The sequence below is a fragment of the Cajanus cajan genome, chromosome 6 (genome assembly GCF_000230855.2).
Source record: "Cajanus cajan strain Asha chromosome 6, NIPB_CcT2T_4, whole genome shotgun sequence".
Lineage (NCBI taxonomy): Eukaryota > Viridiplantae > Streptophyta > Magnoliopsida > Fabales > Fabaceae > Cajanus > Cajanus cajan.
The window spans coordinates 13,993,185-14,053,841 of NC_138522.1; the positions used below are offsets into that span (position 1 = coordinate 13,993,185).

The 60,657-nt window shown below is 34.1% G+C and overlaps 3 protein-coding genes across 5 annotated transcripts; all 3 read left to right on the forward strand.

Annotated features, from left to right (window-relative positions):
* The first annotated feature begins 4,341 nt into the window (after positions 1-4,341).
* LOC114916917 (protein BREAKING OF ASYMMETRY IN THE STOMATAL LINEAGE-like) lies at positions 4,342-23,241 on the forward strand. 3 transcript variants are annotated; one of them, XM_083076378.1, is made up of 6 exons: positions 4,342-4,605; positions 20,866-20,981; positions 21,098-21,474; positions 22,258-22,380; positions 22,470-22,624; positions 23,033-23,241. In XM_083076378.1, the coding sequence occupies exons 2-6, from the start codon at positions 20,894-20,896 to the stop codon at positions 23,139-23,141; spliced, it is 852 nt and encodes a 283-aa protein (XP_082932504.1). In that variant the 5' UTR covers positions 4,342-4,605; positions 20,866-20,893; the 3' UTR covers positions 23,142-23,241. The 3 variants fall into 3 exon arrangements, with proteins under 3 accessions (XP_082932504.1, XP_082932506.1, XP_082932505.1); XM_083076380.1 differs by having other exon boundaries at positions 4,358-4,605; positions 22,261-22,380; XM_083076379.1 differs by lacking the exon at positions 4,342-4,605 and having other exon boundaries at positions 19,683-20,981.
* Positions 15,948-17,265, forward strand: LOC145958571 (uncharacterized). The gene is made up of 4 exons (XM_083076077.1): positions 15,948-16,202; positions 16,314-16,369; positions 16,502-16,684; positions 17,238-17,265. Exons 1-4 carry the CDS (start codon positions 15,948-15,950, stop codon positions 17,263-17,265), a joined length of 522 nt encoding a protein of 173 aa, XP_082932203.1.
* A 4,337-nt stretch (positions 23,242-27,578) lies between the features above and the next one.
* On the forward strand, positions 27,579-32,300 carry LOC109814469 (uncharacterized). The gene is made up of 5 exons (XM_020378906.3): positions 27,579-27,806; positions 27,913-28,042; positions 30,085-30,688; positions 31,513-31,844; positions 31,938-32,300. The coding sequence occupies exons 3-5, from the start codon at positions 30,110-30,112 to the stop codon at positions 32,050-32,052; spliced, it is 1,026 nt and encodes a 341-aa protein (XP_020234495.2). The 5' UTR covers positions 27,579-27,806; positions 27,913-28,042; positions 30,085-30,109; the 3' UTR covers positions 32,053-32,300.
* Positions 32,301-60,657: the final 28,357 nt, after the last annotated feature.

The window sequence follows — 60,657 nt, forward strand, 5'->3', positions numbered from 1 at the left end:
ATTTTGTCGTCTAGGCTAGGTGAGTGCAGGGTTTCCTGGATGATGGTTCGGTGTTGACCTGGCCGTTTAGTACTGGCGAGTTTTGATAGGAGGTCTGTTCTGGCATTTTGCTCTCGTGGTACATGTTTTATGGAGAATTCGTCGAAAGACGAGATCTGGCGGGATGCAATGTGGAAGTACCGTTGTAGGAGGGTGTCTTTTGCCTGGTATGTCCCACTGAGCTGTTCTACCATGAGCTTCGAGTCGTTGTTGCAGTTCAGTCTTCGAGCTCCGAGATCGTGGGCTAGCCTCAGACCGGCAAGGAGCGCCTCGTACTCTGCCTGGTTATTGGTTACTTTGAAGCCGAACTTGAGGGATTGCTCCAGGGTGACTTGGTTTGCCCCTTCTAGAATGATGCCTGCACCCCCACCTTTGGAGTTGGAGGACCCGTCAACATGTAGGGTCCATGCCTGGGATTCCTCAGTAGTAGCTGGCGTGAGCTCGGCTACGAAATCGACTAAGCACTGGGCTTTCAGGGGTCCACGGTTTTTGTACTGGATGCCGAACTCGTACAGTTCTATCGACCAGGCAATCATACGTCCGGCGAGCTCAAGCTTTCGTAGAATTTGTTTGATGGGGTAGTCAGTTTTGACTACCACCTGGTGGCTCTAGAAGTAAGGTCGGAGTCGCCGGGCTGCGGTGACCAGTGCCAACGCCAGCTTCTTGATCATCTGGTATCTTCTTTCCGCGTCTTGGAGGACTCGGCTGATGAAGTAGATAGGCATCTATGTCTTTTGGTGTTCTTGTACGCTGACAGCACTGATGGTGTTTTCTGCCACCGCCAGGTAGAGAAGGAGGTCGGTATTGTGATCCGGCCTCTGTAAGACTGGCGGAGTTGTGAGGAAGTTTTTGAAGCTTCGAAAAGCTTCTTCGCATTGATCTGTCCAAAGGAAGTTTTTTGGCTTCTTTAGCAGGGTAAAGATTGGCCCTGCTTTCTCCGCAAGTTTGGGGATGAAGCGGGATAGCGAGACAAGCCGTCCGGACAGGCGTTGAACTTCTTTTACCGTTTGTGGGCTTTGCATTTGTATGATGGCTTTGCACTTCTCGGGGTTGGCCTCGATTCCGTTGCTGAGATGGTTTTAACCACCATGTCGTCCAAATAAACTTCCAAGTTTCGCCCAATTTGGTGGTGGAATACTTTGTCCATCAGCCGCTGGTATGTTGCTCCCGCATTTTTGAGGCCGAAGGGCATCACCCGGTAACAGTAGTTGGCATGGTCAGTGATGAAGGACGTGTGCATTTCATCAGGCGGGTACATCATTATCTGGTTGTACCCAAAGTAAGCGTCAAGGAAGCTGAGGAGGGCATGTCCGGAGGCTCCGTCGACTAACCTGTCGATGCTCGGCAAGGGGTATGAGTCCTTGGGGCATGCTTTGTTGAGGTCGGTATAGTCGACGCACATACGCCACTTTCCCGAGAGCTTCTTTACTAGGACCACGTTTGCCAGCCATGTGGTGTACCTGACTTCACGGATGAAGCCAGCGTTGAGCAACTTCTGCGTTTCGACAATGACGGCTTCCCATCTTTCACCGCCGACCTTCCTCTTTCTCTGGACGACTGGTTTTGCTTCCTTATGTATTGCTAATCCGTGGCAGATGAAGTCTGCGTCTATACCGGGCATGTCAGGGCTAGACCAGGCGAAGAGGTCAGCGTTCTTAAGGATCTCCGCTTGGAGTTACTGTCGTAGTTTGGGGGTTAATTGCCGGCTGATCTTTGTGGTTTGTCCGGGGAGTTTGCCGATTTGAAGGTCGTCAAGCTCATCGACGGGGCTGGGTCATTCGTCATGAGTGTTGGATCTCGGGTCGAGATCGGTGATTTCTTCGTGGTCGGCGTGAGCCAGAGCGGTAAGGTCGTTCTTGCGCTGTTCGCTTGGTGAGACGGTTTCCAGGCTTTCTATTGATTTGCTCTGATAAAGATGATCTTCCCATCGTGCCCTGGGAATTTCATGGTGAGGTGCGGGGTGGACACCACCGCCCCGAGCTGATTTAGGGTTGGTCTGCCGATGATGACGTTATAGGGGGTGTCGGCTTCCACGAGTAGTTATCGTATCAGGACCTGTCTGGAAACCGGGGGTGCTCCGAAAGTCGTCAGTAGGTCCACATATCCCCGAGTGTGAATGCTTTTCCCTGCAAAACCGACTAGAGGTTCGGTATGAGGTTGTATGAGAGAGTGGGGGATGTCTAACCTGAGGAATGTTGGCCAGTATAGGATGTCGGCCGAGCTTCCTTGGTCGACCAAGGTCTTGCGAACTTCCCAATTGGCCAATGCCACAGCTATGACCATGGGATCGTGTTGATTTCGGCTGACCCCGACATAGTCGTCGTCGGTGAAAGTTATCACTGGCGGGTTCCGGCGTAAAGCACAGGTGGCGGAGTGTACGCGATTAACCTTGCGCAGGTGTTTCTTACGGGTCGAGCTGCTGGCTCCCCCTCTTGCGATCGCACCGATTACCTCCCGTGAGAGGGTTGATCCGGGTTCCCGATTTGCCCCACTCCGCGCTGCTCCGCTGAGGTTGAGCTGAGAGTCGGAGACGTTACCAAGGTGTCGATTAGCCCTCTCAAGGTCGCAGCGTCGCTGTCCATGGTGACTGAGTGTGCAGCGTCTTCTGTTGCTCGTCTAATGTGGCTTCTAGTAGAAACCATACAGGTGGCCGATGAGGGTTGTCTCGATCGGCCCCACGGTGGGCGCCAAATGTTCTTACCAGAAATCTGCCGTAGAGCTGATCCGTCCAGTAAGATCGGTGAGTCTCCTTTGCCCGGTGTATTGGTGCTCCAAGATGGGGGAGGTACCTGCAAAAGAGACTCCGTTGCCAAAGTTAGCGTTTGCATGAGTAATAGTCTCATATATATAATGCACGTACCTTGGGGTGATCTAGGTTTGCCTTGGGCTTTTGGGCTTGAGATAAGATATATCATGATATGATATGATATAATTGAAGGGCGGATCTGGTCTGGGACGAGATCCTCGGAATCAGATATGATTTGCTCAAATACCGGGCTGACGTCGCGCAGCGCGTGCCCGAGGTTGTTTTGTATTGCTAATCCGGGCTCGGAGCCCGGGTGCGAAGTACGGTTAGTACATAACCTTTATTTTTTTTTTGAGAGTTCAAAGATGTAACCTAAATGAACTAATTCCGCTAAAATAAATAGATACAATGAGAATTTATAAATATATTACGTGTAATGAATTGACTAAATATTTATTATATATAATTAAAATTTATAATAAATTATATATATATACACACATAAATATTATATTAAAATATATAAATTATATTTAAATTTTATACAAATAGATATTTTTAAGAATATAAAATATATTTTAAAATTATGATAAATATTTTATATTATGACAATATATTTTTTAAATATGAATATTTTAAAAATATTAAAACTTATTTATAAATTAATATAATGAATAGAACTTGAATTATATAAGAAATTAAAAAAATTCATAAAAATCTTCTCGTTTAAGAAAATTTAAAAAAAGACTTAAATATGTTTTTAATCCTTCAAATTTAGGATAAATTTATTTTTGATTCCTCAAATTTAAAACTGTTATTTTTAGTATATATAACTTTCAAAAATTGTGTTATAGTTTCTCAAGTCACCAATGACATATATGTAAGTGATAAATTAAAATTGATATGCAGTATCAACAGAATTTTATGTGATGTTTTTGTTAGACCTCTATGATGAATATAATAAAATATTCATTACTTTGTCATTAGTTCTTGATACAAATTACGAAATAAAAATAAAGAATATAGAATATAATGTGAAAATATACCTCTACTTGAAGTCATTATTATCACAAAGAAATCAAAAAAAATATTAGAGATTTTTTTTAGAGAGAATAAAAAAGTCTTCTAGCATTTACCTTTTCTGAATGTGTGAATCAATGGAGTGATAGTGCATTTTGGAAAGCAACTTTGTATGCATTTATTTAGCTTTTTTGACCTTTGTGTGTGTCTTATATTTATGTTTTGGCTTAGATTTATACTAGTGGTATTATTTGATGATTGTTGTAATTTTTACTCAATTTTTTTATTTTTACCCACTTTTGCACTTTATTCTTATGTAGGTTATATCTAGAGCTCCCGATACCGGATTTGGATGTTCTGAGTGTCCATGGAAAGATAAAAGAGAATTCTACAACTTCTCTTTTGGAAGAAAACGCCTATTTAGATAAGGGACACAAAAATACACTGTAAGATTGCAGCCCTGTGTAATATTTTCTATTTGTTTTTAGATTGTATTATTAGCTTGTGTTTAGTGTTGTAATTACCTAATTAGTGGCCTGAGCCTTTAATTAGTCAGATTAGGCCCATTAGTATAGTCTATAAGTAAGTGTAACTAATGTACACTAAAAAAAAACCATTTTTTCAAATTTGAAATTACTTCTCTTAGAAGTTTCTCTAAATTTTCTCTCTAGCTTTTCTAACTTTTCAGATTCTCTCTCGATCTCTCACGAATTTTTCTATCTCTAAAGATGAATTGTTGGAGTATTTTGATTGAAATGTGTGGCTGATTCATTCATCGGTTTGAGGTTTCAAGAATTACGGTAAAATTCAAGTTTCTGATTAATTTCTAGCGTATGAATTTCTCTTCTTCTGCTTCTTTGTTTAATTCTAAATTTGATTTTATATTTCATGATTATGAATTTCATTTTAGGTTTAGAATTGAACAGATATTGGATTTAGATTTAAATCCGAAATCAACCGATAATCCTAAATCAATCGTTTACCAATCTGAATTTTACAAAAATTGTTTGATTATGATTGCATCTTATGTTTCTATGAAATTTAGAAAATCTAGATTTAAATTTATTTTTGAATTGCATTTTTGTTAATTTAGAATTTAGAGAATTTGAATTATACTTTGAAACTATGAAATTTTTACCATAAGGATAAAAATCTTGAACTGATGAATTTTTTGATTAAAATTTTCGTCTACTTTCTATTTACAATTTAATTATCTTTAAACTGTTTGTCAAAAATCCCGTAACTAACTTGCATGTGAAGATTCATGTTCTAAGGTTTGTGATTCTAAATTATGACCTAGGTTCCTTATATTACAAAATTTATAGGAGAAACTAGTTTAATCGGATAATGAGAAGACTCTAGCTATCATGGAGCATCATAGACTTTATATAGGCAAGGTCGATCCCTTAATAAACTCATAAATGTAATTGCTCCTTTAATTTGACTCCTTCATTAAAATCCAATAATGCAGAAATTTGAAACTTATAACAATTATATTAATTCTAATTATGAGTCACTTAATGTTTATATTCTAACATTCTCCCACCTGACTCATATATTATTAATGATGATCTTTATTTTTCACAATCAAGTATGACCATGATATATCAACTTAAAGTTGATATTGTCACCAAAAAAATAATCATACATGAATTTTGGTGGTTATATTTTAGATTAAATATTTCCTTGCATTTATTACAATGTGTAACATTTTACAAAATATCCTTTATTAAAATAAACACATTATACATATATGGGTATATATATATATATATATATATATATATATATATATATATATATATATATATATACTTAAATCTTATTATAAAAATAATATTAAACTATTTTAAAAAGTTGAAAACTTATTAAAATTATTTAAATACAGAATTCAAAAACAAAATAAAAATAAATAAAAACGCTATATTATTATTAAGAAGAATTAAAATATATTGTTTTATTTTATTCAAATAAAAAAATAAAAAGTGTATACAAATACCATTAAAATATAGAAACAAAATAAATTTTAATAAGTGTTTCGATATGTCTAAATAGTCCTACATTGCTTAGGAGTCGAGGTTAAGGGTAATTTATAAACACCTTCTCTTCTTAACCCATTAAGACGCCTTTTTAAGGACAAAATCATGACGGCCCAACGAACACGAAAGTGGACAATATCTCGGATGCGGTGATCCTAATGATAACAGCCGATTTACGATTGGAACATTGGTGCTAGAAGGAGGGTCTAGGCCAGTCTTGCCTTTTAGCGTTGACTAGGAAACTTGTTCCAATATGCCTAAAAAGTCTCACATCACTTAGGAATCGAGACTAAGAATAGTTTATACATACTCTCCCTCCTTAATCTATTGAGATGCCTTTTTAAGAATAAAATTGTGATAGTCCAACGAGTACCAAAGCAAACAATACCTTGGATGTGGTGCTTTAATGACTATGATGCACGAATACAATATGCGTATCGGATATGATACGTATCTGATACGACGATATGTCAAATTTTGAAAATATAGGATACGATACGTTTAGGATATGTATTAAAAAAATTAAATTAATATATATAAAATAGCAATTGCAAATAAATATCATTCAAAAATCAAAATTAAGAATACATTTCTTGCTTTTTAATTTTTAAACATTACTAAAAAAAATTATAAATCATTTTTTATTGTCAAGAAATAGGAATAGTATCAATTTCATCCCCTCCTTGACCATCATCTATAAATAAGACAGTCTCCATTTCTGGTTCATCAAGAGATAATGACGTCACTTCAAGATTTTCAACACCATCAAAGCTACCCCATGCATCTCCACCAATGTCCCACGTTCTAGTACTCCCTTGCATATATTCTTCACTTTTCCTAGACAAGAGTCGCAAATTAGTATGTACATAAACCAAGTTTTCTGCTCTTTTAGGATTCAACTTATTTCTTTTCAGGGAGTGAATGAAGGAATAAGTACTCCAATTCCTTTCGCAACAAGATGAAGAACTAGGTTGTACAAGAAGCTTTAAAGAAAGCTTTTGAATGAGAGGAGCAGAAGAACCATGCATTATCCACCAGGATTTAGCATCTAATGTCCATCTATCTTCAATTGAGTCAAAAGAAACAAAATTATGAGCTTTTGATGAAAAATCAGCATATTCAAGAGAAACCTTTCTTCTTTCTTCGGTTGTTGTGAAAAGCTTTTTTAAACATTTATTTCTTTCCATAGAAATTTTTTCATCCTCATGTGAAGAAATTCTATTTGGAGCCTCTTGAAGCCATTCATCACTGTAGTACCTGTGAATAAATAAAAAGTTAAGAAATAAAAAATTTAGTAACTATCAAATTATTTATAAATAAATAATGAAAACAAATAAATATTTAATAGGCTAATTTTACCTAGGATTCAAAGAGTGAGCCATGTAGTGGAGAGGGGTGCAACTCTTAGTCCACCTATCAATTAATATAGAATAATCAACTTCATAAAATGTTGATGTATCATTTAACTTTTTTCCTTCATATCTATATATAGACGTCTTTACTTTTTCTATGATACTATCCCACATCTCATAGATCAAATGAAGTGTGGGACTATCTGTGTCACAAGCCCTAAGCATACTATAAATAGGCTCGGTGAAATTAAGAATATATGTAATTTTGTCCCACCACACATCATTCAAAATAAATTCTTTTGCAACTTGGGCCTTACCCACATCATCTTCTCTATAAGAGTTCCATTCTTCACTAATAACCATCGTTTGCAAAGCACCTTTCAAAAGTTTAAATCTCTTTAACATCACTAGAATAGATGCAAAGTGTGTTTCAGCTATAGCAAGCAATTTTAGTGGTGAAAAGTGATTAAAAATTGCCAACCTCATTGAGTGATTCATCACAAAGTTCTTAACAAAAGAAACATCATCAACAACTTGAGTAATCCAATTTCATTCAACATAAGCTACCTCATTCTTTTTAGTATTTTTGGCAACACATATATTCTTCAATGCAAGGTTCAATGTGTGAACAACACAAGGATTCCAAAAAAATTTAGGAAAAGAAATTTTAACAATCATTCTAGCCCTTTGCATACAGGAGCATTATCTGTTATAATTTGAACAACATTTTGTTCTCCTACTTCTTTTATAACTTCTATCATCTTATCAGCCATATAATGTTTGTTTTTAATCTCATCAGAAGCATTAATAGCTTTTAAACATATTGGACCCCCTTCACTTGTAGCCATAAAATTAATTAAAGGTCTTCTTTGGACATTTGTCCATCCATCAGATACTATGCTAACACCTTTTGCATTCCAAGTTGATTTAATAAGTTTAAGTAACCTCTCAACTTGTGCCTTCTCTTGTTGTAAGAGAGTTGTCCTCAAGGCATTGTATCTAGGAGGGAGAAAACCATTAAGCATGTGATTTGCAGCAAATGAATAAGAATTCACATAATAGGGATTTCTGGCAAGGTTGAAGGGCAATCTAGAAGAATAAAACATTCTAGCAATGGGAGCTTTGAGATTATCTCTATTTTCTAAATTAAATGCTTTCTCCAAAGGACCAACTTTTCTTTTTTTTTAATAAAGAACTCTGATGCATTTTCTCTGTAGGTAATGGGACATGCTTAGGTTTCACATTATTTTTAGCCAATTCAACAATTGATTTCAATTCAACCAAATATTGATCATTTACACACTTGCACACACAGAAATTCCAGTTCCATAAATCCTCAACAAATGAGCTTTAACTCTCGAATAAGAACTTTTATAAACCTTTTGACAAAAATTATAAGACCAACTCTTATTTCCTCCCCCTTCTGAACTTTTATCTAATATGCTAACATAACACCAAAGAGGAGCATGATCATCTTATACAACATCGGCAGAAACAAACTTACTTGAAATTTTAGAATTGTTATTAGAATCAGAACCAGAAGCATTTGTTGTTGACATCATAAATAAATAATTTTTATGCTTATGCAAAAAAAAAAAAGTATATTTATGTTAAATTGTTAATTGTTAAATAAATTACACAACTTAAAAATTTCAATCACTATGAAATATGAATCATAAAAATATAAATTATAAAATATTAAGTAACTTCACAAAAGACACTATAACTTCAAAATATTAAAATAATAAATTAAATATTATCAAATATTTTTTTATTTATAATTTTATATTAATATAAAGAAATTATAAAATATTGAGTATTTAAGTATTTAACTTATTTTAATATTATAATTTCATCTAAATTAGTATTTATTAAAAACTTAAAATTATGAAAGATAACTAAAAGTTTTTAAAAAAACATGTATGTGAGATTGAAATTTTGTTAGTTTAAAAACTAGAAATTAAAAATTTGTTACAATTTTTTATACATTTTAGAGATGCTAAAAAGAATTAAAAAATTCTAATTATTATTAATTTACAGTTTTAAATAAAATTAAAAACTTTTTAAATAAATTATAAAATTAAATATAAAAATGGTGAGTAATTGTCTTAAACGTATATAATTTCTAAAATAATTATGCATTTTTTAATATTCATAAAATTAATAATTTTATGCTAACACCTTTTATATTCTTAAATAAATTATAACATTAAATAAAGGTACAAATAGCACAGTGCAATATAAAAAGGAAAAAAAAGTGAATCTAAAAAGTGACTGCACATTAGCACAGTGACCGCACACAACACGACAAAAAGGAAAAAAAGAAATACATTTTGCTTACATTTGCATGCAACATTAGAAAGCATAAAGCCAAATTAGTGAAAAACTGAAAATACTTTCCAGTTTCCCCCAAAAGTCAAGACCGGAGACTCGAGAGAGATATGGGTGCAAGGTGCCGCACTCACTGCGCATCCTCTTTAACAGATTTCCATCTCACTGCACATGAAGGTACTAGAAACCTTACCGGAAGAATAATGGAGAAAAGGAGATTACCTGGGTCACTGGTGTGTGGCTGTTTGCTAAGTCTGATCCGGTGCCCAAACGTTACAACGAATCTTGATCTGGCTTTGGAATGCAAAGTATCTTTGTGAGACCCGCATCTCTCATCTCTCCCTTTTAACTCTCACTCACTTTCATTCCCACCCTTTCATTCACTCTTTCTTCTTCAAATTCTTCCTACTCACTTGCTGATCTCTTTTGGTGAGCTTAGTTGCTGATCAAGTTTAGAAGGAGCTACTGAGACGTGTAGAGCTCTCTTTTTCTCAAGCTTTCTCTTCTCTCGTTGTTCTTCTTCCCGAAGCTCGGATTCTTTATACCGAGGTAAGGGAAGTTAGTTTTGTTTTATACTGGTTGTTTGAGAGTGAACTTGGGACTCACTTATTGGCTGATTCCTTGCGGATTGAGAGCTGAGTTTGATGAAAACGGATTTTTGGGGTTTTCGGGGTTTTTGAAGAAATTTGGGGATTTTTCCTTGTTTATGATTGCATGTTGAAAAAGGTAGTAATTTTGAGCTGTTTGATGAAAATGTGGCATTTTGGCTGGTTTGCATGTGCTGGAAATGTTGATTTTTACAGGTTTTGGGCAAGATTTTCAAACTTGGTGAGTTGCTGCTAAGTACCACGCCGGGCGCAGTTCTTCGCCCCGGGCGCGTGACCACCAGAGGGCCCAATGGTGTATGCGTCGGGCGAGCTTGAGAGTGTGAGCCTCTGGATGGCCCACACCGGGCATGGTTGGGATCGCGCTGGGCACGATACCAGTATGTAACATGTTTTTGGGGTTTCTGGTGCTGCGCCGGGCGTAATCTTGTCTCGCTGGGCGTGGAGACTCCTTGGAAGTCTCTACCTGTGGTGGCGCCGGGCACAATTGGTATTGTGTTGGGCGTGAGACCTTGGGGAGGTCTCTGTCTACCCTGCGCCGAGCGCGGGTTTGGCACGCCGGCGCGTGTGAGACCTTTTGAGGTCTTTGCCTCCTAGCACGCCGGGCACAATTGGTATTGTGTCGGGTGCGTTTAAGCCATAATGCTCTCTGGTTGGGCCACGTCGAGCGCGACCATGAGTGCGCCGGGCGCGGGTGTGATGTTATATTATATGCTATTATATGCTAATAAATGTTGTATTATGCTGAGTTGAGCTGTAGTTGTTGAATATGGTTGTGCTGTTAGATAATAATGTTGAATTATAATATAGCTGTGTTGTGGGTTGTTTATGCCGTGCTGTGTATTGTTGAGCTGTGGTGTATGCCGATATATGCTGAATTATTGTATTATGCTGAATGCTGATATAAACTGTTGTAGGCCGTAAGGTTGAGCTGTTGTAGGCCGTAAAGCTGAGCTATTGTAGGCCATAAGGCTGAGCTGTTGTAGGAGATCTCTGAGTTGATATGCGTGGCGACGCATTGTGTGTTTACTGCTGTTATTGCTGAATGATGTGAGATGTATGCTGTGATATATTATACATTGATGTTGCTAAACTGGTTGATATGCTAGTAGTTGTAGCTGATTATAATTCTTGAAATTATATGTGTATATGTTGATTCTTTTCACTAGCTTACCCTTTTGTTGTTTCCATGTGGTTTGGACTGCGATGATCATACTTTGTATGGGAGCAGAGCAGGGTTAGGTTGGTGTCGAGAGGCAGGTCTGCAGTTGGCAGATGGAGTTGTTCTTTTGATGTTTTGTTGTTTTTGGCCACTAGTTTGGCTACTTTGGGCTGTATTTTTACTCTGATTTATTTAGGCCCTAGATTAGACATATTGTATATACTTTATTTGGATATATGTATGTTCTTTTTGTGTGGTGTTGTGGTGTTAAGCCGTGTGTGGCGGCTAGGCGAGTCGTTACTCTTTTAGTGGTATCAGAGCCTGGTTCGAGTCTAGTGGACACTTAGTGGGGGTGGTTCCTTTAGGCTTTTGTTGTGCTGAGCTCTGTGTTGTGTTGCTTTGCTGTGCTGATTTCTTTGTTGATTTCTATGCTGATGATTGTTGTTTGGTTTAGTTATTGTATACTAAAGGTGCTGTTACTTTTATAGACAATGACTAGAACCAATGAGCAGATAGCCCGTGCCATGGAGATGATGGCTATGGCTATGCAGCAGCAAAATGCTTATTTTGCTAGGATGGATGCTGATCGAGGTGCGGCTGGTGCAGCAAGACCAGTGGAGTCACAGGAGAGCTGGGATCTAGCTGAGTTCTAGAAATGTCATCCTCCACAGTTAAAGGGAGATGTAGACCCAGAGGTGGCTGACCACTGGATCTGTGAGCTAGAGAAGATCTTCACTATGTTAGGATATTCTCAAGAGAGGAGGCTGGCATATGCTGTTTATATGCTGGTTGGAGAGGCTGAGCATTGGTGGAGGGGTACTCACTATATGTTGACTGCTAGAGGTGTTGTTGTTGATTGGGAGTGCTTCAGGAGGGTGTTCCTGGAGAAGTACTTCCCGGAGAGCGTGAAGCACACTAAGGAGGCTGAGTTCATGCGGTTGCACCAGGGTGGGATGACAGTATCTGAGTATGCGATGAGATTCGAGCACCTGGCTCGTTTCTACTCGCAAGTTATTTCTGAGGCCTGGAAATGCAGGAAATTTGCTGAGGGTTTGAGATAGGAACTGAAGAGGGTGGTGGTGCCTATGGCCATCACTAAGTTTCTAGCTTTAGTGGAGAAGGCTAAGGTGGTTGAGCGGTTAGAAGGTGGCAACCGTGTGATGAAGACTGCTGAGGGACCAGCTGGGTCCAAAAGGGGAGGAAGTCAGAGGAAGCCATATGATAGGCCCCAACTACAACAAGGGGGTCCTGTCATAAGGCAACCTATTGATGTTGCCAGAGGAGGAAGACAGGGTGGAGGTGCCACTCTTAGATGTTACAGGTGTGTTGGACCCCATTTTGTCAAAGATTGTCCACACACGGAGAGCCGGTGTTTCAGGTGCCATCAGATGGGTCATGAGTCGACCAACTGTCCCGCCAGAAACAGACCAGAGAGGGGTGCTCAGAGGAGTGATGCTTAGAGAGGCGATGCTTAAAGGGGTGATAGACCTACTACTGCTGGTAGAGTATTCGCTTTGACTAGGGCTGAAGCTTCTACTTCCTCAGATCTTGTGAAGGGGAAGGGTAAAGCTGTTGGTAGGGATGGCAAACATACCCGTGCCCGCGGGTAATATCCGAACCCATCTCGACTTTGACAGGGAATACCCGGTTTGACCGGTACGGGTACGGATACGGGTACGGGTACGGGGTAAAACCTGATATATTAAATCGGGTACGAGTATGTACTTACCCGCCCCGTACTCGTCCCCGTTTTCATTTTTAATTTAATACTCATTTTCGATTTAATTATATTAAAAAAATTTAATATTTTTTTATGTGTGATTATTTATTATAATATAAGATAAAGAAATAACTTAATTATAATTATAATTAATAAAAAAATTATTTAAAAATATAAAAAAATAAAAAAAAAATTGACGGGTATAGGTACAGGTATACCCGATACCCGATGGGGACGGGGATGGGGATGAAAATCTATACCCGGTGGGTATGGGGACGGGGACGGGGATGGGTTTAACTCGCGGGGACGGGGACGGGTATCATAAAACCCGTACCCGACCCGCCCCGTTGCCATCCCTAGCTGCTGGTAAGGATGTGATGATCTTGTTTGACTCTGGAGCTTCTCATTCATTTATATCTTATGCTTGTGCTACTATGCTGGGTGTGCCAGTGTGTGACTTGGGGTTGAGACTACTAGTGTCGACGCCCGCTTCTGCTTCGGTAGTTGCTTCTGAACTGTGTGTTGGTTGTCCTATTGTGGTGAATGAGAAGAGCTACAAGGTGAACTTGATCTGTTTACCTTTGGTGGACATTGACATAATCTTAGGGATGGATTAGTTGTTTGCCGATCACATCCTTATAGATTGTGCCAATAAGAGGTTGATTTTTCCTCAGGTGGAGGAGGAGCTGTTGATTTCAGCTGGCCAAGCTGAATCATTATTGAGAGATGGAGCAGAGTGTTGTCTTCTGCTTGTTGCTATGAGTGTGGAGACCGAGAAGGTCATAGTTGAGATTGATATGGTGAGGGATTTTGCTGAGGTGTTCCCGGATGAGGTGCCTGGGTTGCCTCCTACTAGGGAGATGAAGTTTAGCATTGACTTGGTTCCAGGTGAGGGGCCAGTGTCAGTGGCTCCCTATAGGATGGCCCCAATTGAGCTGGTTGAGCTGGTTGAGCTGAAAGGTTAGTTGTAAGACCTATTAGAGAAGTAGTTGGTACGACCGAGTGTATCGTCGTGGGGTGCTCCCGTATTGTTGGTGAAGAAGAAAGATGGAGGTAGTCGACTTTGTGTGGATTACCGGCGGTTGAACAAGTTGACCATTAAGAACAAATATTCACTTCCCCGGATAGATGACTTAATGGATCAATTGAAGGGAGCATCAATTTTCTCGAAGATTGACTTGAGGTCAGGCTATCACCAAATTAGGGTGAAGGAGGGTGACATACCGAAGACTGCTTTCAGGACTAGGTATGGTCACTATGAGTATGTTGTGATGCCGTTTGGTGTGACCAACACCCCAGCAGTGTTCATGGATTACATGAACAGGATCTTTCGGCCCTTCTTGGATAAATTTGTGGTGGTGTTCATTGACGACATCCCGATTTAGTCAACGACCTCAGAGGAGCACGGTGAGCACTTACGGTTGGTGCTGGAGATTTTGAAGGCGAAGCAGCTGTACGCTAAGCTTTCAAAATGTGAGTTCTGGTTGGACGAAGTGAAGTTCTTGGGACATGTTATTTCAGCTGAGGGGATTGTTGTTGATCTGGCTAAGGTGGAGTCGATGTTGCAGTGGGAGCGTCCAAGAACTGTCACTGCTATTCGGAGTTTTATGGGTTTAGCGGGTTACTATCGAAGGTTCATTGAGGGATTCTCCAAGATAGTAGCGCCTCTAACCCAGTTGACAAGGAAGGAACAACCGTTCATTTGGACTAATGTCTGTGAGGGGAGTTTTGATGAGCTGAAGAGAAGGTTGACTACTTCTCCTGTGTTGGTGTTGCTCGATTTTGGTGAGCCCTTTGATGTGTACTGTGATGCTTCTCACCAAGGTCTAGGGTGTGTGCTGATGCAAAACAGGAAAGTGGTGGCATATGCTTCAAGGCAACTGAAGAATCATGAGAGGAATTATCCTACTCATGACTTGGAGTTAGCAGCAGTGGTGTTCGCCTTGAAGATATGGAGGCATTATCTGTATGGTGCTCGGTTCAGCGTCTTTAGTGATCACAAGAGTCTGAAGTACCTGTTTGATCAGAAGGAGATAAACATGAGGTAGAGGCGGTGGATGGAGTTTCTGAAGGACTATGACTTCTAGTTGATGTATCATCCTAGGAAAGCCAATGTTATGGCGGATGCGCTGAGTAGGAAATCCATCCACATGTCTAGTATGATGGTGAAAGAGTTGGAGCTGGTGGAGAAATTCAGAGATCTGAACCTCTGTGTGGAGTTAGCTCAGGATCACATTAGTTGTGGGATGATTACCATAACTAGTGAGTTCTTGAGGCAGGTTAGACAGAAATAGTTGCAAGATGTTGAGCTGGTGAATCTTCTAGGTTTGCTGGGTACCGAGAAGGCTGTTGATTTTGAGCTAGGCGGAGATGGTATCTTGAGGTTCAAGGGCAGAATTTGCCTACCTCATGATGTTGAGCTGAAGAGAGCTATGATGGAGGAAGGCCACAAGAGCAGACTTAGCATACATCCTGGTATGACTAAGATGTACCAAGACCTCAAGAAGACTTTATGGTGGTCTGGTATGAAGAGGGAGATAGCTGAATATGTGGCAGCCTGTCTGACTTGTCAGAAGGAGAAGGTGGAGCATCAGAAGCTGAGTGGCTTGATGTAACTGATGGAGATTCCGGAATGGAAGTGGGATAGTATCACTATGGACTTCATTATGGGATTGCCTAGGTCAGCTAGGAATAGTGATGCTATTTGGGTGATTGTTGATCGGTTGACCAAGTGTGCGCATTTCTTGCCTGTCAACATCAAGTGGTCCTTGGAGAAGTTGACGCAATTATATGTGAGGGAAATAGTACGGTTGCACGGGGTGCCTTCCAGTATTATTTCAGACAGAGATCCGAGGTTCACTTCCAGATTTTGGCAGAGTCTACATCAAGCCTTAGGCACGAAGCTGAAGTTGAGTTCTGCTTATCATCCGCAGATGGATGGTCAGTTAGAGAGGACAATCCAGTCCTTGGAGGATATGCTGAGGGATTGTGTGTTAGATCACTTAGGAAGCTGGGGGGAAGTCCTACCGCTAGTTGAGTTCACGTACAATAATAGCTTTCATGCTAGTATTGGGATGGTGCCATTCGAAGCCTTGTATGGAAAGAGATGTAGGACTCCTCTGTGCTGGTATCAAGATGATGAGTCAGTAGTGGTGGGACCAGAGCTAATCCTACAGACTACTGAGAAGGTGAAGCTGATTCAGGAGAGGATGAAGACTGCTCAGAGTAGGCAGAAATCCTATGCTGACAAGAGGCGAAAGCTTTTAGAGTTTGCCGAAGGGGAACATGTGTTTCTGAAGGTGACCCCGACCTCTGGAGTGGGTAGAGCACTGAAGGCTAGGAAGTTGACACCGAGGTCTGTTGGTCCCTATCAGATCATACAGTGTGTGGGTCCGGTTGCTTATCGGTTGGCTTTGCCACCGTCACTTTCAAACCTACACGATATATTTCATGTATCCCAGCTGAGGAAGTATGTTCATGACCCTAGTCATGTGGTGGAGCTGGATGATGTGCGGGTGAAGGAGAATTTGACGTTTGAGAAGTCGCTGGTAGTTGTGGTTGATCATAAGCTGAGGGAGCTAAGGGGCAAGTCCATCGCTCTGGTGAAGGTGTTGTGGGATGCAGCTACTGGTGAGACTACTTGGGAAGTTGAGCAGCAGTGCAGGGAGCGGTATCCTTTTCTTTTCCCAAGTAAGTCTATTTTCGGGGACAAAAATTCCTGTTGTTGCGGAGGTTGTGAGACCCGCATCTCTCATCTCTCCCTTTCAACTCTCACTCACTTTCATTCCCACCCTCTCATTCACTCTTTATTCTTCAAATTCTTCCTACTCACTTGCTGATCTCTTTTGGTGAGCTTAGGTGCTGATCAAGTTTAGAAGGAGCTAGCTGAGCCGTGTAGAGCTCTCTTTTTCTCAAGCTTTCTCTTCTCTCGTTGTTCTTCTTCCCGGAGCACGGATTCTTTATACCGAGGTAAGGGAAGTTAGTTTTGTTTTATGCTGGTTGTTTAAGAGTGAGCTTGGGACTCACTTATTGGCTGATTCCTTGTGGATTGAGGGCTGAGTTTGATGAAAATGGATTTTTGGGGTTTTCGGGGTTTTTGAAGAAATTTGGGGATTTTTCCTTGTTTATGATTGCATGTTGAAAAAGGTAGTAATTTTGAGCTGTTTGATGAAAATGTGACATTTTGGCTAGTTTGCATGTGCTGGAAATGTTGATTTTTACAGGTTTTGGCAAGATTTTCGAACTTGGTGAGTTGCTGCTAAGTACCACATCGGGCGCAGTTCTTCGCGTCGGGCGCGTGACCACTAGAGGGCTCCATTGGGCAAGCCCGCTGGGCACAATGGTGTATGCGCCAGGCGAGCTTAAGAGTGTGAGCCTCTGGATGGCCCACGCCGGGCGGGTTGGGACCGCGCTGGGCGCGATACTAGTATGTAACATGTTTTTGGGGTTTCTGGTGCTGCGTCGGGCGTGACTTTGTCTCGCCGGACGTGGGGACTCCTTGGAAGTCTCTGCTAGTGGTGGCGTTGGGCGCAATTGGTATTGCGCCAGGTGTGAGACCTTGGGGAGATCTCTGTCTACCCTGTGCCGAGCGCGGGTTTGGCACGCCGGGCGTGTGAGACCTTTTGAGGTCTCTACCTCCTAGCATGCCGGGTGCAATTGGTATTGCGCCGGACGCGTTTAAGCCCTGATGCTCTCTGGTTGGGCCATGCCGGGCGCGACCATGAATGCGCCGGGCGCGGGTGTGATGTTATATTATATGTTATTATATGCTGATAAATGTTGTATTATGCTAAGCTGAGCTGTAGTTGTTGAATATGGTTCTGCTGTTAGATAATAATGCTGAATTATAATATAGCTGTGTTGTGGGTTGTTTATGTCGTGCTGTGTATTGTTGAGTTGTGTTGTATGTCGATATATGTTGAATTGTTGTGCTGTGTTGCATGCTGATATAAACTATTGTAGGCCGTAAGGCTGAGCTGTTGTAGGAGATCTCCGAGCTGATATGCGTGACAACGCATTGTGTGTTTACTGCTGTTATTGCTGAATGATGTGAGATGTATGCTGTGATATATTATACGTTGATGTTGCTAAACTGGTTGATATGCTAGTAGCTGTAGCTGATTATAATTCTTGAAATTATATGTGTATATGTTGATTCTTTTCACTAGCTTACCCTTTTGTTGTTTCCATGTGGTTTGGAATGCGATGATAATACTTTGTATGAGAGCAGAGCAGGTTTAGGTTGGTGTCGAGAGGCAGGTCTGCAGTTGGCAGATGGAGTTGTCTTTTGATGTTTTGTTGTTTTTAGCTACTAGTTTGGCTATTTTGGGCTGTATTTTTACTCTGATTTATTTAGGCCCCAGATTAGACATATTGCATATACTTTATTTGGATATATGTATGTTCTTTCTATGTGGTGTTGTGGTGTTGAGCCATGTGTGGCGGCCAGGCGGGTCGTTACAATCTTCGTCTCAAATTTCTGTGTTTTCTTGCTTATTTATGCTTGATTTCTGAATAATGCATTCGTATAGGAACAGATCTATAAAATATATATATTTTTTTTTATAACAAAATCACTGTGAATACGGTTGAGATACGTATCCTTCACGTATCAAAGTGTATCCGTATCGGATACGTATCCGATATAGATACGAGATAAATTTATGCGTATCCGTGCTTCTGAGCTTAATGATGACAGTGGACTTATAGTCGAAACATTGACGCTAAAAGGAGGGCCTAAGCCACTCTTACCCTTTAGTCTTGACATGGAGGGTTTGTTCCGATATGCCTATAAAAAGTCTCACTTCGCTTTGGAGTCAAGCGTCAAAGTGGACAATACCTCGAATGCAGTAACTTTAATGATGACAGTAGACTAGAAATAGATAGGGGTGGCAAAATGGGCCGTGGCCCGCGGGCCGGCCCGCTGGCCTGCCAAAAATTGGCGGGCCGGGCCCATCATTTCAGCCCGCCAACCTGTCAAGCCCGCCCCGCCAAGCCTGCCAACCCGACGGGCCAAATAGCGGGCTGGCCCGTCCCAACCCACCAAGCCCGCATAAGTAATAGGCTTAATATAAATAAAAAAAAAAAGCAGGCCCAACAAAGCCCATTTCCAGCCACCAAAGAGCAAAACCTAAATCAATTTACTAAAATGAGACTTTACCCATTTGGCAACACAATCTACAATGGGAAACAATCATAAAATTTACTTTAATCAAAACGTGCGAAATAAATAATTGGTTTTTGAGATTGTTTTTGACATATCCAGTATAATTCTCTATATTATTAATTCATTTAATATCATTTTAAGAATAGCTATTAATTAAATTAATTTTTATTATACAAATTAATTATTTTTATCATATGATACTAGCGTTAAAAAAGAAGAAGAAGACATTTTGTATTTTTATAAATTTTTTTTTCATTTTTTTTATTTAAACATAAAATATATATATATATATATTTTTTCAAAATATTTTTGGGTAAACGGGCCGGCCCGCCAGCCCGCCAACCCATCCTTAAGCGGGGCGGGCCAGCTTTTCAGCCCGTTTTTCATTGGCAGGCCAGCCCGGCCCGGCCCGTTTTTGGCGGGCCATTGGCGGGGCGGGCCAAAACGGGGCGGGCTGGCCCGTTTTGCCACCCCTAGAAATAGAGATATGGGAGGGAAAGAGAGAGAGAGGGGGGGATATTGGAAGGGAGGAAGAGTGAGAGTGAGAGAGACAAAGAGGCAGAAATAGAAAAAGGGAGAGAGAAAAATAGAAGGGGAATAAGAGAGAGAGAAAGAGATGAATTAGAAATAAAAGGAGAGAAATACATTTTTTATTTTAAAAAAGATACTATGATCTTTTTGTATAAATAAAACTTTTTCAGGAAAGTTGGATTCTTACCTCCTTTATAAAAATATTTTTGTGGAAAAAGTAAGATAAAAATAATTCTCGAGAAATTATATTACTGAGAATCCAAAATAACTATCAAATATAGAAAATTAAGATTTTTTCTTTAAGATTCATAAGAATGTAAAAATAATTTTCGTACCAAACACTCCTAAGAACATTCCTATGCAAGAAAAATATTCTTGTTTAATATATAAGAGTTGCTTTTGTTAACATGTGAAATATGTTTTACCATTTAGCTTCTTTTTTTTAATTTTTTTTTATCTATAGACATGATCCACACTATGTCTCAAACCGATGTTTATAGAATGTAACTTTCGTTGACTAAACATTATTTTAATGTACAAAAATCTAATTTGGAACTATCAAGTGGACTTTCATATCCTAGCATTTAATTATAATACACTATAAAATATAAATTATTATTCAATCATAAATTATATATAATTATTTAAAAATTATGTTTAATATATTTTTTGATTAATTAATAACATAACAATTACATTAATAATATATAAATTACTTTATTTTATATAAATTAACAATGTATATCTTATTTATAATTTTAACTTTGTAAATATATTTTAAAATAATACTTTATTATAATTTATCAAATTTTTCTTAAAAATATAATTAATTTAAATCACCGCGAACACACAAGTTGGAGCCGATTCATGTTAATCTCTCTTCCCAATTGAGAAAATAAGCTATCGTGTACCTATTAAAAAAAATAGGGAACTTAAGTTTTAAACGAAATTCAGAGAATAATTAGGGACAATTGTCCAATTAAATCTTCAAAATTTTGTTACTTTTTTAATAAAATCAATTTGTACTCAGTAATCATTTAACACTGTAATTCCATTGACCTTAAATACTCATTTCAATATTCAAATGCTAAATTTTCTCTTACGATCTGGTTCTCATACATAACCTTTCTCTATCACGTTATCCTCTTCTGAAGAACCAAAACCATAAACAAAGTTATAACCATGTGCACACCATGGACAATGACATGGCATGTAAGAGGGAGAGTTAGGAGCTGCACTTCATGTTTCTCCGCATGCAAGTTACCTTTAGGTAAATCACTTAGGTTGATTTCAATTTCTAGCTAGTTTATTTTTTGAATAATTTTTAGGGTTTATTAATTAGTTTTCATTTCAAAGTTAGACAATGTTTCACTTTTTAATCATTAGGTGCACACCATCATGAAGATGATCATGAATTGGGTTCTTCCCCTCAAGTGGCTGCAGATAGAAAAAGTGTGGCATTTGACAAGAAAAAAGACAATATCATCAATCCTATGCATAACAAAAAGTTGTCACGGGCAAACAAAAAATGCAACAAAAGGATTCAGAAAAAAGATCAAATGGAAAAGGATGAAGATGGAGTTCTAATTGAAAACTTGGTTGATGAACCAACATGGTCACTCTCAGGTTATGATGATTATATAGTGTTCTGCTTTAGAGAGGATGGAGCATTTGATGTTGTCAAAGATTACAAGGGTGTTAAGTCTGAGACCCACAGAGGTGTTGATGAAAATCATAAAATTTCAAAGACTCTGAATAGAAAGGTATGCAATCGTTGTCACACTCATAAAATTTAGTGCATGTCTTGTTATTCAAGTAAGATCAAATTACTTTGAGTGATTCGGGTTTTAAAAAAAAGTGATGTGAATCCAAACTTTTTTTTTTTTAAATTAACACGCTTGATTAGTTACCATATTATTTTTTAAAAAATTTAGGTTAAGATAAGATAGTTTTTAATGTAAAATTAAAATCAATCATTAATTTTCTTAAAAATTTTCAGTGAAATTATAAATTATCTATTTTATCTCTAATACAAGTTGGTATAGAAAAATATAAAATACGTGAGTAGTTGAAAGATACCATACTAAATATGAATAATATTGATAATTAAAACATGTTTGAGAATGATTAATTTTTCTACTTTTAGCTCTTTTTTAGAAAAGAAAGATATTTTTAAATTAAATTGTATAATTGGGACAACAACTTTCATTTGTACAAGACAGTTTTTTTGTTTTATAACAAGATATAAGTTGTTTTTATGAAGTTGAAAATTTGAAATTTATATTTATTTTTCAATATTTTTTCTTATTCAAACTGATCTATTATATGAAAATTAATTTTATTATATTTAAATGAAACAAAATATTTTAAAATTGCTTTTCAGTAAATTAACCAATCAAGATTTCATTTCAATCATAAGAGATTATTGTTTTGATCAATTATTCATTTAATTAATTATTAAAATAATCTATTTTTCACGATTTTTTTACCAAATACACCTTTAATGATCTAAATTTAATTGGGGGTGTTTCTTTTCTATTTAAAAGCAGCTTGAATATGGTGGGGATGCAGATCAAGTTAGGGATGAAAACATACATGAGAAAAGATCAAATGAAAAACGGTGGGATACTTATCATCACAATCAAGATTATGTTACCCTTTTGAAAGAGGTTCAATTTCATCACCCTATAACTTGTTTTCTTTTGGGTGGTTGGTGTGTGTGTTTGTGACTGTGTTAGTGATTTCCATTTTCATGTAGGATGAGAAAAGGAAGAACAAATGCTTGAGTAGAAATCAAGACAGCATAAGAAGGGCATGCTGGGTTGAAGAGATTAAAGACTGTGGAATGTTATCTACTGAATCAGTGGACTCTATTCATTCTGAAAGCACCACATGTTCTTTTTCCTTCCCTGTGTAAGTTAATTCTATGTTAATGTCTTCATTTATAAACTATGCCTTGTTTGTTCTAAATTATAATGTTACAAGGACTAAATTATTATTAGAATCGAAACACTTTATACTTCTATATTTATTTAAAGGTGTTTAAGAATTATCAATGATTAAAACGTCTTATCTTCAAATTTCAAGATTTTGGATTTGAGTATTGAATTTGTAAAAATAATAAATTTTAAATATTATTTTTTATTATTTAAAAAATTAAAAATAAAATAATCAAAAAATTATGTTCACAGAATCGTATTTATATATTGATATAGATTATTATTATTATTATTATTATTATTATTATTATTATTATTATTATTATTATTATTATTATTATTATTATTATTATTATTATTATTATTTTTGTGAATAACACAGGTTAGGTTTGGAATGGATTGAAAGCCCTGTGCAAATGCCAAAGTCAGAAAGTGTGCATCTAAGGAAGCAAAAGTTTCGGTCTGTGGGATTTCAGAGTTGTGAATTCTGATTGCTGTATTCTCTTCTTTCAATCTTTTTCTTCCCAATACTGAATTCTTATGTGTAAGTAGTCCATTAGGAAATGCCAATCATCATTTGTTGTTAAATAATCTAATTAGGCTGCTCAAAACCTATACAACCAAGCAAAATGACCAAATTGATGAGTTACAACATTGTATTTTAGGTTATTACTATTTTTTAAAAAAAATTATATGGAAGTTTTGTTTAAATTTTAGCTTTGTTATATAATAATTGAAGTTGATATATCATATCTACCAATTAAAGATGTTGACAGTCTAAATTGGTTGGAACAAATCAAGAGCAAAACCATTACTATTATTGGTTTGGTGATGGCACTAGAGTTGAAATTATGTTTGTTGTGTGTTCTAATACAATGTTTTTATTCTAAATGGTTTTTATCTTCTTTTATATGTTATATTTAAGAGTTTAATAAGTGTGACGTATTGCATATATGTATAATTTTTTTTTATTTGTAAAAATTACAATAATTATAATAAAATTTGAATATAAAATCTTATGCATAGTACTTTCCCTTTCTTCATTAGACCAATCTTGTTACATATTTATTAATTTAAAAGTTTTTAGACCAATCAATCAATTAAAATTAATTTTTGTAAAATTTTATTTTTAATGAAAAAATAATTATATTTTTTTTATCAAGACTTAAATATATTTGTAATACTTATAGAATGAGGAAGTTATTTTATTATTTTTATATAATTTTTTTCTTCATTTTTCATCTCTTTAAAATTTGAAATTGTTATTTTTGTTTCTCAAAATATTTTTTATTTTCATTCCTCCAATATTTAAAGTTATTATTTTTATTTTTAATATTTATTTTAAAATAGATAAATAGTATTTAATTTAGAGATCAATTTTTTTAACAGTATCACATATTTAAAAAATAATATGACAATATCACACAACAAAATGAACCAAGAATAATTAATTTATCTTTTTGAGAGATAAAAATTAAAAAAATATAAGAACTAAAATTAAGACTCTTATTTTAATGATTAAAAATATATTTAAATTTTACAAAATTTAACGAAATTATCTTATACGAGACTTTATAATTAGATAACAATATATTGTTTTGTAAAAATACTATAATCGCATAGAATATTATTATATTATCACATCAATTTAAACTACTAATTCTTTACTTATACATACATACACCAACAAATTTTTTCAGCATAAGAATTAATGACAATAGATCATTTAATGACAAAGATCATTTAAGTGGTAAGGGGTATGTAAAATTGGTCTATTTTTTTTTTTTCCATTTGCATTTAATTTTTGTTGAAAAAAAAACCTCGAGGGCCTATCCGTAGAAACAACTTCTTTTAGAGGAGTTATTTTAGCTCTAATTTCATGAGCTAGTTTGTTTTGAATTTTTTTTAATTATTATTTTATTATTATTTATAAAAAAAATCTGAAACTAAACTATTTGATGTTAGCAAGAACATTGAAAGTTATCAATATCCAAACTAGATAAAATTATAATTACTTGTTTTATATTTTATGATTTAGAGCTCTCATCATACACATTTTTGTAATCTGACATGCAATAGAAAGTGTGAGAATACTTCTTTAATGAAAACTCATATCCTAGTAAAGTTACATAAAATCCTTTCACAATTCTTAAGTTTTTTAAAATATGTAAACACATTTGATTACCCATTCCCAGATTGCTGTGCAGAGGGAGAGAAAAGGGTAAAAAAGTTGCAAGCAATTGGTTGTGGTTCAACTCATATTTGTGGGTTGTGAGGGTGGTTTACTTAATAGGTGTTGAGGGTTACTTAGCAATTGACTAAGGGTGACTATACAAATAGTAGGTGGCTAGTTTGTGTAGAGGAAATCCAATAAGTGTTGATGGTTGTATTTAGAGTAGTTGCTCTTGATTATAGTAAAGAAACCCCATAGTGTGTATGAGGACCGAATATAACCCAAGATTGGATGAACCAAGATAAATCACAATGTGAAATCTCTCTTATCTTTACTCTCATATTTGTTCAAATTACTTTAAGCTACTCATATTTATTAATACATGATTGTGAAATATCATATTGAGTTTCTAAACAAGTAGAAAGTATTTTCAAGAACATCAGAAACACAAACTTCTAAGAAGCTATTTTATAAAGAAACTGCTTAGAAGTAGAATCAATTCTTTTAAACCAATAGAAACATCAATTTGATAAAAGAAAATCAAATTTTAAGACAATCACAATTCAACCCCTTTCTTGTTAGTTAACATTTATTTAAAAAATATCAATTAAATTATACTTTTATCCTTTAAAGGTACAAATACTATAATATCACACTCCTATTATATTAACCTAACATCACTAACAACCAATCATTATAATATTTTAAAAAATTCTTTTAATTTAATTATTCATGAAAAATACTCTTTTAAGTAAAAAATATTTTTAACTATTTTTGGTACATTGTCATTCATTCACTTGATTAAAGAAATTGTAAACTATATAATTAAATTTAAATTAATTTATTAAAATATTAATAAAATAGAAATTATTAAATAAATTATATATATATATATATACACACGTCAATATATAATATAATTTAACATATATATATAAGTATTAAAAAGTTTGTAATAATTATATTCTATTTAATAATAGATTTTTAATATAAATATATTATTTAAAACATTATATATTTAAAATACATATTTTAGCATAACATTAATTAAATATAATAAATAATAATTTGTCATAAAATATTAGTTTATTTAGATATTATTAAATTATTATACTAGTAATATCAATTAAATAATACCTTAATATTTATATATTATCTTTAATATATAATTAATACTATATAATAAAAATACTATTTTATTTTGATGTTTATAAAAATATTACATTAACTATTAAATAATATTTTAATATTTGTATTCAATTTTATTATATTATATATTATTTTTATTTTGGTATATAAATTTAAAAATATTTTGTAAAGATAATAATGAAATTTCTTTTGAAGATATATATAGTTAATTTTAATAAAATTTATAATAATTTTAAAATAATAATTAAGCATGTAAATCAAGAGATAAATAATTAAAATGTAACGTGTTTAAATTTTTTAAGGATAAAAAATATTTATTTTAACACATGAAGGGAAGATACTATAACATTTACATATGGAGATGTTATTGTAAATGATTTTTTTTGGTAATAACTTTTTTTAAATAAAGGAAGTTAACAAATTTTTTTAAAAAAATAGATAAAATGTCATATATTACTCTATGTGTGTAGAGAGAAGAGACTTTAATTTTTAACATTTAAGAAAAGAGGAGTGTTATATTTGTATTATTTTTTTTTAATAAAAGAGAGTGTAATTAACTTTAATATTTTTAAAATGGTCTTGAAAGGTCACTCAACTTGGTTAACATTCGAATCTCTTAAAGTGTTTGACTATTTCACACATTTCTTGTAGTGTCATTAGTGAAACAACAAAGAAATAGGTCACTGAAGCATGAAATTATATTCTTTTAGATATTGAGTGCATCAAAAAGAGACAAAAAATATTTTTTTTTACCAATAAAGAAAATTAAAACGACGATAAAGACAACATTAAAAGATGAATTAATATTAACTAAGAAGAATTAAAATGTATTAATATGTTTGATATGTTCATAAAACTTACAGGTACTGATCATAATTCTTGCTAATGAGAGAAACTAATATCCTAAAAGATAATCTTAAATAGTTTAAATTATGATTAGACATTTTTGCGTATTCTAACGTCAATACTTACTTTTTAATTTTTTTAAAATATACTTAATGAGACGTAATAAATTTCCTTTAATTAATATTATTATGATATTTGTTTTAAATATCACTAATAAACCGAAATCCTTTATAGAAAGAAAAAAACATGAAATCAGTGTTCATATTTTGAAATATATTTTTCTGAGGACAAATTAAAGAAATAACTATTATGGTTTTTTTTTCATTATAATTATTTTAACAGAAAACTATATATTTAAAAATATTAAAATTTTATATTATAATAAAATCAATATTTTTTATTTGTAATTAATAGTGTATTTTAATTCTTTAATCAATAATTTGAAATATTTGTTAACATATTTTTAAAAAATAAAATTATTTAACTATATTTATGAAATTGCAGGGGAAAAAAATATAACATTGAGGAATCTTCTCTAATTAAATATGAGATTAAAAGTTAGAAAAATGTTGTATTGGGTCCCAAGTCAAAATGAAAGACTCTTATGTTTCTTCCAAAATAAGAAAACATGATAATCATAAGCTTGTGTGATGATGACATAGACCATAATAGAACGATGAACCCTCTGAATGAAACATTCTCTTTAGGTCTTGGGCAAAAATCTCTTATAGAAGGACAATTAATGCCTCAAACAAAAGTCTATGTTACAAAATTTCTAATACGCATACCTACACATTTAAAGCATGAGGTTCAAGAAAAATATACATCCATTATAAAATCATAAATTCAAATCTCACAAAAATTTTATTTACTTTTTGGTTTTTCATGTGAATTTCACATTTCTTAGTCACCAAACAGCTAGAACGTGTTTCAATGGAATGAAAGTGGATAGACAAAGCAACATTTGTGTTAGCAATCTGGCTGTTTGGTATTTGTTTTAAGGATATTAATTATGCTGAACTGTCCATTTATTATTTTTTTACTTTTATTTATTTATTTTTATTTTTTTGACTAACCGTTTTCATTGAAACTAGAGTGGCCATAACTCTGCGTTTCTTTCTAGCGGTGCTGGTAACTGATGTGCTGCAAATGATCCTTAAACCAAACATGTGATGCTGCTGAGAAAGTTTTGATTTCTGTGTTGTGCAGAGACATCACTTATTGGTAATTGGAATTGGATTCATATTCTTTTCAATTTGCATAAGTACTTTCTTGTTCTTTGTTCATGAATTGTCTTTTTTTTTTTTTTTTTTTTAAATGACATGAAACACAATTTCATTATTGATTCTAATTTGTAAATCTATTAAGATTTATTTCACTCTCGAGGGAAAGACAACACCCAAAAAGTGTAAATTGGATATCTGCATTTCTGCCATGGTTGAAGTCTCCTTTAATCAGTGACATGATTTGTGATTTTTTTTTTTTCATCTCAGTAAATTTAAGCTATCTGTGTTTTTCTGGTTTTATGTTACTGGTTCTCATTTTCTTAGAAGATTCTCTTTATCATTCTTAATCATCATCCTGAGTTATCTGTATTCAAATATCGTAGTTTGCACAGATTGAATTCTCATTCATCTGCAACTTTTATTTTTGTTTGCTCAAATCTTCCTTTCCTTCTTTTATTCATTTCATCACTTTCAAATGAGAATAACATAGGAAATCAAAGCAATTTACCAGTTTGCAGTCAGAAAGAAAAAAGGTAGCCCTGAAAAGTTCTGAAAGTAATTGTCAATCTTTTGGTCCCTTGACTTGGACAATTATTGATAAAAAATATTAGAAATAGGTTTTTAAAAACATTTTCATATAAATTCCTGAAATTTCCACCTGCCCTCTTAAAAGAATACTAAACTAACGCAGGGTCTGTGTGTAACTTAGGGGAGGGGATGGTGTCCTAATCTATTGAAATTTTTTTGATAAATAAAGTTTAGTAGGAGGGGATGGTGGGATGGTGCCCTAGTCTAAGCTAAGGAAAAAAACCTTTGGGTTCAAAAAGTGTTTTTAGAGTAATAGAGGTACTTACATTTACCTTATCTCAAGTTTTATGGACTAGTTACATAAGGATGATATGAATCCAGTATTGAAAGGTTGATTTTTTGGTCAGGAAATAAATATTTCCTGGTTTAGTTTGTAAACATTTGGTGAAGTGGACTAGTTACATAAGGATGATATGAATCCAGTATTGAAAGGTTGATTTTTTGGTCAGGAAATAAATATTTCCTGGTTTAGTTTGTAAACATTTGGTGAAGGGATATTTAGTGCAGGTTAGATGATTGGTACATGAACGTGTACGGACAACCTGCGCATGCAGTTTATATTTCATTAGTATTATCGGAATCTCAAAGGTGTGACTATGCTTTTATAAGTGTTATAGCTAATAGTACATCTTGAACTATGAACCCATTATGAATGATATATGTTTAGCCTTTTAGAAAATGCAACATAAGTGAAGTGGAGGTTCAAGTTTGAAACATGTTAAATGTGAGATCTTGTCTTTGTTTTTTAGCTAATAGATCATCTTGTACTATTATTATCAACATGATTGCTCTCACATTTAGATATTTTAAAATGAACTTTCACACCTTTCAATGTTACAAACGACAAAGTAACTATATTTATAAAAAAAAAAAAATATAAGTTACATTAAATCAAACGTTTTTTCAAACACACACTAAGTCGTTATCAACAATATATGTTTAGTCTTTTCAAAAATATGAGATAAGTAGAGATTTGAACATGCAACATGTTAAATGTGAGATTTTGTCTGTATTATTAAGTCGTTATCAATAATATATATATATTTTAAATGCGAGATTTTGTCTATACTATTAAGTCGTTATCAATAATATATATTTAACTTTTTCAAAAAAAACAAAAATTTACCTTACAACATGTTAAATGCAAGATCTTGTCGTGTTCTACTCCTCATAGTTAATTCTTTGCATGTAGCTTGGCATCAACAATAATATTATTCTAGGCTTCATTTCACCCAAATATTTATATTATTTTTATGTTAATCTAATAACTTATATTCAAGTGTATGTTTTTGGTTTATAAAAATGTTCCTCATCAGTAGATGGACTGGCCAACATGTTTGGCTATTTCTAAGTGTTTTAGTTGCATATTTCAACTTGCTGTGTGAATTGTGAATCATTATTTTCCTATCAAATTCTATCCTGAAAACCTCACCACCAGTCTTTCTTATGCAGTGGCAAGGAAATAACATTTTACAAGATGAAAAATTCAATAGGACACAGCATGAAGCATGCACAACTATTTCATTATGAAGATCAAAGAAGTCAAGAGCATAAGAAAATTATACGGGAAAGACTGGAGGGTAATAATAACTTTAGGACAAGGGAGATACCAATACAGCGATTGTTCAATGTAGGCCATTTTACTAATGCTTCAGGGGACTTTTCAAGGTTTAGCAAGGGAAAGAACTTTTCTGCAGGAATTAATGTCATGGACTATGATGTACCTGAGTTGGTTGTTTTTATTCAAGAGGATCATCAGCAGTTTGTCAAGAACAAGCGTCTCTCTGAAGGTTGTGCATTAGATAATGATATAGTGCCATGTCACTTTGATCCTGAAATGAGTAGCAGAAGGGATTCAAATCTAAGAACTATGGAAGCAATTTCAGTCTATTCAAATGAGACAGAATATGCCTCTAAGCCTCTTTCCCTTAAGGATGCAATGGAATTTTATGATTGCAGAAGTTTAGAGATGGATGGTGAAGTGGAGCCTCATTCAGGATACAAGATTTCAACTGATCACCCCACAAAGAAGACAACACCAGAGACCCTTAGACAGGTTAGACTTAGACACGTTAATCTCATGCTTGTACATTTTATCTCTTTAGACAGATTCAATTGGTTTTTAGAACATTGCCACTAAGACCACAATTCTTATAGTTTTAGTTATATTCTAAGCAATCTAATATATATTATATAATGTGGAGTCTTGGATTCTCTTTTAGCATGGTTGGTTAAACCACCTACATCAATGAATATCTTCTCTTTTGTTTCATATGCTTGGTTGTATGATTTATAATAGATTGAAACTATACTTGAAACTCTTTTATACCTGGCAAGGTAGTTAGTTCCTTCCATCTACTACACTGTTAGTGAAGGAGATACACAACTAGGTGCTGCACCTGCACTTACACTAATGGATAGGTTAGATTTATTTGTGCCCTTGTCGGTTACAAGAAAATGCAAAACCAAGAAAACAGAAACTATGTTTTGCTTTATGAAAGAGAAAAAGTAGCAGAGTCTGAACAAATTTATACACGCTAATAATGCAACCACGCCATAATGAAAGTAATCTGAAATGTTAAAGAGTGTGAACTTATAACTGTTATAATCTATTTGTATTTTAGAATGACATCCATTTTAGAAACTCGTTCCAAAATTATATTGATGTTACATTTTACTATTTGGTTTTTGTGAGCCTTGAATTTCTTCTTAGTAACAAGTGTTGGATGTTAAGCAGGTGTGTGGTAATTTGGTATGTAATTTCATGGATAAATTACTTCACTCAACTCAAACCTCTAATCCTTGACTTCAACTGCATGTTCAGTAAATGTGTTGACCATTGAGGACATTCTGAATCATTTTTTACTTTTATAATTCTAGGCATTGAAAAAGGAAGCAGAATTTTCAGGATCTTTCAAGAATTGGCAAATAAATTCACTTTCGGGAACAGTTGGCAGCAGAGCAGAGTTTCCAAGTTGTGCAGATAGTGTACAAGTTGCTGACACAATCATGTGTGGACCTGAGATGGTTAACTCACAAAGTCCAAATGGTTCAGGCAAAAGACAAGAAAATGATCCTGAAGGGACTTGTTCCTATCCTATAGGCCCTCTATCTGGTCCAACATCAGTTGCTGCTCCAGCAACAACTTCAAGCAGTGCCTCTCATCACTCCAATGATAGCATAAGTAGTACTCATTCATTTGCTTTTCCCATGTAAGTTTCTTATACTTCAAGTTATGTCTCTCTTTGACATTACACAAGCTATGGTTATAAATAGTTAGGCCTAATTGTGCATATGATCCACAGATTACCTGCAGAATGGAGTGGAAGCCCTGTGAGAATGATGGATGCTGATAAAAGTCAGTTTAGAAAGGACCGATGGCAGAAGATTAGGGTATTGTTTTCCTGCTGCAGAAGTTGATTGCTAAATTTTTGTAATTTGGCAGACACTCACAGTGAATCTTTAGCAGAAAAGTTACTATACTGTGTTTATTTACATGGTGTTATAGGATACATGTGGTCATATCAAATTATTTTGGCATTTGCATATTAAAAACTTGCTAGTTTAAGACTCTATATGCGTTTACTTATATTTGTTCTATTTTCTCGTCTCATAGTTCCTAACATATTACAATATTGAACTAATATTGATTGATATAAGTGATAGCAGTTGATGTCTCTTTAACAAATTATTAAGAATTTGAATCTTAGTCTTACATATGAAATAAATTATGTTGAGAAAATATTCACCTTATATGTACTCACAGTCTTCAATAGAAATTAGTCACTATTTTTGACAGTAGATACTTTGAATTAATATCATGATTTCCCAAAATCTATTACAATCAAGTGAGAAAATTTCTCTCCCAGATGTGATTGTAGTTGGTAAGATATATTGCTCTGAAACAAGAAACAAGGCAAATTTTATCCCTACTTTACTGAATTTTAAGTGGTAGTTTGCCAATTCTGTCTGAACTGTTAATGTTCCATCTGATACCAATGGGTTGATTAGGGATGCACCTAATCAGTTAGTGAAATTTAAATTCAAGTGCGAGGTTATTATAGAATATTTCGACCATTTATGTATTTCTATCATCCCATTTCTTCACTTGGATCATTTTTAATTAAAGTTATTTTTACATTTTTCTATTTCTGTTTTTATATGATTTCTTTTACATGAAATAGAATAAGAGAAACATCTTGTTTATACTTTTTCTGTCCTTTTTCTTGAATAAGTGTAAGTATAACAAACGGTACAATGGAGTGAGTATATTTTTGAGGGATTTTGAAAAATATCTACTCAAATTCTCTTCAACCACACATTTATATCATTTCTTTTTTATCTATCTTTTCTCTTCTTATAATATTACTTTTCCATTTGTAACTTTTTCTTTCTATTTTTATTCTTTTTTCTTTCTTTTCTTTCAACATCGATACACCCCAAATTTACATTTACATTTACATTTATTTTTCTTTTCTCGATTTTTTTGTCATAGAATTTAAATAAATTTGAGTTTAACTCAACATTGCAAAACTCACATGTAAGATAAAGATTAGTTTTCATTTATATACTCTATGTTAATCTTATTCCTAGTCAAAGTGAAACTTGAGCTTTTGTCCAATACATTCTCTTGCATTTAGTATTGTTGGACTTGATGTATGTATAAAATAATGGATGATCCTTTTTAATTGATTTAAGATAGGTAGGACTAAAGACTTCTCTAATAGGCCTATATATCATGCCTAACAATATTTGGCTTGGTGCATAGAAAAATGGTGGATGACCCTTTTAATGGATATAGGATACACTATCACTTTAGAATGTGGCTTTGACCCTATCTAAACTTTAAAAAATTGATTTTTAAGGTTGTGATTGTTCTCGATTTATATATTTTATGTTGGCGGTGTTTAGTTGATGTGAGGTTTGTGTATTATTTATGTAGAGAAAAGATAGACACTAAAAGGAGGGGTTGAATAGTGTATATCAAAATCTTGCACGTTTGAAGTAAGTGAAGTAGTATCTACGACAGATGAGTTGTTAGCAACAATAATCAATAAACACAAGCAATTTTTATATTGGTTCACTTCAATCACTGAGACTACGTCCAATTCTAATCCAACCAGATTGAGTTTCACTAACTTTCAACAAAGTTACAAATATTCTTTCACCAAGTCACTTATAGCTCAATACAAGTGTTCTTTGACTGGTCTCTTCAAGTCACTACCGAAGTATTCTTTTTACAAATAACCCTCTTTAGGCTCAATCCCAATTTTTTTTTTTTTTTGCAAATAAGCCTCTCTAGGCTCTACCCTATAACAATGGTTATGAAGGTATTACAAGGTTGTTGTTGTTGTCTCTTTTAGACATGATTACAATAAAAGTTTAAGCACAAGAGATCTTTTGAAGAAGATTTTCTATGTACGTAGTTCTCTCTTGGATTGTATATGTTCTTTGTATCTCATCTTACTTTCTTGAGTTTTTGAGCTTCTTATATAATAGCTTCAAAAGAGATGATCGTTACAATTTCTTAAGTCCAATTCATAGAACTACTTCGTCTGATCTAAAGAGAAAAGAAGTATCCATCGATGCATTTAATACTTCAATTAATATCTTTCACCTAAACGTACTCCTTATCTTTGATAGATCAAACTACTTATCATAGTAGAGTAGCAAAGTGGGAACAATAGAAATAAAAGTTAGTGTATAGCGAGTATACAATATTTTTCCTGTGCATTTTTTATGAGATCTAAGATCTTTATCCTTTGTTCTAATGTCTTACATGCCTTTATATACCTTTAACAAAATGTGAGTTCCAAAACAATAACTTTCAATCTTTTAAGGTATAAAGTATTCATTTGAAAATTCAAACACGCCTAATAATAAATAATAGATGTTAAGAACATGATAGACATTTTTGTATGTTTCGTCTTACAGACGCTATTTCATCTTACCAAGTCTGAAATAATGACTTTTCAAAAAATGTTTTCTTGTTGAAAGATGTAGTGTTTGTTATCATTAAAACTTACGAAAAATGAAGGATCTAAAATTATCTTTTGACTTAATAGTTTCAATACACTCTTTCACTCCCAACACTACTAGACTTGGTTCATGTATAAATAGTAAATGACCCTTTAAATAGATCTAGGATAGACAAGACTTGGATTCTTTCCGATACACTTTGTCACACCGAATACTATTGGACTTTATGCGTGTATAAATGGTAGAAAACCTTTTTAATAGATCTAAGATAATTCATATATAATATTAGAATGAGAGTTTTGTAGGGTTAATAAGTTACACCCAAACTCACATTCTAAGATATAAAGAGAGAAAACACAAAATAAAAAATAAATATTAAATGTGATTTGAAAATGTGCATAAAGAAGTAAAATATATATATATATATATATATATATATATATATATATATATATATATATATATATATATATATATATATATGAGAAGGATCCACTTACTTCAATAGTAAGTTTTGGTACACTTAATTCACTCAATTTATATGGATCCCTCCTCTTTCTATATATAATAGAATTAAAAATATAATAAGAGAAATTAAAAAGGTGGGATGAAAAGAAAAAATTAAAATAAAAAAATAATTAATAAAAAAGTGTTTTTCCAAAAGAAGATGAAGGAAAAATATATAAATGCATCTTTAGGTCGACAATAGAAAAGATAGTAAATATTATATTATTGTGTTAGTAAGAATATGTATGAGGAAAGAAACCGAGACTTAAAAATATTCTTCATTTTTTCATTTCTAGACCATTCTAGAATTTTGTATATGCATGATTTTGCAATCAATGAGTTTCGGGATTTTTAAACTGTGGTTTAAAGCATTATGAGTTAAAACAATGTTATATTATATTTTTTAATTCATGCTTGTTTGCTAGCACAATGTATTGTTAGGCTTAAATAGTTAACATATTATTGATTTAGACGAGTTAAAATTTTAATTTTATCCGAACGATAGACATTTCTTATTAACTTATTATTGTTTTATCTTGATGATTCTAATTATATTTATAAATATTATATATATATATATATATATATATATATATATATATATATATATATAATCAAGGATGGATCTATTTATAGAGAGTGGGGTAGTTGCTACTACTAAAATTTTACTTTTTCCCATTTATATATATATATATAATTTTCTTTTTATAATATATATATAAATAAATTATATTTTAATTTATTAAAAAATTGTTAAGTAGTGACACACATTTTATAGAAACAAGATATTTATTACTAAAAATTATTTTTATAAATATTATAGATACGATATATGTTGATAAATCATTAAAATAAGTGTAAATCTAGACTAGAATAACACTTTTTGTATGTAATTATATATAACATTTTTTTATAATGATTATTTTTATATCTTATATGTTAAAATATATTAATATTTATTTATATTTAATTCAATTGTGTAATTTCTTTCACTTTATGATAAAGTTGTCTTAATCTTATTATTATTATAATATACTTTATTTTTTAACTAAAAGATTTATTACATATTTATTCATTAAAACTGTCATAATTTAGATTATAAATATAGGTTGTTTTTCAATTTTTATTTTAGTTTTTAACCTTTTTAATCTTGTTTATTTACATTGTGTGTTAGTAAGAGATGATCCAAATTAAGAGAAACGAGAGTCATTGTCACACAAGGTTTTATTTACTTTTTACTTAAATATTTAATAAAAAATAAATTTATTATTATAAAAAATATAAGCATTGTTCTCATAAAATATTTTTGTTTTAAATGAACATAGAAATTTAGAAGAAATACAAAAGAAAACAAATAATAATTATATTATTTTTATCTTAATAATTTATACCATTTTGTTCCTCTAATATTAAATAAGTCACTAAAACTTACAAAGTCACACTTAAATATAATATCAGACAGAAAAAGAAAACAAATCGTTACTCAATTTATGAGAAAATTTTAATTTATAAAAAAATAAGTATATCAATTTTTTATCACAAAAATATATATATTTTTTAAAATTATTATATTTTTAATAAAAATATTATAAAATATTATCAATATTGTATTATCCGTCATTATATATGATATGCATATATCGACATGTAATGTACAAGTACATATACACACTAATTTATCAACAATTTCAACTATTTTCTTTTAGAATTATCTTTAACGTTTTTTCTAACGTTTTTTTTAGTTATTCATTTTTTCACTTTTCACCCAATTATTTCTTATCTAATTAATTAATATTTCAAAATAATATTTTTTTCGTAGTTTCTCCGATCCTAATGAAACAGAAAAAGAGTTTAACTCTTAACTTATAAGATTATTATTTTTTTCTCTAAAATATTGTTTATTAATTAAAATTATTTTTTTAAAATAAATAATGCAAGAGACAATTAAAAAAAATCTTATGAGAAGGGAGAAACAAAAACATTATTTTCATCCCTATATATAGGACTTTCAACAAATTTATTCATTTTAAGAAAATTTGTTAATATAGTTAATAAACTTAAATTTGTCAATAATTTAAAATATTTTTTAAAATTATTCTTAACATTATTTATATTAAGCATATTTTTCTCACTTAATAACTTTTCACCTACTTAATTAAGTTTAAAAATAATATAATATTAATCATCTGAAAAGTATGTTGATACTCATCTTCTTCAATTTTAATAAGGGGAAAATTGTCATTAATTTCTAGTGGAAATTATTTTTTTAATTTTTCTAAAAAAATTGTTAACTAGTTAAGGATATTATAGTAAAAATAATTAATGCAAGAGAAAATTAAAAAATAATCTTATAAAAATAGCTGTACAAACAATAAAGTGAAACTATATTATATATAGAGTCAAAGATAATAAAAAAAGATTTTATATATATAAAAATGGAGATAGTAATATATTAAAAAGAGTATTATCAATAACGTTGATCCCAAATTCTTGTTACATGGGCACCGCCAATGTGAAGAATAAATAGTACTTCATCCATTCTGAAATGATTGTAATTTTATCATTTGAAAAAGTTTCAACATAACGAATGTCTTATTCAGTTTTCAGTGCAATATTATTTTTTTAATTTATTTTTTTATGAATTATTCGACTATGTACCCTTACAAGTGATGTATTTATTAAGATAATAAAGTTATATAAATAAAAAATTTATCATTGTTTTTAATCTGTGTAAAAATTTTAAATTGTAATTAAAGAATAGGGTCAAACATAACCATTAATGATTGTTTGACTTGGATTGTATTGATGCCAAATTTGAAATTGTAGCAAAATCCTGGTGACCAGGCTTACACTACATGATGACCATTTGCATAGAGAATAAACAGTACATTCAATTACAAGGATATAATTCAAAATTAATTAATATTATTTTAATTTTTTTAGAATATAAGTAAATAAAAATCAAACTCTTTTGCAAAAACTCTATAATTAAAAGAAAATATTTAATACTCAATACTCTCTTATATCGGTATCTATTAATATTTTATTTTTTATTTTGTTTTGGAAGACTTGTTTACAAATAACATTAAAAATAATGTAAAAAAGGTTTCTTTCATTATTACAAATAAGTATATTAAAAATTATTATGTCAAGTAGTTTAGGATTGAAAATAGATTAAGTCAAACAAATTTTTGAATACACAGTTCAATTTTCTTTTATAAAATTAAAATCTAAAATTTAACTTATTATTTATCATAATTTTTTTTTATAAATCTAATCGGGCAGTTTTTAAAGGTAGGTATGGACTACTAGTTTGTTTAAAAGTTTATTTTACATTAACAAGCCAACAAACTCAATTTTAAAAAAGTCAACAAAACTATTTTAAATTATGCCTGCTAGTTTTTATTTTAATTTATGCGATAAAAATATAATTTATTTCATTATTATTAAAAATTAAATTTTAAAAATTAAAAAATAATATAAAATAAATAATTAATACATAAATCATGTATACTCACACATAGGGTATGATAGAAAAGGGTAATCTAATAAAAAAATTATTTTAAACATCTCCTATATTTCATTTGGAATATTAATTTTGTACAAACTATGAATGTAAAACTTTTAAGAGTAGTTAAAATGTAAAAGAAATAAATAATTTAATTTTTTATATTACAAGTTTATTTATTTAATCATATTATTTTTAATAATATAATATGTATAATAATTTTTGTTATATTATATAGTTAAATTGGCTAACATATTAGGCTTAACAAACTATTTTATAAGTTTAAGTTCAACCTTTTCAAATAAGTATGTGACACTCTCTACCTCACATACTTACATAAGCACATAATTAAAGAAGATAGGAAAAAAGTTCAAAAATAAACTTTATTAAATAAATAAGGTTCGCGAATGCTCTCAGATAAAGCTATCACATAACAAAATGTAACTAATCACTGGTACTTTTAGTCATAGACAAGCCAATCAAGTCACTTATACTCTAACAAGAATGTCTAGATTTCATCTATTTCACATACTTTTAGTCATGTACCTACTTGTATCAATTCTATTATGATTAATGATGTAACACCCCAATTTTTAAAAAGGTTATTATTATTATTATTATTATTATTATTAGATGGTATTTGGTCATAATTATTTTAATAATTATAGAGGAATATTATTTTGTACGTTTTAAATAATTATTATTTTGGACAATTATTTTGTACGTATTAAATAAGTATTTTTATTAGCATTTTTAAATAAATATTTATATGTTTTAAGAGAAGGTTGATTTTATATGATATTTTGTTATTGAAATTATATTATTATATTTAGGGTCAGAAATATATTATTATTATAGAGAAAAAATATTTTATAATATACATGTATTTATTTTATTTAATTATTTTGAGGAAAATTAGAAGTGGGTTAGAAGAGAAGGAAAATGGGTTGGGTTGACCCAGTCCAATGGATTAATTTTAAGAAAGGAGTCAGGTGGTGTTAACCTTATCTGTCTCATTTGCGTTCTGAAGGGTTAGGAAAAAAAAAAGGAGAAACAAAGAGCTCTAAGGAAGAGTACTCAAGAACGATCTTAGATCACACCAAGACCATTCATCTTCTGCTCATCCAGGTACGGGGGAGATGGGTTTCTTCATATGTGAATATAGGGGTGTTCGGGTAGTGAGGGCAATCCCTAAGTCCCTCTAGGAACTCTATTTAAAATTCTGAACGATTATCTGTGCAATCGATGTTCTAAATTCTTAATTCATTTGGAAGTACTTATTTCTTGAATTGTCTTTGAATTCCATTGGGGCTTTCTTGTTAATTCTTTATCCTTAAATTTGATGACTTGAATTTTATGTGTTAAGAAGAGTTTAGATTTTTTTTTGTAAAACCAATGGAAACCAATTTTTAAGGCTTGAGATGTGTATGGATTGATTTGGAACGTATGAAGAATATAAATGGAGTTAAACTGAACCAACGGAACTCGTAAAACGCAGGTTTAATTTCACAGAGGGGAGTCTGGGCAGAGATTTGGGTGCTCAGCGCCAGTTTTGGGCGTCGGGCGTCGGGACCCCGACATACGTTTGTAATTTTGCGATATCTTTCTATGTAGTTATCCAAATCGAGTGCCGTTTGTTTTGTTAGCAATTAGGCATCTGGGGCTACCATTTAGACACAAGGATCGTGTAAAAATATTAATATTTGATCAAGTTATGTGAGTTGCAATTTGAGCCTTCCAATCTGTGTGCGAACCACAACATCAATTTTTGTGAGCCCTGAATGGTAACCTAAACGACTTTATTAGGATTTGTGTTCTTCATGAAAGTTGTAGATATTGATGTTAGGATTCTAATGGAGTTGGGATCACTTAGAAAGGATATGTATATCTCGAGTTATGGTTAAATTATTAACTGAATGTCATAGATATTGTGATGTGTGTGAAGAATTATGTGAAATTTGTGGTCTATGATGTTGATAACTTAATGATAGGTACCTAGAATGTGAGGATGATATTGCATGAATTGTTATTGACATGTGATGATGTTATATAATGGAGATGCATTAATTATGAGTTACGTGGGATGCATGAGTTGCATGAGACTTATGAGTTGCATGTGGTGCTTGAGAAGCCAGACGTGGCTATATTGCATTGGACCCTGGGCCCAGAGAGGGGTTGAGACAGGGGGGGAACATGACGGGAGGCATTCCATGCGTGGGCCGTTGGGTGTTTAACTGCGCAGCTCACTGGCCACAGAGGGTTTAACGGTGGGTGGATTGCCTTTGCACGGGCCGCTGGGTGTTTAACCGTGCAACATACTGGCCCTGGGAGGGTGTGAGAACGGTATGCCCGCATTGGCAACAACTAAGGGAATTGACGAGGAACGCCCATTGTGCGGAGTGCCAAGTTGAGACTCTTAGGAGAGGAGATGTGTATGAGCATATAGTGAGCATGTGTATGAAAGCCTGTATGATTAAAAAAAAATGATGTTTGGTAATTATATGAGATGTATTTGTTGTTTATAGTTAATGATGATATTTTGGTGCACGGTGTGGGGTGGGAATTGGGTAGCTCTATGTTCATATATGATGTTATCTATCTCTCACCGTCCTGTTTTTATGTGGTTTTCTTTTAGGTGAAGATGAAGGCACTCATAGTGTTGAGTTCTAAAGGGAAAGGGTTCTGCTCTGATAGGATGTGACATTGGGGCATGAATTTAGGATGCTTTAGTTATGAATTGTTATTTGTCGTTTGAGGAGACTTATTTTTAAGAGTTTTATATTCACCTTATATTTGTAAATTCTGGATCCCTTTCATTTTTCTTTAGAGACCTTGATAATTTTCTTTTAAGAGTAAAACTTTATTATTATTATTATTATTATTATTATTATTTCTATTTATTTCAAGACTTGTGAACCTATGAGTTTTTATTAAAATATGTGGACCCTTCTTGATGTTATATTTATTGAATTATTCTTATTGTTGTTACTTATCTATTATGGGGTAGAAGGGTGTCACATTTAGTGGTATCAGAGCAGGTCGATCCAATCGGCCGTGAGTTATGAGTCTACTATGCTTGTTTGGTAGATGAATGATGGAATATGTTTTGCTTTATGATGAGGATAATGATGATGATGATGTTTCCCTTGTGTTGTTAGTGTTGTGCTTACACTTATATTGTTTTCTCATAATTTGGCTGAAAGACATGATATAGCTTAGTTGAGGCTATTCATGATTGCTTATTTGTTTTGATACTTCTTGCTTACGTAAGAAGTAGTGGTTGAGTGGTATCGCTCGTATTGCAAGCATATGTGCCAGTAGTAGTGGACGAAGCCTTGCTAATCAACTAGAAATTATTGGGACCTTAGATTTGGGTGAGACATTGATTTGTCGAGAGTTTACGGTTAATGGAGTTTCTACAATCTATAGTTGTAGCGATTGAATCCAAGGATGTTGTATATGAGAATTGGAGTTTTGGTATCCTTGATGAGAGATTGAAATGTTGGTAATTCCCTTGAGTGTTGGTGTTGGCATGTTTACCGTTTATGGTTTAGGTAGCATGTGAGTTTTATTTTCTAAGTCTGTTGTGCTAAATATGTGAGTTGTTTGGTTTAGAATTGTAGTGGGAAGCTTGAATATGAAGTTGAGGTGTGAGTTTGGAAGGGTTGATGTATTTTTGTGGCCTTAGATATATTGATATACTATTGTTGTTTGGTGTAGAGGATATTTTCGCTGCAGTTTTGTTGTGCCATTATGACTACCATATTGACAGATTTAGATTTTATGATCTTCATAAAGGTTGTAGCCTTAGACGTTATCTTTCCAATGGAATTGGAATCAGGTAAAATGGAGGTCTAGAACTCCAGTTATAGCTACTTTGGTGATCAAAGGTCTAGCTGTAAGCGCCGAATATATCTGCTGCGGTTTTTGAAATTTTTAGCTAAGAAGAGGATCTTTTAGAATTTTATGTCTTCATAAGAGTTTTAACTTATTCTCTTAGCTTTCTTTTGAGATAGGTTTGAGATCATTTGGATGAGTATAACTCTCTAGGTATCATTTTCTTTGATCATTGTTGAAGGGATATGTATGGTGTCATGATATTTTTGAATCGTTAGACAATGCAAGGATAAAAATTGATTTTTGTCATGATTCTAAGATGTTAGGTGGATTGAGAGGTTGTTTAAGATTGTATGATGTTATGTGGTAAAGTTGATTCATGCTTTATGGTGTAAACGATGATTGATTCGTATATGCTTAGGGATAGTATATATGAAGATTTTAAAGTAGGTATTCTAATATGATTTGATATGCATGTATGTATATATGAGGATAGATGACTTTATGGATCAATTAGTGGATGTTTGTGTATTAATGAGATTGATCTTAGGATGTGATATCACCATATTAAGAGTTAAGTGTGAAGACATATCCAAGATAAATTTAGGATAGATTATCTAAGTATGATTTTTGACTGTATGAGATGGGTGTTCTAGGCCATGTAATTTTCTTGCGGAGGTATAACGTAGATCTATCTAAGATAGAAGTTGTGCTTAAGTGAGAGATACATGAGTCTATTAGCGAGGTTATGAGTTTCTTGGATTAGCTCATTGTTGTTGGATATTTATTGAGTAACTTTCTAAGATAGCATTACCTTTGAACATATTGAGTAAGAAGAGTGTTATTTTTGTGTGAGATGGTAAGTGTGATAGTAGTTTCCAAATTCTTAAGGAAAGATCGACTAGTGCGCTAGTGTGAGCATTGGCCGATCTTAGTAAGCCTTTTGTGATATATAGTTATGCTTCTAAAGATATGTTTGGGAGGAGTATTGTGACAAGAAGCAAAGGTAGTAGGTTATGATTTTAGGCAATTGAAAATTCATGAGAGGAATTTTCTTATCTATGACCTTGAGTTAGTAGCTTTAATATTTATACTAAGATTTGGAGACATTATGTATATGATTCTAAGCTTGAAGTATTTTTTGATCGTTAGAGCCTTAATTATCTGTTGACTGAGTAGTTAATTATGTGACTAAAGAGATATTTTAATTTCTAGAGGACTAATATTTCAAACTTAGTTGTTAATTGAATAAAGTTATTGTGGTGACCGATGCTTTGTGTAGGAAACCTTTATATTTATCTTCCCTTATGATTAGAGAGATGAATCCTTTTGGCTCAAATTAGAGATTTAAGTTTGGCTTATAAGGTTACTCTTAGTAGTGTGAGACTAAGTATGACTTGAGTAACGAATGGATTGTTGAAGGAAATTGGAGAAGCACAATTTTGGTGACAAGATATGAGGCTATAGGATAAGGTGATGGATAAGAGTTTGACTTGGGTGTAGATGGAGTGGTGAGATTAGAGATCTGATATGTATACCTAGTGAACTTACGCTTAGGTGCTTAATCTTTAGAGATGATCATAGAAGTAAAACCAATGTTGTAGCAGATGCCTTGATTATGATAACCTCTGGTATATCGTTTATGATGATTTAAGGGTTGGATTTGATTGAAGAATTTAGAGACTTATGCTTTGTGTGTGAGATTATCCTTAGGAGCATTGAATTGATTATGTTGAAAGTGACTAGTGAATTAATGGATGAGATTAGAGGAGCCTAGGAGTTAGAGCCTTTCTTAGAGAACCAAGTGGAAAAGATTGGTAGGAGTGTAGATAATTTTTTTTGAGTAGAATCGATGTTATTTTGAGGTGCAAGAACAAATTTGGGTGCTTAGTAACCTTCAATTAAGAAAGATGATTTTAGAGGAAGGACATTCATTTAGGAGCTACTGAGATGTATCGGGACCTTAGGAGGATGTATCAGAGTGGTGCAGCGGAAGCATGGTGGCCTAAGGTGAAGAGAGGAGTAGAGAAATTGTATGCTCGTGTTTAGTATGCAAGAAGTCTTTTGGAATTTTGTAGCACTTAGACGTCCCATTTTGGAACTGTAATGGTGAGTGGATAGACCTTAATTGTAGGTTTGTCTGAGATACTTAAGAGATCGATTCTATTTGTGTTTTAGTGGATAGACTCGCCAAGTTTACTTGTTTTACCTTTAGATATCCTTTGGTGAAATTGATAGAGTTGTACATCAATAAGGTAGTGAGATTGCATAAGGATTAGAAAGTAAGAAGAGAGAAGCCTACCATTACAAAAATTTCGGGGACGAAATTTCTTAAAGGAGGGGAGTATTGTAACACCCCAATTTTCAAAAAGGTTATTATTATTATTATTATTATTATTATTAGATGGTATTTGGTCATAGTTATTTTAATAATTATAGAGGAATATTATTTTGTACGTTTTAAATAATTATTATTTTGGACAATTATTTTGTACGTATTAAATAAGTATTTTTATTAGCATTTTTAAATAAATATTTATATGTTTTAAGAGAAGGTTGATTTTATATGATATTTTGTTATTGAAATTATATTATTATATTTAGGGTCAGAAATATATTATTATTATAGAGAAAAAATATTTTATAATATACATGTATTTATTTTATTTAATTATTTTGAGGAAAATTAGAAGTGGGTTAGAAGAGAAGGAAAATGGGTTGGGTTGACCCAGTCCAATGGATTAATTTTAAGAAAGGAGTCAGGTGGTGTTAACCTTATCTGTCTCATTTGCGTTCTGAAGGGTTAGGGAAAAAAAAAGGAGAAACAAAGAGCTCTAAGGAAGAGTACTCAGGAACGATCTTAGATCACACCAAGACCATTCATCTTCTGCTCATCCAGGTACGGGGGAGATGAGTTTCTTCATATGTGAATATAGGGGTGTTCGGGTAGTGAGGGCAATCCCTAAGTCCCTCTAGGAACTCTATTTAAAATTCTGAACGATTATCTGTGCAATCGATGTTCTAAATTCTTAATTCATTTGGAAGTACTTATTTCTTGAATTGTCTTTGAATTCCATTGGGGCTTTCTTGTTAATTCTTTATCCTTAAATTTGATGACTTGAATTTTATGTGTTAAGAAGAGTTTAGATTTTTTTTTGTAAAACCAATGGAAACCAATTTTTGAGGCTTGAGATGTGTATGGATTGATTTGGAACGTATGAAGAATATAAATGGAGTTAAACTGAACCAACGGAACTCGTAAAACGCAGGTTTAATTTCACAGAGGGGAGTCTGGGCAGAGATTTGGGTGCTCAGCGCCAGTTTTGGGCGTCGGGCGTCGGGACCCCGACATACGTTTGTAATTTTGCGATATCTTTCTATGTAGTTATCCAAATCGAGTGCCGTTTGTTTTGTTAGAAATTAGACATCTGGGGCTACCATTTAGACACAAGGATCGTGTAAAAATATTAATATTTGATCAAGTTATGTGAGTTGCAATTTGAGCCTTCCAATCTGTGTGCGAACCACAACATTAATTTTTGTGAGCCCTGAATGGTAACCTAAACGACTTTATTAGGATTTGTGTTCTTCATGAAAGTTGTAGATATTGATGTTAGGATTCTAATGGAGTTGGGATCACTTAGAAAGGATATGTATATCTCGAGTTATGGTTAAATTATTAACTGAATGTCATAGATATTGTGATGTGTGTGAAGAATTATGTGAAATTTGTGGTCTATGATTTTGATAACTTAATGATAGGTACCTAGAATGTGAGGATGATATTGCATGGATTGTTATTGACATGTGATGATATTATATAATGGAGATGCATTAATTATGAGTTACGTGGGATGCATGAGTTGCATGAGACTTATGAGTTGCATGTGGTGCTTGAGAAGCCAGACGTGGCTATATTGCATTGGACCCTGGGCCCAGAGAGGGGTTGAGACAGGGGGGGAACATGACGGGAGGCATTCCATGCGTGGGCCGTTGGGTGTTTAACTGCGCAGCTCACTGGCCACAGAGGGTTTAACGGTGGGTGGATTGCCTTTGCACGGGCCGCTGGGTGTTTAACCGTGCAACATACTGGCCCTGGGAGGGTGTGAGAACGGTATGCCCGCATTGGCAACAACTAAGGGAATTGACGAGGTACGCCCATTGTGCGGAGTGCCAAGTTGAGACTCTTAGGAGAGGAGATGTGTATGAGCATATAGTGAGCATGTGTATGAAAGCCTGTATGATTAAAAAAAATGATGTTTGGTAATTATATGAGATGTATTTGTTGTTTATAGTTAATGATGATATTTTGGTGCACGGTGTGGGGTGGGAATTGGGTAGCTCTATGTTCATATATGATGTTATCTATCTCTCACCGTCCTGTTTTTATGTGGTTTTCTTTTAGGTGAAGATGAAGGCACTCATAGTGTTGAGTTCTAAAGGGAAAGGGTTCTGCTCTGATAGGATGTGACATTGGGGCATGAATTTAGGATGCTTTAGTTATGAATTGTTATTTGTCGTTTGAGGAGACTTATTTTTAAGAGTTTTATATTCACCTTATATTTGTAAATTCTGGATCCCTTTCATTTTTCTTTAGAGACCTTGATAATTTTCTTTTAAGAGTAAAACTTTATTATTATTATTATTATTATTTCTATTTATTTCAAGACTTGTGAACCTATGAGTTTTTATTAAAATATGTGGACCCTTCTTGATGTTATATTTATTGAATTATTCTTATTGTTGTTACTTATCTATTATGGGGTAGAAGGGTGTCACAAATGAAATAATATAATCATCTTGCAATAAATAAAAAAATAAGATGTCACTTAAAAAGTTGACACTCCAAAGATCCTACATTAGTTTTAAAACCAAATATGATTGAACATAAATAAACATAAAAAAAACTAAATATGAACACAACATAAGCTCTAATGTCACATCCTATCAAAACATGACACTCAAATCAATAAAAATTGAGGCCTAAACATTTCCACTAGCATCAACACCAAGTTTATTTTCACCTACAAGTTATATTTAGCTTAAACACAGACAAAGAAAACAAGAAATTGAGCATACATGCAATGAACAAAACCCAAAGCCCCAATTTCATGTTCTATTAGAGCATGATACCAACATATTGTGTAATTCATGTATATTTCATTTGTCTTTCATGGAATCATAACTCATTTGAAACACATCATACTTGGTTAGTAATGAGTTGAGAATAATTTGTATAAGGAAGTTTTCATTCATGATAGTTATTCCCAAGGTCTTAAGCTTGTAATATTTGTCATCTCAATGACATGTTTATGCATAATGTGTGAACCATCAAACTTCATAATGTCCCAACATGAGGCTAATCATCTATTTAGGAGTCCTCTCCCACTAGCCCCCATAAACTCTATGACACTTTTAATCTTAAGAATAGTTGCTTTAATATTGTCTGAGACAATCATTTTCATGAACATTAAACTGAGTCAATTAGATCTTTCACAAGCTTTATAATGGACTTTTTCTTCATTACTATTATTATCAATATTAGCAATAGGTTTCTCTTCTAATATAACAAGATCAAGATTTGAAACATTGATGTGGAATTAGACTTGTTCATTCTAGTAAGATAAATTAAGCCCATTAAAAATTGATACAAACAATACATGAGAATTGGGAACATGTAATGCATAATAAAATTTCATATAAGTGTTTTGAGACATAAAACACATGCTAAACATATAATATATTCAAACATTAACCAATATAGAGGTGTAAATGGGTTGTGTCAACTCTAGTTTATACTATTTTAATACCTAATCCAATTAAATTTAATCGGGTTGGTGAATATTTTTTTAAGTGACCCAACCTAATTTGGCCACAATCAAGTTAGGGTAAGTCAACTCATTGAGTCGAACAATTAAAAAATAAATATATTTAAGAAAATCAAAACAAATAAAAAAAACAAAAAAGAAAGATAATTAATTCAAATTTTAATGCATGATACAAAATATAAATATAACATTATAAAAATCATATATGAGAAATCACAAATATATCAAACAAACAAATATTATGTCACTAACGACAAATTTTAAATTACATAACAAGTGGAATTAAATTATTCTTCTAGTTGTATGTCTTCTTTAATTTAATCAATCAACTCACGCCTGTTGAAATTTGAAAAATTCTGATCTTGTCCAAATTAAAGATAGTTTGAACTTCGTTTTGAAAATCTCATCGGCTTTGGAATGCCCTAAGACTGGACTAATCCTTCACCGATGGTTTCTGAAAAGTTTCAAAGGAGTCGGCACCAATATTTTACTCAAAACATCGAAAAAATAAAAGAGTTTTAAAAAATTAATTATGGCCTCCATAGTTAGGTTCGGAGGTTAGTTACGTGTGGGGAAGGTATTAGGCACCCCACAACGCTCTAACTTGGTACCCTATGATAAATTTAGCATAATAACAATTATAATTAAATCTTTACCCCTTTTAGCCATTTAAACACTTGTTATCTACATGATTATTTGTTAATTCATTGCATGGGATTAGAGTTGTGAATAAAGAAAATAAAAAGGAAGAGGGAGAAGAGAGAGAATAAAAACTTTCGTAGCAAGTTTTTTATAAAAGAATCTTCACAAATGCGGATAGGGGCACGTTTTTTTGGAAGCCTTTCGCTCTATAAAAGTCTCACAGTCACTCAGAAAGTTATAGAGAGAGTGGGAGTCAAATATGACAAGTGTGTGGAAGAGTAAGCCCTGGGCATGCTTATATAGGCGCTCAAGGAAAGGGAGCGGTCATTTCCAACACCGGAACGTCCATTTTGTGCCTTAGAAAAGCACATAAAATCCCTAGCTAGAACAACCATTCCAAAACTAGGGTTTAATTCAAATTTTTAATTGGGAATGATAGTTTCAGGTTTAGAAACGGTTGTTTCACGCCCCAATTTAGGGTTCCTTATGAAATATTATCTTTTGCTCCTTTCTAGCTCCATCTTGGTTCGTTTCAGTGCCTTACTAGTCCCTCAAGGGCTATCCTTATTCTAGAGGTCTCCTAACCTTAGTAGGAGTAATCCAGATGAAATCTGGTGTCTATATAATGCCTACAATATTTGGTAAAAAAATAGAATTAAATATATGTAGAGGAGTGTATTATATATTGTGTAGTACTTTTAATTTAATTTAGTAATTTATCATAAATTAGGTTAGTTCAAGTTTATTGGGTATCAAACTCCTAAGCCCATTACCCAACTCAATCATACTCACATAATGTAAAAATTATCCAACCTAACTTACAAAAATGTAATTGGATTGATTTGGGTCGGGTTTGTAAATGAGTCATTACCTATGTACACCCATAAATCAATGTTTATAGTACACTCTTTTGGATGATACATCAATACAATAGATACAAACATAATACACTAATAAAATTTAAGGCTTAAATATGTTTTTAGTCTCTAAAATTTAAAATTAATATTTTTAGTTCCATAATTTTAAAAAGCTTATTTTAGTCCTTATGCTCAAATTTTGTTAGTGAAACTCTCAAATAGTTTCAAACAAAATTCACTTGCTAACGTCCATGTTAGTTGTAACAACTAGGGTCGCCATAGGATGGCAAAAATAGGTTAAAAAAATGACTTTCACTACTAGAAAATTGCAAAATAGCGACCGAAATTAGCGACCGAAATTTATCAGTCGCTATTTAGCGACTGATTTAGCGACCGATTATGAAAAATCAAAATAGCGACCGATTTAGCGACCAAAATAATCGGTCGCTATTTCGGTCGCTAAATAAATTTTTGATTTTTTAGCGACGGAATTAAATTCGGTCGCTATTTCGGTCGTTAAATTATAAATTTTGATTTTTTTAGCAACAGAATCAAATTCGGTCTCTATTTCAGTCGCTAAATTATAAATTTTGATTTTTTTTAGCGATGGAATTTAATTCGGTCGCTAAATATTAGTTAAAATTAGCGACAAAATTGAATTCGGTCACTAAATAGTAGTTCAATTTAGTGACAAAATTGAATTCGGCCGCTATTTCGGTCGCTAAATTATAAATTTTAATTTTTTTAGCGACAAAATTTAATTCGGTGGCTAAATAATAGTTAAAATTAGCGACGAAATTGAATTCGGTCGCTAAAAAGTAGTTAAATTTAGCGACGAAATTAAATTTGCTCGCTATTTCGATCGCTAAATTATAAATTTTGATTTTTTTTAGCGACGGAATTGAATTCGGTCGCTAAATAGTAGTTAAATTTAGCGACGGAATTGAATTCGGTCGCTAAATTAGAAATTTTAATTTTTTAGTGACGGAATTTAATTCGGTCCCTAAATCAGAAATTTTGATTTTTTTTAGCGACGGAATTAAATTCGGTCACTAAATATTAGTTAAAATTAGTGACGGAATTGAATTCGGTCTCTAAATCAGAAATTGATTTTTTTAGCGACATAATTAAATTCAATCGCTAAATATTAGTTACAATTAGTGATGTAGTTCTATTCGGTTGCTAAATATTAGTTAAAATTAGCAACGGAATTCTATTCAGTAGCTAAATATTAGTTAAAGTTAGAGACGAAATTCTATTCGGTCACTAAGTAAAACTTTAAAAAATTTATAAATTGCTTAAAAGTGATAATATTTTTGTTGAGTATCGATCCCATTTTCTTTTTTTTTTGTAAGAGCAAGACATTAATTTATATTAAAAAAAATATTTTTATGCACTCCTACATAATTAATACCAATAGTTATTTATGTGAAAAAATATTTAGAGATTTTTTTTTACGATTGGATTTTTAGGCAGTTTTTTATTTAGAGTATATGAATTTTAAAATTTCTTATTTATTTTGATTCATATTTATAATATATATTTCTAATTTATGATAACTATTTTTAAATAAATTTTTATATTTAAATTTTAAATTAGTATTTTATTAATGGTTGATAATTAGAAAATAAAACAAGGATAAATACATTTTTAGAATTTTATATCTTAGATTTAAGATGAATAAATATATTAAGTTAATTAACAATTTATTTAAAATGTTAAAATTTAATTTATAAAAATGATTTTAAAAGAGAAGGGTTATAATAACATCGGTGTAACTTTTACTAAGTATTACATCGCTCAATAACTTTATATTAAATGTGAATTTTATAAATTCAACCGTTAGATTGAAAGTTTTTTACTCTTAAATCATATATACAAAATCTTATATGAATTCAAGATGATTTGATACTTCATTCTTGTAAAACAAAATTGACGTAATATATTCATTTCAAATAAAATATGAGCACTTTGATTACTTTTAAGTTGTTGTTTAATTTTAACAAAAATATAATATAAACATATAAAGTGATATGAACTTTCAATCTATCGGTTGGATTTACAAAATTCACATTTAATATAAATTTATTGAGCGGTGTAATACTTAGTATAAAAGTTATACCAGTGTTATTATAACCCTTCTCATTTTAAAATATATAAATTATTACTTAAACTTTTAAATTTATAATAAATAATTTAAATTGTATCATAAAATTAATTTTAAATAAAAATAAGTAGATTGTTAATTATAAAAGTAAGTTTATATATAAATAAAGATTAATTAAATATAATATAATTATTATTATTAGTAATATAATTATTATATATATTATTATATATTTATAACAGTCAGGATATACCATAATGATAAGGATCCAAAAATAATATAAGTATGAGATTGGATAGTTGAGGATGACTTAAATGAATTAATTTGTACTACTTATACTAACAATATGCATTTGCTTTTCAGTAGCTTATCTCATAAGAACTTCACAGTTAAGCGTGCTTGACTTGGAGTGATGTAGGGATGGGTGACCTTCTGGGAAGTTTCCAAAAATTGTGTAATTAAGGACAAAATATGCTAAAAACTTAAGTATTGTGAAATAAAATCCTTAAGAGGCCAAATATGAGTGGTTCATAGCGACCAAATTTGCGACGTCTATAAAATTTAATAAAATAAAAAATAAATATTTAGCGATCGATTTAGCGACCGATTTATTCGGTCACTAATTTGGTCTCATACATTTCAATCATTTCAACCATTTAGCGACCGAATTAGCGACCGAAATTTTCAATAGCTTAGCGACCAGGGTTTTAGCGACTGAATAAATTCGGTCGCTAATTCGGTCGCTAAGGTAAATAGAGACCGATTTTTGCAATTTAGCGACCGATTTTGGTGGTTGCTAAATTGCATATTTATTTTAGTGTTTTCACCAATCTTTATTTTAGGAAAAACATTGAAAAAATCATTAATAAAAACTAGCCTATGAAATCAGATTTTGAATTTAAAAGTTGATTACATGTAAAAAAAGTATTACCACCCTAATACGTTTGTTAGAAAGATAGTTGCCTCTAATTAATTAAGCAAATTATTTATCACTTTTAAAATATTTATGTCACCCAAATTAATAAAATTAATTATGACAATCAAATATATTTTATGTAACATGTATGTTTATTTTATTTTAATGAATACTAAAATTATTTATTATTATTATTGTTATTGTTAGGAAAAAATGAGAGATAATATCATCATTTTTATTGTTTGGCTTGATAGGAATAATTTTCTTGCTCCTACATATCTCTATATAAAATGGAGAACTAGAGTTACATAATTATTTGTAAAGAATATTTTATGTTAATTTTTTATTTAATTTATATTTTTATTAAATTTAAAATTTTTAAGCTGTCACAACTCATACATCTCAAAGTGTAAAATAGACAAAAGTGTACATCAAAATCAATTCATAAAAATATACTTAACTATTATTATTGTTATTATAGTTATATAAAAATTGATTCTTTTCTAATAAATTTTGTTGCAAACACTTTTAAATATTTTAACTAAAAGTTATAGTACTATTTTAAATATTTATGATATGAATTATATATTTTAATAAATTTTAAAAAAACTTTTAACATAAAAAAATTATCGCAACATGTATTTTTAAACTTAAGAATTAAGAGTGTTACATTTAATATTCCCTTTTTTTTGTCAAATATTACTTAATTTTGATTATATTATAAAACTTGTACTAATTAGTGTTTTATATTATGAATAATTATCAATTTTAACAAAAATATTATTTTTAATTTCAATAATTATAAACATTTTATTTTAAAATTTTAAGACTATCAAACTGTTAAAACCTATGCATGGAAAATTACTAGAGTAAAAAAGATGTTTCATCTGATTAATCCTTTATATTAAAAGTAATCTCATTATATATTGTTAAAAAGAAATTGATTTCAACTATTTAATGAAAGAAATATTTTATTTGCTAGTTTCATTATTTACTTGCTTATTTTGAACTTGTAGCATAACAATATAACAGTAGTATATTTACATGATTTCGAGCATTATATAGGACTTTGTTCTTATCATTATTTTTCATATATTGATGCAAACATTTACTTTGACTAGCTTTGGGTGGTGGTTCTGTGTATGTACCGCGTAATGGATTTAAATTAATGAAAAGAGAAAAACACAAAATAGCATGCATTAAATTCATGTGGCATTCAACGAAAACAAGGCAAGCCAAAGTAAAAGTTTGTTACTGACGTGAGTCGTGCGTTGTGTTGCTGTGTTTATGAGAGTATTGTTGCCTCGCATGCTTGTGTGTCATGAGCTAAGAGAACGTGTATGACTGCATGGGTTGAGATTGTTACATGAACAAAATAAAAATAGAGTGGGATCTGTGAGGCTTATAATTAAGAGCATGTACGTGTTTAGCTACCAATGAAACCACGATGGTTTGAAAGTGGGATATGAAATGAATCGAAAAACATAGGAAGAAAGTGTGTTCTAGATTTGTATAATGAGAAAGGAGAGTTGGGAACTAATCAATGTGTTTGTGTAAAAAAAGCAAAAATAAGAACAATTACCTCATGCTAAATGTGTGATGTTCACGCGGGTTAAAGGGAAAGAGTGTCATTTTTGTATATGCATGTAACCCAGATCAAAGAGTACTGTGAGGAAGAGAAGATATTTTTGTTGTGAATTGTTCCTGCGTAGAAACACTCCTCTTGTCATTCTTCCTTCTTGGTCTTCTAAGTCTTCGTGCCGACTGAATACTGTCCCCGAGAGGTGGGGAGGGTACCTGCAAAGGCACTCCAACGATCAAGTGAGTATTCGGTATAGAGCGATAAGTGCTTTTATATTGGATAATAACGTACCTCATTTATGTCACATCACCTGTGTATTTATAGTGACACAATTGGGCCTGGTGGTCCTTGTTGAAGTCCTCGGCCAGGTACAAGGCCGAAAGGGTGTTCGGCCCACCCTAAGGTCGAGGAGGTGTTCGATTTAAGTCAATGCCGAGGGTTTTGCCCCATGCTCTTCGTGAGCTGGTCTTTGTTGAAGTCCTCGGCCAGGTACAAGGCCGAAAAGGTGTTCGGCCTACCCTAAGGCCGAGGAGGTGTTCGGTTTAAGTCAATGCCGAGGGTTTTGCCCCATGCTCTTCGTGAGCTGGTCTTTGTTGAAGTCCTCGGCCAGGTACAAGGCCGAAAAGGTGTTCGGCCTACCCTAAGGCCGAGGAGGTGTTCGGCCTATCCTAAGGCCGAGGGGGTGTAGTAGTGTGTTACATCGGTTCGGGTGCCCCTCTCGGCCTATTATCTGACCGAAGGGGTACCTACCTGTGGACAGCGTCTTCATCGGTTCGGGCACCCCTATCGGCTTATTGTTTGGCCGAAAAGGTGCCTCCTAGTGCACTACCCCCCCCCCCCAAGCCCAAGGAATGAAAGACGAAGGGGTTTTGGGTGCTGAAACGTTTTGGTGGTTTTAGGGTTCAGGATGTAGGAGTGACGTGGTTTTCGGGAGGTGTGACTTGATAATGATCGTTGCATGCTATAGCCGGCTTTGGGATGTGTGCCCTGGGGTTGTGTCCTTTCGTTTCAGAAGCATTTATGAGGGGCTTTTGGGTTGCCATGGCCATTTCCTATAAATAAGGTATGTAGATGATAACTTGACTCGTGCCTTGTTGATAGCAAACACTGGCCCCACACCCGTATCTCTCTGAGCCGAATAGTTGCTAAGGTAGGCTACTTTAAGCTTTTCATTGAGTTTTTGTTGATGCGATGGCAGCCGAAGGTGTGACATTGTCATCAGGGTCTTCGGCCAGCGCTAGGGTTTCGACACAAGATGCTGAGGCTGAGATGCTGACCTTCAATACCGAGGTGGAAGTAGTCGAGGGTCTTAGGGAATCATCATCCGACGGTAATGGAGAGTCTGGTGGTGATTCGTCCGGTTCGGATTTACCCGATGCTGAGATGAGCCCTGGGGATTACAGGCAAAAGTACCCCTCTGTGAAATTCTGGGGTACGAGTGGGTTGATGGGGAAGTGGCGGCATATTTCTCTCGTTTTTATGAGAGGGCTACTGTGATACGGCTCCTTAGTCTGTGCACGTTGGGCCGATGGGATGGTTGGGAGCCGTATCCTATCATGTTGCGTCGGTGCCGAGCCGAAGGCCCTGGGGGGCTAGACCTGGTCTTTCTTGCAAAGCAGGAGGGAATTGCTACTTCGACCTTGGCCGAGGTGGTACTCGGGAGGGAAATGTTTTTCAACCTTGTCCGAGTGGGAGTGCTCGGGAGGGAAAGCATTTTTCGTCCTTGACCGAGGTGGTACTTGGGAGGGAAGTGTTTTTCAACCTTGTCCGAGTGGGAGTGCTCGGGAGGGAAAGCATTTTCGTCCTTGACCGAGGTGGTACTCGGGAGGGAAGTGTTTTTCAACCTTGTCCGAGTGGGAGTGCTCGGGAGGGAAAGCATTTCGTCCTTGACCGAGGTGGTACTCGGGAGGGAATTGCTACTTCGACCTTGACCGAGGTGGTACTCGGGAGGGAAGTGTTTTTCAACCTTGATCGAGCGAGATTGCTCGGGGGGGATTTCGTGATTTTAACTTGTGACTAAACTGGGCAAGTGAAAGTTTTCTCAAAAAGGAGCTTGTTTCATTGATATGGTGCCTCGTTAAAAACCTTTTCTCAGGAAAACCTCTTTTCACATTTTTCTAAGAGGAGAAAACCCGGAAGAGGAAAAGAGTACACCGAAACAAAATTACATGGTATGTTAGCTAAAGTAATGTTTCAAGTGTGTTGCATTCCAAGTGCGGGGTATAATCTTTCCATTGAGTTCTTCTAGTTTATAGGCCCCGTTCTGTAGGTCGTGCCTTATCCGATACGGCCCATCCCAATTGGGTGCTAACTTTCCCTGAGATTTATCTTTTCGTGCTTCCCCTGTGACTCGCCATACTAAGTCCCTTGCGTGAAACTGACGAGGTTTTACCTTCGTTCTGATCTTCCTAGCTGCCCTGGTTCGGCAAGCTTCCATATTGATCAGGGCCGACTCGCGTGTTTCATCAACTAGGTCCAACTCTATGTTAAGAGCTTCCCTGTTGGTATCATCTTCAAATTGCTGTCGTCGAAGTGAAGGTTCCCCGACTTCTACCGGAATCATGGCGTCGGTACCATAAGTCAACCGAAATGGGGTCTCTCTGGTAGAACTTTGGGGAGTACAACGATATGCCCATAGAATCTCTGGTAGGTGATCCGGCCATGAGCCCTTGGCTTGCCCGAGTCGTCGCTTTAATTCTTTGAGGATAATTTTGTTTGCAGCTTCGGCCTGTCTGTTGGACTGGGGATGCTCAACTGAAGTCATTTTGTGTTTGATGCCTAACTCTGAAAGGAAGTCATTGAAGCGTCGGTCGGTGAACTGTAAACCGTTGTCAGTGATCAAAGCGTACGGGATGCCGAAGCGTGTGACCACGTTTTTCCAAAAGAACTTCTGGACGTTGTTGGCCGTTATGGTGGCTGCCGCTTCTGCCTCAATCCATTTAGTGAAATGGTCTACCGCTACGATGAGAAACTTCACTTGTCCTTTGGCCGATGGGAAGGGTCCCAATATATCCATGCCCCAAATGGAGAAAGGCCAAGGGGTGGAGATAGAATGCAACTCTTCTGGAGGTTGGTGTTTTAGCGGACCGAATTGTTGGCACGGTTGGCACTGCCAGATGAATTTGGTGCAATCAGTGGCTAGGGTCGGCCAATAGTATCCTGCACGGATGATTTTGGCTGCGAGGGTTCGGCTTCCCGAGTGAGTTCCACACACGCCTTCATGGACTTCTCGGAGAACGTAGTGTGCTTGTTCGGGAGTGAGACATTTCAGCAGTGGTGTCGACAATCCTCGCTTATACAATTCCCCGGCAATCAAGGTGTATCGTGCTGCCTTCACTCTCAATTTTTTAGCTTCGAGAGGATCCTCGGGTAATTCTCCAGTTTGAAGGTGATGTGTTATGGCATCCATCCAGCAGTGGTTTCCTGGTTCAACCTGCAGACACTCAACTTCATTAACGCTCGGGCTCGGAAGCTCTTGTTGTATCATACTTCGCAAATGGCTGGTTTTTTTGGTGCTAGCCAGTTTGGCTAGCTGGTCGGCTCTGGTATTGTGTTCCCGGGGAGTGTATGTGACTCGGACATCCTCGAAATTGTTTTTTAGTTTCTGGAAGGCATGGAAGTACAAAAGCAACGTCGGTTCTTTAACCTGGAAAGTGCCGTTGACTTGCCCTGTCACCACTTGCGAGTCGCTGAAGCACTGGATTGTTGCAATGCCCAAATCGTTCGCCAGTCTCAGTCTTGCCAGGAGGGCCTCGTATTCTGCCTGGTTGTTAGACGTTTTGAAGCCGAACCGTAGTGACTGTTCGATCACTAATTTGCCTGGGCCTTCCAAGATAATGCTGGTGCCACTACCCTGCTGGTTTGACGACCCGTCCACATGCAGGGTCCACAGGTTGGATTCGGGAAACGCTTGTGGGCTGAATTCGTTTACAAAGTCGGCCATGCTTTGCGCTTTGATTGGTCCTCTCGGTTCAAAACGAATGTTGAACTGCGACAGCTCAATGGACCATGCGACCATTCGTCCTGCCAATTCCAGCTTGCGCAAGACTTTAGTTATGGGGCTATCTGTTCGGACGAGCACCCGGTGACTTTGGAAGTAGTGCCGAAGGCGTCTAGCGGTGTGAACAAGAGCTAAGACCGTCTTCTCGAGGTGCTGATATCTCGTCTCGGCGTCTTGTAGCACTCGGCTAACGAAATATACCGGCATTTGTTCTATTTTCTCTTGCACCAAGACAGAGCTGATGGCTTTGTCCGAGACCGATATGTATACGATCATGTCCAACTGAGGGTCTGGTTTGGTCAGCAATGGTGGAGTTGCTAGTGTTGTCTTCAGGTCTTGAAAAGCCGACTCGCATTCCTTGTTCCACTGAAACTTGGTAGCCTTTTTTAGTAGGGACATTATGGGCTTTGACTTCTCGGCCATGCAGGGGAGGAAACGAGCCAAGGAAGCGATGCGTCCGGCCAGCCTTTGCACCTCTTTTATGTTGCGAGGGATTTTCATGTTGATAATAGCTTGACACTTGTCGGGGTTGGCCTCTATACCTCTTTTTGATAACATGAACCCCAAAAACTTTCCGCCAGCTACCCCAAATGTGCATTTTGCCGGATTTAGTCGCATATGGTGACGCCTTACTTCCTCAAATATCGTGACGAGGTCTTTTAGGTGATTGTCGACTGAAGTGGACTTGATCACCATATTGTCCACGTATACTTCTAAACATGTCCCAATCTACCGACGAAAAATCTTGTCCATGAGGCGCTGGTAAGTCGCTCCTGCGTTTCTCAAACCGAACGGCATTACCCTGTAACAAAAGTTGGCCGAATTGGTGATGAATGCAGTTTTTGCTTCGTCCGGGGGGTACATGGGTATCTGATTATACCCTGAATAGGCATCCAAGAAGCTTAACATGTGATGACCGGCTGCTCCATCAACCAACGCGTCAATGTGCGGAAGGGGGTAGGCATCCTTTGGGCATGCTCTGTTGAGATCCGTGTAGTCGGTGCACATTCACCACTTGCCATTCGCCTTCTTGACCATCACTACGTTAGCTAGCCAGGTTGAATACTTGACTTCCCTAATGAATCCTGCATGTAGTAGTTTAGTCGTTTCTTCTTTTACTGCTTGGGATCTTTCTCCCCCCATTTTCCTCTTTTTCTGCGCGATCGGCTTGGCATCTCGGCAAACCGAGAGTCGGTGGCAGTGGAAGCTAGGGTCGATGCCTGGCATATCGGCTGCTGTCCAGGCGAACAAATCTGAATACCTCAGTAAGACTCGCTTAATGTCCTCCGCGTCATCATCTGTCAATTGGGAACTTAGGTATGTGACTTGATCCTCCATCTTCCCGAGCTGGAACGGGATTGTTGTTTCCGTCGGCTCGACCCTATGTTCGTCTTTTATTCTGGGATCAAGTTCTAAGCCCCCCATCTTGTATTGACCAACATCTCCAATGACGTTGACGTCTCAGCGTCTGGTCGTCTTCGGAGTCGGTTGTACCTTCAGACTGGCTAACGCCTGCTCCAACACCTTGGCCCTGCTAGTGTTAAGTGGCGTGTATTGCATGTACCTTGGACCTCTGTTATTCTTCTCTCGATCGGTGGTGTCTCGGGGACGAGGTCTGGGGAGCTCCTTGTCACTTTCTTTTTTGGCGAGAAACAAGTCGGGTCGGTTTTGACTTCTAAATTCAGCCAATTCCTCCATCTGCATGTATTTCGTGGCTCTTTGTCTCAGGTCGTCAAGGTCTCGAGGTGGTTTTTTGCACAAGCTATTGACGAATGGCCCAGGTCGTAACGCGGTGGTTAAGTGATGCATGGCAACGGCTGGGTCCAAATCGCGAATGGATAGTGTCATTTTTCCAAACCTCTCCATGAAAGTTCTAAGAGGTTCTTTCTTCTCTTGGCGAATGTTGACCAACGCGATCGAGGTGAGTTGGTGCGGATGGCTCGTAGCGAATTGTATCGCGAACCGGGATGATAAGGTTGTGAAGGAATCAATCGATCCAGGTGGGAGTCTTGTGAACAAGTTTAACGCCGGTCCTTTTAATGAAGTGGGGAAAACTTTGCACATGACAGCCGTCGTCAGTGTACAGGCCGACCTGTGTGACGAACGCGTCTAGATGTTCTTCTGGATCGCTGGTTCCGTCATACCTTTCTAGAGCTAAATTCTTCCAGTTGTCCGGTAATCTAGCTCCCATGATGTCTGGAGTAAAGGGCGTTCTTCCCTGTCGGCGTTGTTGATCTTGTGTTGTCGTTGGTCCGCCCGATG

What these genes read in the sequence shown, in the direction of transcription:
- LOC145958571 (XM_083076077.1), top strand. Translation starts at nt 15,948, where the DNA reads ATGGATGGTCAGTTAGAGAGGACAATCCAGTCCTTGGAGGATATGCTG. An exon ending in GCTAGGAAGTTGACACCGAG is followed by an intron (nt 16,370 to 16,501) that starts GTCTGTTGGTCC and finishes TCATGACCCTAG; the next exon opens with TCATGTGGTGGAGCTGGATG. An exon ending in GAGCAGCAGTGCAGGGAGCG is followed by an intron (nt 16,685 to 17,237) that starts GTATCCTTTTCT and finishes TGATTTTTACAG; the next exon opens with GTTTTGGCAAGATTTTCGAA.
- LOC114916917 (XM_083076378.1), top strand. Translation starts at nt 20,894, where the DNA reads ATGTGCACACCATGGACAATGACATGGCATGTAAGAGGGAGAGTTAGG. An exon ending in CGCATGCAAGTTACCTTTAG is followed by an intron (nt 20,982 to 21,097) that starts GTAAATCACTTA and finishes TTTAATCATTAG; the next exon opens with GTGCACACCATCATGAAGAT. An exon ending in ATGTTACCCTTTTGAAAGAG is followed by an intron (nt 22,381 to 22,469) that starts GTTCAATTTCAT and finishes ATTTTCATGTAG; the next exon opens with GATGAGAAAAGGAAGAACAA.
- LOC109814469 (XM_020378906.3), top strand. Translation starts at nt 30,110, where the DNA reads ATGAAAAATTCAATAGGACACAGCATGAAGCATGCACAACTATTTCAT. An exon ending in CACCAGAGACCCTTAGACAG is followed by an intron (nt 30,689 to 31,512) that starts GTTAGACTTAGA and finishes TTATAATTCTAG; the next exon opens with GCATTGAAAAAGGAAGCAGA. An exon ending in CATTCATTTGCTTTTCCCAT is followed by an intron (nt 31,845 to 31,937) that starts GTAAGTTTCTTA and finishes TATGATCCACAG; the next exon opens with ATTACCTGCAGAATGGAGTG.